Source organism: Triticum urartu, chromosome 7 (genome assembly GCF_003073215.2).
Source record: "Triticum urartu cultivar G1812 chromosome 7, Tu2.1, whole genome shotgun sequence".
Lineage (NCBI taxonomy): Eukaryota > Viridiplantae > Streptophyta > Magnoliopsida > Poales > Poaceae > Triticum > Triticum urartu.
Window position 1 is genome coordinate 662,049,586 of NC_053028.1, and position 72,089 is coordinate 662,121,674.

The 72,089-nt window shown below is 43.5% G+C and overlaps 3 protein-coding genes and 1 pseudogene across 3 annotated transcripts; 3 read left to right on the forward strand and 1 right to left on the reverse strand.

The window, feature by feature from the left end:
• Positions 1-21,761: 21,761 nt before the first annotated feature.
• LOC125522548 lies at positions 21,762-34,486 on the forward strand (annotated as a pseudogene).
• A 1,192-nt stretch (positions 34,487-35,678) lies between these two features.
• On the forward strand, positions 35,679-38,981 carry LOC125518974 (cryptochrome DASH, chloroplastic/mitochondrial). Its single transcript, XM_048683865.1, has 12 exons — positions 35,679-36,140; positions 36,235-36,374; positions 36,462-36,689; positions 36,783-36,923; positions 37,036-37,227; positions 37,302-37,348; positions 37,454-37,530; positions 37,680-37,755; positions 37,838-37,907; positions 38,010-38,133; positions 38,241-38,290; positions 38,557-38,981. Exons 1-12 carry the CDS (start codon positions 35,708-35,710, stop codon positions 38,758-38,760), a joined length of 1,782 nt encoding a protein of 593 aa, XP_048539822.1. The 5' UTR covers positions 35,679-35,707; the 3' UTR covers positions 38,761-38,981.
• A 34-nt stretch (positions 38,982-39,015) lies between these two features.
• LOC125518975 lies at positions 39,016-41,331 on the reverse strand. Its single transcript, XM_048683866.1, has 5 exons — positions 41,176-41,331; positions 40,352-40,433; positions 40,113-40,272; positions 39,707-39,767; positions 39,016-39,479 (listed from the first exon to the last, which is right to left on the reverse strand). Exons 2-5 carry the CDS (start codon positions 40,392-40,394, stop codon positions 39,300-39,302), a joined length of 444 nt encoding a protein of 147 aa, XP_048539823.1. The 5' UTR covers positions 40,395-40,433; positions 41,176-41,331; the 3' UTR covers positions 39,016-39,299.
• Positions 41,332-59,460: 18,129 nt separating this feature from the next.
• On the forward strand, positions 59,461-61,955 carry LOC125519331 (WAT1-related protein At1g44800-like). The gene is made up of 7 exons (XM_048684175.1): positions 59,461-59,651; positions 60,454-60,516; positions 60,614-60,730; positions 60,855-61,098; positions 61,188-61,346; positions 61,434-61,585; positions 61,730-61,955. The coding sequence occupies exons 1-7, from the start codon at positions 59,461-59,463 to the stop codon at positions 61,953-61,955; spliced, it is 1,152 nt and encodes a 383-aa protein (XP_048540132.1).
• The last annotated feature ends 10,134 nt before the right edge of the window (positions 61,956-72,089 follow it).

Consider the following 72,089-nt stretch of genomic DNA (forward strand, 5'->3'; position numbering starts at 1 on the left):
GGGGAGGTGGGCCGGCTTGCTAGGGTGGGCTAAAGCCCAGTGGGTAGGGGGGCCTCTCTTTTCCTTTCTCTTTTTCCTTTTCTTTTCTGTTATTTGCCTTGTTTGCATTTTTCTTTTAGTACCAAATTAGTTTTGTTTTGAACAAAACTTGGCACATAAAACTAACACAATACCTTGAGATGGAACAGAAAGTTTGGGGTCCAAAGGAGTTGTCTAATCAATTTTAGAAATTTAAAAGGACATCTTAAATACTGCTCGACCAGACAATAAATTCCCATGGGCTATTTGGGAATTCCAAAAATGTTGGTTTCAACATGAAAAATATCTAGGGATTATTGTCCATAGGATGAACTATTTTATTTGCATGAAAGAAGAAGCAAATATTTGACATGCAATTTGAATTTGAATCATATTTTGGACAAGTGGCATTTTGGGATGATGATCATGATGACATGACCTTCATTAGGGGGAGATTACTGTAGTGTGATACTGGGGATGTTACAACGTGTGAGTGTGAACTCACCTTGGGTGAACCACCTGCTGTTTGTAGATGACAGTCTCATTTTTCTTGGTGCTCATTTGGAGAGTGCACGCAGACTGAATGATATTCTTCGGATATACTTGGACTGCTTGGGACAAGCTATGAATAAGGACAAAAACTCTATCTACTTCAGTCCAAAAACAACTACGCCGGTTCGTGAGGCATTGAAACAGGAGTTGGGCATTTCTCTTGAAGCTTTCACGGAACGTTATTTGGGCGCACCGACAGCGGTGGGGCGCATCACTAGTGGTTCTTTCAAGCACATTGGAGAAAGAAGTCGCAACAGTATGCATGGATGGGCAGAACGCTACCTAGCGTGTGCCGGGAGGGAGGTACTTTTGAAATCTGTTACACGGACCATTCCCACCCATAGTATGAGTTGTTTCAGGCTGACAAAGAAGGTCTGCAAGCAGCTCACATCATCCATGGCAAAATTTTTGTGGAGTAGTTCTATTGACAGGCGTTCTCTGCATTGGATATCTTGGGAGAAGCTGTCCACACTAAAAGTACATGGCGGCATGGGCTTTCGGGAGTTTGAGAAGTTCAATCTGGCACTTCTCGAGAAGCATGGCTGGCGGCTCCTAACCCATCCGGACACCCTCTGTTCGAGAGTTCTCAAAGGAAAATATTTTCCTAATGGAGATTTCATGCAGGCTAATGCTCTAGCTTCTGCTTCGGCAACATGGAAGGCGATCATAGTGGGGCGCACATCATTGCAAATAGGTCTAATCAAGAGGGTAGGCAATGGCGAGCCAATTTCTGTTTGGAATGACACATGGATTCCTACCACCACCTATCTCAAACCTATGGGACGGCAAGGGACCGATCATATCGAGCGGGTCTCTGAACTAATTGATCACCAGTCTGGTACTTGGGATGTTCGGGTAGTGAGGCGAAATTTTCTTGCACTTGATGCCGAGGCAATACTCAATATTCTGATTCGATTTAATGGTGAAGAAGATGTTCTAGCGTGGGCTCTTGAAAAATCCGATGAATACACTATGAAATCAACCTACCGTGCTCTGGTGACTCGAGACGAGCTGCGTGCTCTAGAGGAAGGGACGGTAGTGGAGACCTCAATGTCAGAAAAACAGTTGTGGACCGCTCTGTGGAAACTCAAGGTCTTACCTAGAATTCGGGTCTTCTGGTGGAGGGTGCTTCGGGGCATCCTTCCAGATTATGCTACCATGCACTATCGTCATATCCGCACCACATCGCTTTGTGATCTTTGCAAAGCCATGGATGAGGATCTGATGCATGCCTTGGTCCATTGTTCTCATGCTAAGGCATTCTGTACAGCGGTAAAAGAAGTCCTTGGGATCAAACTTCCAAGACTACACCCGCATACATGGGCGAGGAACCTAGTGGTGGATACTATGTTCTCATATTACGAGAGATGCAAAATTATTACGATCATGTATTTGATACGTCTCCGTCGTATCTACTTTTCCAAACACTTTTGCCCTTGTTTTGGACTCTAACTTGTATGATTTGAATGGAACTAACCGGACTGACGCTCTTTTCAGCAGAACTGCCATGATGTTGTTTTATGTGCAGAAAACAAAAGTTCTCGGAATGACCTGAAACTCCACGGAATATCTTACAATAAATAAGAAATAATCCTCGCCAAAGATGAAGACCAGGGGCCCACACCCTGTTCACGAGGGTGGGGGCGCCCCCCCTAGGGCGCGCCCCTACCTCGTGGGCCCCCTGGAGACCTCCCGACTCCAACTCCAACTCTATATATCTGCTTTCAGGGAGAAAAAAATAGGAGAGAAGATTTCATCGCGTCTTATGATACGGAGCCGCCGCCAAGCCCTAAAACCTCTCGAGAGGGCTGATCTGGAGTCCGTTCGGGCCTCCGGAGAAGGGGATTCGTCGCCGTCGTCATCATCAACCATCCTCCATCACCAATTTCATGATGCTCACCGCCGTGCGTGAGTAATTCCATCGTAGGCTTGCTGGACGGTGATGGGTTGGATGAGATTTATCATGTAATCAAGTTAGTTTTGTTAGGGTTTGATCCCTAGTGTCCACTATGTTCTGAGATTGATGTTGCTATGACTTTGCTATGCTTAATGCTTGTCACTAGGGCCCGAGTGCCATGATTTCAGATCTGAACCTATTATGTTTTCATCAATATATGAGTGTTCTTGATCCTATCTTGCAAGTCTATAGTCACCTATTATGTGTTATGATCCGTTAACCCCGAAGTGACAATAATCGGGATACTTACCGGCGATGACCGTAGTTTGAGGAGTTCATGTATTCACTATGTGCTAATGCTTTGTTCCGGTTCTCTATTAAAAGGAGGCCTTAATATCCCTTAGTTTCCATTAGGACCCCGCTGCCACGGGAGGGTAGGACAAAAGATGTCATGCAAGTTCTTTTCCATAAGCACGTATGACTATATTCGGAATACATGCCTACATTACATTGATGAATTGGAGCTAGTTCTGTGTCACCCTATGTTATGACTGTTACATGATGAACCACATCCGGCATTGATACGTCTCCAACGTATCTATAATTTTTGATTGCTCCATGCTATATTACCTACTGTTTTGGACTATATTGGGCTTTATTTTCCACTTTTATATTATTTTTGGGACTAACCTATTAACCGGAGGCCCAGCCCAGAATTGTTGTTTTTTGCCTATTTCAGTGTTTCGGAGAAACAGAATATCAAACGGAGTCCAAACGGAATGAAACCTTCGGGAACGCGATTTTCTCATCAGATAAGACCCAGGAGACTTGGACCCTCCGTCAAGAAAGCCACGAGGTGGTCACGAGGGTGGAGGGCGCCCCTCCCTAGGGCGCGCCCCCTGCCTCGTGGGCCCCTCGAAGCTCCACCGACGTACTCCTTCCTCCTATATATACCTACGTACCCCCAAACGATCAGATACGGAGCCAAAAACCTAATTCCACCGCCGCAACTTTCTGTATCCATGAGATCCCATCTTGGGGCCTGTTCCGGAGCTCCGCCAGAGGGGGCATCGATCACAGAGGGCTTCTACATCATCATCCAAGCCTCTCCGATGAAGTGTGAGTAGTTTACTTCAGACCTACGGGTCCATAGTTAGTAGCTAGATGGCTTCTTCTCTCTTTTTGGATCTCAATACAATGTTCTCCCCCTCTCTCGTGGAGATCTATTCGATGTAATCTTCTTTTTGCGGTGTGTTTGTTGAGACTGATGAATTGTGGGTTTATGATCCAGTCTATCTATGAATAATATTTGAATCTTCTCTGAATTCTTTTATGTATGATTGGTTATCTTTGCAAGTCTCTTCGAATTATCAGTTTGGTTTGGCCTACTAGATTGGTTGTTCTTGCCATGGGAGAAGTGCTTAGCTTTGGGTTCGATCTTGCGGTGTCCTTTCCCAGTGACAGAAGGGGCAGCAAGGCACATATTTTATTGTTGCCATCGAGGATAACAAGATGGTTTTTTTATCATATTGCATGAAACTATCCCTCTACATCATGTCATCTTGCTTAAGGCGTTACTCAGTTTTTAACTTAATACTCTAGATGCATGCTGGATAGCGGTCGATGAGTGGAGTCATAGTAGTAGATGCAGGCAGGAGTCGCTCTACTTGTCTCGGACGTGATGCCTATATACATGATCGTACCTAGATATTCTCATAACTATGCTCAATTCTGTCAATTGCTCAACAGTAATTTGTTCACCCACCGTAGAATACTTATGCTCTTGAGAGAAGCCACTAGTGAAACCTATGGCCCCCGGGTCTCTTTCTCATCATATCAATCTCCATCACTTTTATTATTGCTTTGCTTTTACTTTGCTTTTACTTTTCACTTTGCATCTCTATACAAAAAATACCAAAAATATTATTTATCATCTCTATCAGATCTCACTTTCGTAAGTGACCGTGAAGGGATTGACAACCCCTAAGCGCGTTGGTTGCGTTGAGCTATTGTTTTTGTGTAGGTATGAGGGACTCGCGCGTAGCCTCCTACTGGATTGATACCTTGGTTCTCAAAAACTGAGGGAAATACTTACACTACTTTGCTGCATCATCCTCTCCTCTTCGGGGAAATCCAACGCAGTGCTCAAGAGGTAGCATGCATAATTATCCATCACTGATCCGATGCCTACGAGCTTTCCATATATTGGTTTACGCTTATTTACTTTCCTGTTGCTATTGTTACAATCACTACAAAATACCAAAAACATTACTTTGCTTTCGTTACTCTTTTGTTACAGTTACCATCACTATCATATTACTTTGCTACTAAACACTTTGTTGCAGATACTAAGTTTCCAGGTGTGGTTGAATTGACAACTCAGCTGCTAATACTTGAGAATATTCTTTGGCTCCCTTTGTGTCGAATCAATAAATTTGGGTTGAATACTCTACCCTCGAAAGCTGTTGCGATCCCCTATACTTGTGGGTTATCAAGACTAATTTCTGGCGCCGTTGCCGAGGAGCATAGCTCTATTCTTTGAGTCACTTGGGATTTATATCTGCTGGACACTATGAAGAACTTGAAAGACGCTAAGACAACAATTTATCCCTCAACTACGAGGGGAGGTAAGGAACTGCCATCTAGCTCTGCACTTGATTCACCTTCTGTTATGAGTAAGCTTGCGACACCTAAACCTGCTTCTGCTATTCGTTCTGATATGTCGCATGTTATTGATGATGCTACTTCTGCTATACATGATACTTATGATGAAACTACCTTTATGCCTGATACTACTATGCCACTTAGTGATTTTCTCAAGGAACGACTTGCTAGGGCTAGAGAGATTGAAAATATTGAATCTGATTATGATGATGAAAGTGATGATGAAGAATCACTTGTTATTCCCGAGGGTTATTTATTTGATCAAGAAGCTTCTTTAGCTATTTTAGCTTGCAAAGATAGATATGAACTCACAAGGTTATTAGCTAAATGGAATAAGCAATCTCTAAATGCTAGGATGAAACCTGACCCTGCTTTTGCTACTTCACCTATCTTTGTTACTGATAAGGATTATGAATTCTCTGTTGATCCTGATATAATTACTTTAGTTGAATCTGATCCTTTTCATGGCTATGAATCTGAAATTGTTGTGGCACATCTTACTAAATTAAATGATATAGCCACCCTGTTCACTAATGATGAGAGATCTCGCTACTTTTATATCCTTCAAATATTTCCGTTCTCATTAAAGGGTGATGCTAAGATATGGTTTAATTCTCTTGATCCTGGTTGTGTGCGTAGTCCCCAGGATATGATTTACTACTTCTCTGCTAAATATTTTCCTGCTCATAAGAAACAAGCTGCTTTAAAGGAAATATACAACTTTGTGCAAATTAAAGAAGAGAGTCTCCCACAAGCTTGGGGGAGGCTTCTCAAGTTACTTAATGATTTGCCTGATCATCCTCTTAAGAAAAATGAAATACTTGATATCTTTTATAATGGAATAACCGATGCTTCCAGAGATTATCTGGATAGTTGTGCTGGTTCTCTTTTCGGGGAAAGAACACCGGATGAAGCTGAAATCTTATTGAATAATATGTTGACAAATGAAAATAATTGGGCACCTCCTGAGCCAGCTCCTGCTCCAATTAATGATCTTATTCCTAAACCAACTCCGAAGAACAGAGGTGTTCTATTTCTCAGTCCCGAAGATATGCAAGAGGCAAAGAAATCTATGAAAGAAAAAGGTATTAAAGCTGAAGATGTTAAGAATTTACCTCATATTGAAGGAATACATGGTCTTAATTTACCGCCTATTGAAGAAACATATGATCTTAATCCTTTATTTATTGAAGAACCTCCAGACCTCGATAACCCGACACAGGTAGTAAACGTAAATTCTCTCTATAGATATGATAAAGCTGAAATCCCTCCTGCTAAAATTACTAGTCAATGCTTGGATGAGTTTGATAATTTTATGTTTAAGCAAGAAGACTTTAATGCTTATTTTGGTAGACAATTAAAATACAGTTCAAATATGCTTGGACACTTGGGTGATTATATGGCTAATATTAGAGGTGAACTTAAACTTGTTAGCAAACATGCTTCTATGGTTACCACTCAAGTAGAACAAGTACTTAAAGCTCAAAAGGAATTGCTCAATGAGATGAATAGTAAGAAAAATGATTATGCTGTTAAAGTGGCTACTAGAACTGGTAGAATGACTCAGGAACCTTTGTATCCTGAAGGCCACCCTAAGAGAATTGAGTAAGATTCTCAGAGAAATAATATTGATGCACCTAGTTCTTCTAAAAAGAACAAAAAGAAAAATGACAGAACTGTGCAAACTTCTAGTGAACCTATTGCTGAACCACCCGGTAATCCAAATGATATCTCTATGTCTGATGCTGAAACACAATCTGGCAATGAACAAAAACCTAATGAAAATGTTAATGATGATGTTCATAATGATGCTCAACCTAGTAATGATAATGATATAGAAATTGAACCTGCTGTTGATCTTGATAACCCACAAGCAAAGAATCAACGTTATGATAAGAAAGACTTTGTTGCTAGGAAACATGGTAAAGAAAGAGAGCCTTGGGTTCAGAAACCCATGCCTTTTCCTCCCAAACCATCCAAGAAAAAGGATGATGAGGATTTTGAGCGCTTTGCTGAAATGATTAGACCTATCTTTTTGTGTATGCGATTGACTGATATGCTCAAAATGAATCCTTATGCTAAGTACATGAAAGATATTGTTACAAATAAAATAAAGATACCAGAAGATGAAATTTCCACCATGCTTGCTAATTATACTTTTAAGGGTGGAATACCAAAGAAACTTGGAGATCCATGAGTACCCACTATACCATGCTCCATTAAAAGAAATTATGTTAAAACTGCTTTATGTGATCTTGGAGCCGGTGTTAGTGTTATGCCGCTCTCTTTATATCATAGACTTGATTTGAATAAGTTGACACCTACTAAAATATCTTTAAAAATGGCTGATAAATCAACTGCTATACCCGTCGGTATTTGTGAGGATGTGCCTGTTGTAGTTGCAAATGTTACTATTTTAACAGACTTTCTTATTCTTGATATTCCCGAGGATGATAGTATGTCTATTATTCTTGGAAGACCCTTTTTGAATACTGCAGGGGCTGATATTGATTGCACTAAAGGCAATGTCACTTTTCATGTTAATGGTAATGAGCATACGGTACACTTTCCGAGGAAACAACCTCAAGTTCATAGTATCAACTCTATTGGAAAAATTCCATCGATTATATTTGGAGGTTTTGAATTTCCTCTTCCTACTATCAAGAAGAAATATGATATTCTTATTATTGGGGATGTGCATATCCCCGTTGAGGTAACCTAGTGTTATTCGAAATTTCTCCGGTTTCATGTTAATCGGAATGAGTTTGTTAACAAGACTTGATCAACCTTGTTAGTGGATTCCTTTTGATGAGCATGAGATGGATGAAACTAGAAGCACAACCTTCTATACCCTCTCTATACTTTCTGTTATTTAGTTTAAATAAAGTAAAAATAAAATATTTATCTGTCCGTTATCTGATTATCCGTGCAATATAAAAATACCTCGAAAATAAAAGTTCTCCAAATGCCCTGAAAATTAAATATGATTTTTTCTAGAATATTTGAGGATTTATGGAACAGAGAACACACCAGCAGGGCCAACCACCTTGCCACGAGGGTGGAGGGCGCCCCCCTGCCTCGTGGGCCCACGTTGGCCCTCCTCCACTTATCCTTTCACCCATACACTTCATCTTCCTCCCCCAAACACGAATAACCAGCTCAAACCCGAGTCCAAGCTCGTTTTGCTGCCATTTTTGATCTCCTTGCTCAAAGCACCTCTCACAAAACTGCTTGGGGAGATTGTTCCTCGGTATGTGACTCCTCCATTGGTCCAATTAGTTTTTTTTCTAGTGCTTTATTCATTGCAAATTTTTGCTGCTTAGGTGACCTTGTTTTTGAGCTTGCATGTCAAATTTATATGGTCAAAAGTAGTTTTGATGCATGATATAGGCCCTAGGCACTTGTAGGAGTAGTTGCTATCAATATTATTGAGTTTGGTTTACTTTTATTTTGAAGTTACTAAAAATTTCAGATTTTTTCAGAAAATGATGAGGAGACTTTTGAGGGGCTCATCAGGCCAAAGCTCGAAGGAGAAGGCACCGAAGCCTAAGTATAATTTGCCTCGCACCGTGGAGGTTCGGGCGTGTGAATGGCCTTCCGAGGATTTCTTAAGAGCAACCGGGATTTATGAAGATTTTCATGAGCTGGCTCATACTGCAGGCCTTATCGCTTTTCTCCACGACCAATGCGATCAGTATCTCTTGCTCACAAATACCTTTGTGCAAAAATTTCATTTTCATTCTAAGAACTCACCACCTACGATGGAATTTCATTTATATGATGAGCATAAGGAGATGTCACTTTATGATTTTTGTCGGATTTGTTTAGTCCCTTTTGGGGGCAAGACATAAGAACCACATCGTGATGATGTGGAGGGATTTATTGACACTATCACTGTAGGGGAAACAAGGAAGGTTTCCGATGCACGAATCACTAGCATACATTTTCATGTTTTACGCTACTTTGCATTATTTGCTAGTCGTTGCTTAATTGGTCGTGGAAACTGTGGAAACCTGAGTATCCCTAATATTATTATTTTGCACCACGGCTTATACGGTGATAACTCTTTTAGTATGGGCGGCATTATTGCTAGACGGTTAAGTATGAACCGTACTAAGGGTCCCATCTTTGGAGGCATCTATGCTACACGCCTAGCTGCACATTTTAACATACCTATTAGGCATGCTGAGAAGGAAGAAAAAATGCTGCCTCGTGTTTATCTAGATTATAAAAGTATGGTGACACATGATTTTATTATTAAGAATAGGGAAGGAGAGCTTAAATATCAATTGTTCTTTAATAAACATCATCCTGAGACTATTACCTTGCCTGCTCCTTCTTTGTTTGATTTTACTATAGGCACGTACCTTGTTCCGTTGACGGCTATTCACGCCTACGGGAATCCTGCACCAGCCGAGGAACCAGAACCGGAACCATAATTTGATCCTTCACGACAGTCTAACTATCAGTGGGATCCGGAGATGATTGCCAGCCAGTGGCAATCGGAGCCTTCTTCTTCCTCATCACAGTACGATCCCAACAACTATTATTAGGGATATCAGCCAGGCCAGCCGTGGCCATAAACCAACTTAGGCCAAAAGCCTAAGCTTGGGGGAGTACGTATTTCTCACCGACATTACATTTATGTTCACACACACTCATTGCTAGATGTCGGTGCTCATACTTTTCATTGTGTCATCCATGCTAGTTTATTTCCTTTTATGCTTTCTTCTTGTGTGTTTGATAAACCTTAAGAAAAAACCAAAAAACTGTAGTAGTTTACTTTTCTTGCTGTAGTAATAATTAAAAAGAAAACCCAAAAATATTTCCCGTTTTTCTTTTGCTTGTTGGGAGCTTTCCCGTGTAAATAGTTTTATTTCTTTTCTTTTCTTTGAGGGTCAGTAGGAGAAGACCGTGATTAAATTGTTGAAGTGGCTCTTATATGCTTTATTGTTGATTTAACCAAGAGCCCATATTGCTTTGTCTTCTCCTGTTTATTGAATGCTCGCATATTCCAGCTTAGTCCAATGCACTTGCACTCTTATTATTATTCACATCGTTCGGTCGTGCAAGTGAAAGGAAATTATGATGATATATGATGGACTGACTGAGATGAGAAAAGCTGGTACGGACTCGACCTCTTTTGTTTTTGTAAATATGATGAGTTCATCATTCTTGATTCAGCCTGTTATGAATAAACATATTTGCAATGACAATTAGAGATCATAGTTGCTTGTGCCATGCTTGATTAGCTATGAGTTATAATGGTTTACCTTGCGTGCCAACATGCTATTGATATGGTTATGATGTGGTATGATGGGGTGGTATCCTCCTTTGAATGATTTAAGTGACTTGACTTGGCGCATGTTCACGCATGTAGTTGAAACAAATCAACATAGCCTTCATGATATTTATGTTCATGGTGGATTATATCCTACTCATGCTTGCATCCAATGTTTATTAATTTTAATGCATGTACATGGCTGTTGTCGCTCTCTAGTTGGTCGCTTCCCAGTCTTTTGCTAGCCTTCACCTATACTAAGCGGGAATACTGCTTGTGCATCCAATCCCTTAAACCCCAAAGTTAGTCTAGATGAGTCCACTATACCTTCCTATATGCGGTATCTACCTGCCGTTCCAAGTAAATTTGTATGTGCCAAACTCTAAACTTTCAAATAATCATCCTGTTTTGTATGCTCGAATAGCTCATGTATCAACTAGGGCTATCTGTATCTTCCATGCTAGACGGGTTATTCTCAAGAGGAGTGGACTCCGCTCCTCACTCACGAGAAAATGGCTAGTCACCGGGATGCCTAGTCCCATGCTTTATGCAAACTAAATCAAAATAATTGCAAAACAAAACTCCCCCTGGGACTGTTGTTAGTTGGAGGCACTCATTGTTTCGAGCAAGCCATGGATTGATGTTTGTTGGTGGAGGGGGGGGGTATAAACTTTACCATTCTGTTTGGGAACCGCCTATAATGTGTGTAGCATGGAAGATATCGCCATCTCTTGGTTGTTATGTTGACAATAAAAGTATAACGCTCAAAATATTATTCACCTCTATGTCAAAACCGAGCTCTGGCACCTCTACAAATCCCTGCTTCCCTCTGCGAAGGGCCTATCTATTTACTTTTATGCTGAGTCATCATCCTCTTATTAAAAAGCACCACTTGGAGAGCACCACTGTCATTTGCATTCATTACTGTTAATTTATATTGGGTGTGACTATGATTGGATCTCTTTTACCATGAATTACAATGTCTAGTCAGTCCTTGATCTTTAAAGGTGCTTTGCATTTATGTTTTGCGGTCTCAGAAAGGGCTAGCGAGATACCATCTTGTTATATCATATTATGATTGTTTTGAGAAAGTGCTGTCATCCGAGATTTATTATTATGGCTTGCTAGTTGATTATGCTATTGATATGGGTAATCATGAGACCTGAGAATTATTGCAAATATAGTTAGTTATAATCTTTGTTGAAAACTTGAATGCTAGCTTGACATATTTACAACAACAAGAGCAAACAGAGTTTGTAAAAGTTTTTCTTTATTTCTTTCAGTTTGTCAACTGAATTGCTTGAGGACAAGCAAGGGTTTAAGATTGGGGGAGTTGATACATCTCCATCGTATCTACTTTTCCAAACACTTTTGCCCTTGTTTTGGACTCTAACTTGTATGATTTGAATGGAACTAACCCAGACTGACGCTGTTTTCAGCAGAATTGCCATGATGTTGTTTTATGTGCAGAAAACAAAAGTTCTCGGAATGACCTAAAACTCCATGGAATATCTTACAATAAATAAAATAAATCCTTTCCAAAGATGAATACCAGGGGGCCCATACCCTATTCACGAGGGTGGGGGGCGCCCCCCTAGGGCGCTCCCCCTACCTCGTGGCCCCCTTGGAGACCTCCCGACTCCAACTCCAACTCTATATATCTACTTTTGGGGAGAAACAAATAGGATAGAATATTTCATCACGTTTTACGATACGGAGCCGCCGCCAAGCCCTAAAACTTCTCGGGAGGGCTGATCTGGAGTCCGTTCAGGGCTCCGGAGAAGGGGATTCGTCGCCGTCGTCATCATCAACCATCCTCCATCACCAATTTCACGATGCTCACCGCCGTGCGTGAGTAATTCCATCGTAGGCTTGCTGGACGGTGATGGGTTGGATGAGATTTATCATGTAATCAAGTTAGTTTTGTTAGGGTTTGATCCCTAGTATCCACTATGTTCTGAGATTGATGTTGCTATGACTTTGCTATGCTTAATGCTTGTCACTAGGGCCCGAGTGCCATGATTTCAGATCTGAACCTATTATGTTTTCATCAATATATGAGTGTTCTTGATCCTATCTTGCAAGTCTATAGTCACCTATTATGTGTTATGATGTTAACCCCGAAGTGACAATAATCGGGATACTTACCGGTGATGACCGTAGTTTGAGGAGTTCATGTATTCACTATGTGCTAATGCTTTGTTCCGGTTCTCTATTAAAAGGAGGCCTTAATATCCCTTAGTTTCCATTAGGACCCCGCTGCCACGGGAGGGTAGGACAAAAGATGTCATGCAAGTTCTTTTCCATAAGCATGTATGACTATATTCGGAATACATGCCTACATTTTGATGAATTGGAGCTAGTTCTGTGTCACCCTATGTTATGACTGTTACATGATGAACCACATCCGGCATAATTATCCATCACTGATCCGATGCCTACGAGTTTTCCATATATTGGTTTACGCTTAGTTACTTTACCGTTGCTATTGTTACAATCACTACAAAATGCCAAAAACATTACTTTGCTTTCGTTACTCTTTTGTTACCGTTACCACCACTATCATATTACTTTGCTACTAAACACTTTGCTGCAGATACTAAGTTTCCAGGTGTGGTTGAATTGACAACTCAGCTGCTAATACTTGAGAATATTCTTTGGCTCCCCTTGTGTCGAATCAATAAATTTGGGTTGAATACTCTACCCTCGAAAGCTGTTGCGATCCCCTATACTTGTGGGTTATCAGTATTCTATTTGGACTTCACGGAACAAATAGACACATGATGAGGAAGGGTACAACCCAATACAGACGATTAAATGGGCCCGAGATGATCTAGCTCTTTTGGAGCTTCCGAAGGACCATCGCTAACTGCGTAATAGCCAAGGGTGAATTCCACCAACTCCGGGCTGGATCAAAATCAACACGGACGGGGCGATTGACATCCAAGCTCGAACTGGAGGTGCAGGGGGGGGGGGGGTGGAGCGATCACATCTCTCCTTCATGGGTGCTTGGAGTAAACCTCTCCCCGGTGTTACAGATCCCTTCATTGCTGAAGTTTTGGCCATGCGAGAAGGTGTTATATTTGCTCAGTTGAGGGGCTACTCGTGTGTGGTAATGGAGGTTGATTGCCTAGAGGTCGTGAATCTCTCGAACTCGCATCACAATCACAGGTCGATTGTGATGCCTATCTTCGATGAAATCAAGGGAAGAGCCATGGAGTTTGCTTCTTTTTCGGTTCGGCACGTCAATAGGGAAGCCAATGCCAGGGCTGATTTATGTGCTAAACATGCTACTACTTTATTAGTTTCTGATTGTTGGTTGGAGGCTTCTCCCTCCTTCATAGCTACAAGCCTTATGGCTGCTTGTAATAGAATTTCCATTATGCAATAAAGATCCCTATTTCTCATCAAAATAAAAAATAAAATAGCCAATAATCTCTCCTACTTAAACAAGAATAGCGTTTTCGACGCTCCTTCCTTGGCCTGACATCCTTTATCTGATTGCTTGGGACAAACATATCCATGAAGATGTAATTTTCGTCATGGAAGAGTGCACATCTATGACAAAAAACCAAAATTTGTCACTGATGTACATTTTTTTTATGATCGTCATCTATGTACATCTATGAGGCACCTACTAGCACAGTCTGATTTTTTTTTGTCACCAAGTGGCGCACAACCCCCTGTTTTTCCCTTTTCCATTTTTTTCTTATTTTTTTATAAATTAGTGATTTCTTTCTCAAATCCATGATTTTTTTGAAATATGTGATCATTTTTCAAATTGGTGATTTTTTCAATTTCATGTACATTTTCAAATCCATGAACCTTTTCAAATTCACCAACAATGTTGAAATTTATGAACATTTTTCAAGTTCGCAAGCATTTTTTAAATCCATGTATTTCCTTTCAAATTTCTGAACGTTTTTCAATATCTGTGAACCTTTACAAATTCATATTTTTTGTGAAATTTTTTCAGTTTGAAGATTTTTTTCAAATTGTCAATTTTTTTCCAACTTTTGTAAGGTATTTTGAAGTGAGAAGCTGGTGTTGAGAAATGACATCTTTCAGAATTATGATTTTTAAAATTAAAACGATCGACCGGTCAATCGGCCACTGGTCAAGGAGTTGTGCTTCTTGGCGCACAAGGCGCCGAGGAGGAGCTCCCCGGAAAAGAAAAACAACTTTTTTTTAGGGGTGGAAAAGGAAATAACTTTTTTTTTGAGCAGAAAAACTACTATTTTTGAGACAAGAAAAAACAAACTGGTAGAACCCCCCTGACACGGGCCTTGTCCAGCGGGCTCCCTCATGGCCCCTATTTAACAACGTCGGCCGTGGCGGCCTGGCCCAAAGGCCGAACCCTCGCCTCTGTCGCCAAACCCTCGCCTCCTGATCCCGTACCCTGCCAGCAGAGGTTCAGGCACGGCGTCCGTCCACCTCGTGACGGTTCTAGTGTCTTCAGGTTACCGAGACTAGTGTTCCGGCAAGGTCCGGCGGCGGATTTCAATCCCGTTTCTGAATCTCAGCGATCTCCGTCTAGTGTGTTGGAAAATCGCCAATCTCCATCTCAATTTCTCACCTGTCCCGATCCAGAAACCACCCTTCCCCGAGCCACCTTGAATCGAATAGGTAGACCACTGAAACAGAGCAAGTTCTAGCCAGCCATAATTCCCAAATCCAACACCAAATCCGCCCCTTCTCGCGTCCACACCAAATCTTTCTCTTCTCAAACCTTTTTCTCAGGATTTTTTGTACAGCTAGAACTCACAATCCAGTCAAACCCTAGGCGGGAGGCTGGAAGGAGCAGGCAGCGGTGGTCTCCTATTGCGGCCCTGCAGGGCGGCACCCAGCGGCGGCGTAGGCGGCAGCCTCCACCCATCTAACAAGTCCACGCAGGCAATGGAGGGAGTAGAGAGGAAGCTCCATTCCCTTAAACTCTCAGAAGCAGAGAAGAAGGGAATCAAGCTAGGAAGAAGGAATGCAAACCATACGGGAATAGAGAAAATGCAAGCAGTCGGCAAGGTGATGTCTGATAGGCCAGCGAGGGTGGATGCGCTGGTCAGTACTTTGGGAAGGATTTGGGGTTCGTTCAAGGGGATCGAGTGTAAAGATCTTGGTATGAACCGGTTCCTGTTCACCTTCCGAGAGATAACAAGGAGAGATAAAGCTTTGAATAATGGGCCCTGGATGTTCAACAAAAGCTTGCTGGTGATGGAGAAATTCAACCCGGCCAAGGCCCTGGATGAATACGAATTCAGGTACATACCAATATGGGTTAGAGTTTATCATATTGCTATGGGGTGGATGAGTAGAGAATCTGGTGAAGAAATAGGAAAAGAAATAGGCGAAGTACTCGACGTAGATGTCGATGATTGCGGCATGGCCATGGGGGAGTACATGAGAATCAAAGTTCGACTAGACATCAGGAAACCACTGATGAGGGGAATCACGATTTTTGAGGATGATGACGAAGAAGGTGAGGAGGAGGGAAATGACAATATAATTGAAGATGTGCAAGAAGAGAATGAAAAGGAGGGGAAAAAGAAGGGACGTGCGGTTATTTTTAAGTACGAACACCTACCCGACTTTTGCTACATTTGTGGCATAATTGGCCATAATGACAGAGCTTGCCCAAGTAAACAAAAACTGGGAGCAAAGCAGGAATTTGGGCCTTGGTTGAAGGCTGTTGTGTGGAGAAAATCACCCAGCGATGAAGATAGAGGTAGAGGCTCTCAAGAAAAAGTAGGCTTTTGGAACAGCAACAGCGGAGGAAGCAAAGGAAGTGATGCCACGTCCTGGAGGAAAGACGCCTCTGGAAACAATGAACCAGCAGCCCCCCGAAGCAGTGAAGAGAAAGAAGCTATGAGCCTTATGAGAATACAGGGGGCAGAACAGAAAGTTTGTGCGGAAGGAAAAAAGCCGAGTTCTGATGAAGAGCTAGGGGGAAAAAATAATATTCAGAATAAGGAGAAACCGGATGAATATCTACTGAAAGAATTAAATGCAAGCAAGGCCGACGAGGAGACATCTGGGACACATGAGAGGAAAGCAGAGGCAGAAGAAATCAGTGAGCAAACTTCAGGAAAGGAGATAGATGGGCTGATGAAGGAAGGAGAAGTCAAGGTGCACAAAAATAAAGGAAAGGGTGGCACATTCAAACGCTTACAACGCACCAAAACATCTCAAACTAGTAGTGTGAGAGAGCCAGACCCAAAGAGGAGAGGAGCTATTGCCATGGAGATTGAAGAAGAAGCGGACAATGCAAAGAAAGCAAGGATGATAGTGGATAGTGAAGGAGGAAAGGAAATACAAGTGAATAATTCATTGGCGAGCTCCGAAAATTGCCTAGGAACAAAAAATGCAGTTGTAGAACACAAATTTGACATGAAAGCGGGGCTGAAAGATCAGTCCCGCGGGACAAAATGAGAATAACAACATGGAACTGTCGGGGCTTGGGGAATGGCCCGGCAGTTCGTGGCCTTCTGGATCTCCAGAAGCAGGTGGACCCCGACATCCTCTTTCTCTCGGAGACAAAATTGGATGGAAGGAGGATGGAAAGATTCAAATGGATACTTGGCATGAGTAATATGGTGATTAGGGATTGTGATGGAAAAAGCGGTGGCCTGGCCTTGATGTGGAAGAAGGGAATAAACATTGAGCTGCACAATTATTCAAGATATCATATTGATGTCGAAGTGGTGGAAAGTGACGGTTTCAGATGGCGGTTTACTGGTGTTTATGGAGAACCCGCAAGGGATAGAAAGTGGAAAACATGGAAACTTATGAGGATTCTTCGTCAACAACTAAACCTCCCATGGTTGTGCGCAGGTGACTTTAATGAAATCTTATATAGTCATGAAAAAAGAGGAGGGCCACCCCGAGCACATAACCAAATGGAGAACTTTAGAGCAGCACTAGATGACTGTGGGTTGCGAGACTTAGGATATATTGGTGATAGATATACCTGGCGCAACCATAGCCATACAGCAGTCAATTATATTAAGGAAAGGCTAGACCGGCGGTGGCGTCAAGAAGCTGGTGCATGAGGTTTCCTGAGTATAAGGTCCTAAATGGAGATCCTTGTCATTCTGATCATAGGCCGGTTACTGTATTTGTGGAAAAATCAAGCAATGCAACAACAAGGGCAAATAATGCACACGGTTTCAGATTTGAAGCCAAATGGCTACAGGAGGAAGAATGTGAGAAAATTGTAAACGATGCTTGGACATCAGCTTCACTTGGAGGAGGCCGAAGCATCTCACAACTATTAAAAGCAGTGGCTCATGACCTCCAAGATTGGGACTCTAATGTCTTGGGCGACCTTCCGAAAAGAATAAAGGAACTAAAGAAGGATCTGGAAAAGGTGAGAAGACAAGAAATCAATCAACAATCCATAGCTAGAGAGCACTTCCTGAGAGATAAGCTAGACAGGCTGGAACACCAATGGGATACTTTTTGGCGCCAACGGGCTCACGTCAAGTGGCTTCAGTCAGGGGATAAAAATACAGCTTTTTTCCACGCATTTGCATCAGAAAGGAAGAAAAAGAACACACTGAAGAGACTGAAGACAGAGGATGGCCGCTGGATTGAAGGAAACGAGTCTCTAAAGGAGCATATAGCAGACTACTTCTTCAGCATTTTATCCTCTACGGCAAGCCAAAGCAATGGGGTTGTTCTGCAATCTGTCCATCCGAAGATAACTGCAGAAATGAATGAAATATTATGTGCAGATTATTCAGAGGAAGAAGTGAAAGCTGCTCTAAATGATATCAGTGATCTAAAAGCCCCTGGTCCAGACGGGATGCCAGCAGCTTTCTTTAAACGTTTCTGGCATATGGTGGGCGAGCAGGTTACAAAAGAAGTCCTCAATGTTCTAAGAGGAGGAAAAATACCAGAAAACTGGAATGACACATTAGTGGTTCTTATTCTAAAAAATGCCAAGCTAGAGAAGATCAAAGACCTGCGACCCATAAGTCTATGCAACGTGACATATAAGCTAGTATCCAAGGTAATTACCAACCACCTAAAGTTAATTCTTCCAGACATAATATCGCCAAACCAAAGTGCCTTTGTACCAGGACGACTGATATCAGATAACATCCTCTTGGCATATGAATTAACACATTTCCTGCAGAGAAAGAGAAAGGGGTTGGTGGGCTATGCAGCAGTCAAGCTGGACATGAGTAAGGCTTACGACCGTGTAGAGTGGAGTTTCTTGAAGGACATCATGCATAAACTCGGATTTGATAGTGGCTGGATTGAACTAATAATGAAATGCATCACCACTGTAAGATACCGAATTAAGGTAAACAAGGATGTTACAGACATAATAATTCCACAAAGAGGCTTGAGGCAGGGGGACCCCCTATCCCCTTATCTTTTCTTACTATGTGCTGAAGGTTTCTCGTCCATGCTATATGCTGCTGAACAAAGTGGAAGACTAAAGGGAGTCAAAATATGCAAGGGAGCACCTAGCATCAGCCATCTCCTGTTTGCCGACGACTCGTTACTTTTGATGGAAGCGAATGCTAGAAATGCCCAAGAAGTGAATCACATTCTGGAGACATATGAAGCTTGTTCAGGACAGATGATCAACGAAGACAAATCATCAATCCTCTATAGCAAGAATACAAAACCATGGCATAAAGAGGAAGTGAGGCAGATGTTACATATATCAAGGGAAGGATTATCCTCAAAATATTTGGGACTCCCAACCTATGTTGGTAAATCAAAAACAAAAACATTTGAATATATAAAAGAGAAGGTGTGGAAGAAGATACAAGGATGGAAGGAAAAGATGTTGTCAAAGGCAGGAAAAGAAATACTAATAAAAGCAGTAGCACAGGCAATCCCAGTGTATACAATGGCTTGCTTTGACATTACAAAGTCCCTATGTGATGATCTGAGTTCCATGATAGGGCGTTATTGGTGGAGCCAAATGGATAAACAGAAAAAGATACACTGGGTGTCATGGGATAAACTTTCGAAGCCAAAGAAGGATGGAGGATTAGGCTTTAGGGACTTGCACTCATTCAATTTAGCTGTGCTAGCTAGACAGGCATGGAGACTGCTACAAAACCCAACGTCATTATGTGCCAAAGTCTTATCTGCAAGATATTATCCAGGGAAATCAATATTGGAAGCCACCCCCAACAAAGGTATCTCCTATGTATGGCGTAGTATATTGAAAGGTTTGCAATTACTGAAAAAGGCATCATATGGAGGATCGGGGATGGGGAAAATATCAAGATTTGGATTGATTCTTGGATACCAAGGGAAAGCACCAGGAAAGTTATCACGAAAAAAGGACACAATATCATAACTAAGGTGGCAGAACTAATTGATTTCAGCACAAACACATGGGATGTGCAGCTGGTTTAGCAAACATTTATTCCAGAAGATGCTACCATAATTCTGCAAATCCCTATTCAGGAACATGCAGAGGACGTCGTCGCTTGGCACTTCGATAAAAAAGGTATTTTCTCTGTGAAATCTGCCTACAAGGTAGCAGTCGATGCTAGAGACCGTGAGTCTTGTTCAGGTCTAACATCTTCTTCCAGTGCAGCTGCTGAAGAAGGTGATTTTAAGTGGACAAGACTGTGGGAGCTTCCTCATCCCAATAAGATACTACACTTTCTATGGCGGGTGACGACATACATCCTACCTCTACAAACGAAGCTTCGAAGCAGAGGTATGGAAGTGGACACCCGATGCCCTGTATGCGCTAGATTAGATGAAGATGGAGGCCATTGTTTCCTTAAATGCAAAAGAGTGAAGGCCATATGGAGGCAAACCCAACTTGAACATGTTAGGCTCCAACTCTTAGCTTGCCCAGACTCCTTTAAATTCATGGAGGAAGTGCTCAATCTAAAGGAGGAGGAAAAATTAAAAACTTGTTTGCTCCTATGGTTTTGGTGGCATCAGAGAAATAAATGCAATGCTGGAGATGCTATGAAAACAAATGATGAAATCTCCTTTTCAATTAATCATCAGCTTGCTAATGCAATCAATTCTATGCAGCAAAAAGACAGTGCAAAACTCAAATGTACCTCAAAGTGGGCTCCACCTCCTGCTGATATCCTGAAGATCAACATAGACGGGGCCTTCCACGAAGAATTTCATTCAGGAGGCTGGGGGTTGACTATAAGGAACAACAAAGGCGAGCTTTTGGCAGCGGGAGCAGGTAATTTGGAACATGTGACTGAGCCTCTACATTCAGAAGCATTGGCGATGCTCCATGCCGTAAATGCAGCAATTCAGCTGGGATGTGATCGAGTAATCTTTGAAACCGATTCGTTGGTGCTGAAGTAGGCTATCACATCTGAAGATTATAACCTCTCTGCCTTAGGTGTGGTGTTTAGGGAGATCAAATTTCAATTACAGATTGGCCTATCTGATGTATGTATTAAACATGTTTCAAGGTCGTGTAACCAAGCCGCGCACACCCTTGCTGCGTACGGCACATTCATGAATGTAGGCACTTTTGAGTGCTGGCTTGATCAGTTTCCAGATTTTGTAAATGACTGTGTAGCTGGCGATTTGTCCAGCAATCTTATGTAATGGAATGCATCGGTGTTCCTTTCAAAAAAAAAGAGGTTCAGGCACGGCGGCACCGGCGCCTCCCACCTTCCGGAGTCCACGGTCGCTCTGTCTCTAAGGGCACGTCGTCGACCCGGCCGCCCCCGACTCCGCCGCCGCCGCCGCCGAGGTTGGGTCCAGCCTCCGCCGCCACCCCCCTGCTTCCCCCTCCTGTTCGGTTTGAAAGCCTGATGTCCTCTCTGTTTCGTGCCTGGATTACTACGTGTTTACATGTGGATTGTAGGAGGTGTTCCATCTATTGTCCTAGTATATAATATTCTCATCACCCTGATCGCAGAATGCCGTTGTTACATTGCTCTGTTTGCTATTGGGTGGAGTATCCGGTCTATGCCTCCCCACCTGCAAATTAAATAATTAATCATGGATACACTTATGGAAATACATAGAGACGAATAGATCGATCACATGAATTATGAATGGTCTCATTGGTTGCATATGAATCAAATAGCCCTGACACAACCTCTCGAGACAAGTAGCTGGTATGTAAGGGGACAACGCTGTATGGTCTCATTCTGAGTTAATGGAACCGGGGAGAGGCCTCCCTGTTCATCGAAAAAATAGCCCTGACACTTGGTTTTGAGTGTCAGCGAAGCCAATTGTTATCCTAGTATTTCTATTGCTCATCGGAGCTATATACTATGCTTATGCCATCTGCTGAAACAAGCTGACTATTACTTTAATGTTCTGACATTAAGCGCCCCGGGTCCTAGCTTCGTCCCGCCCCTCCCGAAATCTCTAGACCTGCCCTGCGTCATGGGCGCCGGTGGCAAGGGATATAAGGCCCCGACCCTGCAGCTGGAGAAGCTGCTGGCGCTCGGCCTCGACCAGCGCACGACGGAGAACGCGCTTGTCAATAGCAAGGTCACCGCCAACCTAGGCGCCGTAATAGCCGAGGTAAAACTATTGCTGCAAGTTAAATCAGTGCCATTTATCTCTTCAAAGCATACAATGTTTCCCCTTAGGACCCTCGCATGTCTCTCGCCCTCGCTCTCGCGACGCTGCACCTCCCGCCCGCCATAGCCGCCGCCGCCCCCGCAGATCCGGCACCGCAGCATGCCTCCGCGTCGCCGGGAGGCGCGGACGCCGACCGCACCCACACCTCCCCTACCCCAGCCACTTTCCCCCGCCACCTACGAGAGATTCCCCGAGGTTCTGTGGCTAATCTCTCCGATACCGCAAGCAGTGCTCATGGCGACTCGAGCGGCGGGGTGGAGGGAGCGCGCAACCAGGATTCGGGATGCCACCTTCGAGTGGATCCGGTGTGTGCAGGAGTGGAAGGCGGCGGACCAGGCGGTGGCGACGGCAACCGAGCCGGTGGCGAGATCTGCAACTGTGAAGGTCGCGGAGATCTGTCAGAAGAGGGCAGAATTGGAGCAGAGGAAGCTGGCGCGGTGCATCTTTGAAGAGGCCACACTGGAGGAGAGAACAAGGATGCCCCCATTTCCGCACTCGCCGCCGGCGGAGTTCGTGATTTGGGCACAGGCAGAGGCGAAATCAAGCGATCAACGACGGGCGCTCCGGTGGGAATGCATCCTAGGCGTGCTGCCACCGAGCGATTGAGGACTACGGTGAGGAGCGGGGGCCGCACCAACCCCCCGCCGTGCCACGGCGCCCTCGAGCCGCCGTGGTTTGGTGACCGCGGCGAGGTTCCTTCTGGCGCTCGTTCAAGGTCACGCGAGGGGATTTGTATCCCTGGGAACCAGATGACTGCTGTGATTCATCGAATTGAAAGACAGGCGACTGCTGGGCGGAGCTTGTGCTCAGAGAAACAAGGGCTCTCGCCAGCGGTGACGCAAGGGCCACCGGAGTTGGGGGAATTTTCCCCTGTAATTCAAACAGGCCTGGCCCTGCGGAGTGGCGTGGGCCCTATTGCCACGTCGCTTCCACCAATCAAGTGTAGACGGGTGAAAACGCCTTTGGAGTTTACGCATTCTGCTTAGGGAGACGCGGATGAGGCTATATCTAGGGTTTTCGGACAGCTTTGGTCCATTCCCTCCCCTCCCCGCCGCCACCCCCATCCTCGTCCCCCAAGTCGAGCTGCATCTACCCTGGGATGGCTCAGGAAGGATTTAGTTCGTGCTGGTTGTTTCTCCTCGTCTGATTTGTTCCCGATCAAGAATCTCCGGCTCTTTGATCCTCCACCGATACAACTCAAGATCGTCAGAGAAGGGATTGGAGGTGGTTCCAAATCCTTTGCTCAGGTGGTTGCCATGGCGGACAAGGGTGCGCCAAGCGGAGTGCAGAAGCAACATGCTCCACCCCCGCAGAAGAACCCAGCTCGTCGTCAAGGGACCGGTGGGGCGCGTCCCAATCCCGCTGCCCCTCCCCCCAAAGGCGCTGCCCCTCCCCAACAAGCTCTGGTAGCGCCTCCGCCGCCGGCTCCACCTGCCCCGCTCATCCAGATCCTCGACGAGCGGTACAAAGACATGGTATGTTTCAATTGTGGCGGCCCTGGTCATTACGTGGGTAACTGCATTCAGAAAAAGATCTGCTTCATCTGCGGGCTGGAAGGCCACAACGTGAACAATTGCGCTGCCTGGGCTCAACCCCATCTAGTGGCCACTTTCTTTGGAAGCTCGGCCCTGGGGTTGGGGTTCTACCATATCGATGCACCAGTGGGACGTGAGGCAAACTGGCTCAACTTCAGGAATTGTGGAGAGGTCTGGGTGATGAAAGGTGAGATCAACAGAGCAGATCTGATCAAGAACCTGTCGGGCATCTTTTGCAAGAACAAGAACTGGTCCTGGCAAGTCAGACAGCTAGCAGATAAAAAGTTTCTGGTCAGGTTTCCCCCCTGGAAGGATGTAGATGAGCTAATTGAGTTTCCAGCCTTTGAGCTGCCCATTGATGGAGTTTCAGTGTCTGTGGAGAAGTGGACTGGGGCGATCGACCCTTTCAATGAACTGACTGAAGCTTGGGTGATTGTAGAAGGCCTGTCTTCCAAATGGTGCACGTGGAAAGTTCTATCACAGATTGCTTCATGCTTTGGGATCCTGGTGGACGTGGACTGGAATGGTCTGATGAAAAGTTTCTATGAGAAAGTGAGGATTAAGATCGCTTGTAGAAACCCAGCAAAAATTCCCTTTGAGCGAATCATGGAAATGAGGAAGAAGTTGTACATTCTGTCTTTCACTGTGGAAGGGTTCGAGCAAATTGGTGCTGATGGTCCCAATGATGACAATGGTCCAACTGATATAAATGTGGATGAGGATAACAAGGATTTTGAAGATGAGAAAACTGACAGGGATATCCTTGACGATGATGAAGAACCTATCGATGACCTGGACCTGGCCAACAGGACTAACAAAGTGAAATCTCCAGTTGGGAAACAGAAGAACGATGAGGGTAGTGCTTCCTTCCATCCTGCTATCTTGGCTGAAGCTTGCATTTCTCCTGTGAAAGTGGACAAAGTGACAGATGAAACACCACAAGTACAAAACGATTGCTCTGTGATACCTTTCTCTGATGCTATCAAGGTCTTAAGTGTTCCCAGCGCTGAGGGTCGTGACAAATCTGCTCCCTCTGCAGTCCATGAGTGTTGTGTAACTCCCTCGATGTCCAGCCAGAAAAAGTACTGCTCAGAGTTACCGAAAGAGTTAGATGATGTTGATTCTGACACTACTAGCGAAGCTGCTGATTCTGAAGAGGAGATGGGCACTTTGGATGCTTCTGTGGTCGATGGCCCGAAACTTATGGCCCTGGTGGAAAAACTGCCCCTTCCCAATGAGCAACCTGCTAACAAAAATAAGTGGGGCCCAGTGATTGCTACAAGGCCAAGTACCAGAACTCACAACAGACAAAATATCATGGAGAAGGCTGCTGCCTACAAAATGAAAAAGAACCTAGAGGTCCCCAACACTTTCAAAAGTAAGTCTTTTACTTCCGAATCTACATCTAGTTTAGGAGCTTATGCTTCTGCTGTGAACATAAAAATTGGGGATACTGATAGTGAAAAAGATCAGATCATTGATGACTTGATTAGAGGTGAAACTAAAAGGTGTTTAGTTTTTGCTTCTCAAAACCCTGAGATATCTTTGCCTGACAATTTAGACACTGACATCTATGGGGAAAATGGAGTTTGTACTCCTGTCAGTAGCATTCCAGACAAAAACACATTAGGGGGCACTTCTGATGCTGTTTTTGACTCTGGGAATGCAGTAAGAGGTGGACTTTTTAGTCTGACACACCCCTTTAAAATACCATGATTGGTGTCTTTTGGAATATTAGAGGTTTAGGGCAAAAAGGTAAACTCCAGTGCCTGTCTGATTTGGTTAGTAAATATAAACCTAATTTTTTAGGTTTTCAGGAAATTAAGAGAGAGACTTTGTCAGACGCCTTCCTTAACACTTTAGCTGGTTCCACTGCTTATGAGTGGCATATACTCCTTGCAGTGGGCACTGCTGGTGGTATCCTTGTGGGTACAAATTCTAATTTCTTTGAGGTCCTAGATGTAAATATGAAAAAATATTGTATTAGTGTCACCTTGAAGAATAAGAATGATGGCTTCTGTTGGCACCTGGTGGCAGTATATGGGACAACATATGCTGTGGATAAAGTAGATTTTATTGCAGAATTGCATGAGAGCATGGAGGGCTTATGCTATCCAGTTTTATTTGGGGGAGACTTTAATCTAATTAGGGAGGCCAAGGAAAAAACCTCAGGCAATATCAATAACTCTTAGGCTTTTCTGTTCAATGATTGGATCAACAAATGGGGGTTAATGGAGTATAAACTGTCAAATAGGGTTTTTACCTGGAGTAATAACCAAGATAACCCAATTTTTGCTACTATTGACAGAGTTTTCTCTGCTACTAGCTGGGATAGCCATTTCCCTCTTACTTCTCTGTGTGCCCTGCCAAGGGTTGGGAGTGACCATGCTCCCATCCTGTTAGACTCTGGGGTAGGTGCACACCAGCTAGGCCTTTTAAATTTGAGAAATAGTGGATTGGCAGCCTGATTTTCAAGCTCTAGTTGAAAAAATATGGGCTACACCTTCCCCTTTTACATCTGCCATTGAGACCTGGCAGTTTAAAACTAAGCTTTTTAGGAAACAAGTTAAAGGTTGGAGCATTAATATTGAGGCTGCTATGAAAAATAAGAAAAAGGAGCTTCTCCAGGAGTTTGATATTTTAGACATTTTCTCTGAAAAAAACAGAATTAATAGTGAGGATATCCTTAGAATGAAACAAATCAAGGAAGAGCTTCATGAGATTTGGAGGAAAGAAGAAACTGCCATGTGGCAGAGATCTAGGGATAGGAAAATCAAAGAGGGAGATAGGAATACATCATACTTCCATGCTGTGGCTAATCAAAGAAGGAGGAAGAATCAGCTGTCCATCTTAGAAGGCCCTGATGGACCTGTATACTCTACCAAAGATATTCTGGAAGTGGCAACTAACTTCTATAAAAACCTTTTTGGGTTTGAACCTAAACCTAACATTCACCTGGATGATCATTTTTGGTCTGAAGAGGAACGAGTGACTATAGCTGAGAATGAGATATTAGAAAGGCCTTTTTCAGAAGAAGAAATTAAGGAAGCTATTATGGGCTCATATGCCAATGGAGCCCCTGGGCCTGATGGTTTATCCTTTATTTTTTACCAACATTTTTGGGATATTATTAAAGGAGACTTTATGGCTCTTGTGAGGGATTTTGAGAGTGGGTCTCTGGATATCCAGAGGTTAAATTACTCTATAGTCACTCTCATTCCTAAAGAACCAGATGCTAAGAATATGAAAAAAATTCGGCCTATTTGTTTAAGCAACTGCTCTGTGAAGATTTTCAGCAAAGCCATGACAAATAGGGTTTCCCCTATAGGACATAGGCTGCTGGCCCCCTGCCAGTCTGCTTTTGTGCGAGGTAGATTTATACTCGAAAGTGTGGTGTCTGCCCATGAGGCTATTCATGAAGTTCATAAATCTAAAGAGCCTGGGATTGTTCTCAAGTTAGATTATGAAAAAGCATACGATCGTGTCAACTGGGATTTCCTAGTGGAGATGTTAACTTCCAGAGGTTTTGGCCCTAAGTGGATTAGGTGGAACTTGTCAATTCTTAAACAAAGGTCTTTCTGTGTTAAAATTAACGATGTTCTAGGTCCTTATTTTGTGGGGGGAAAGGGCTAAAACAAGGAGACCCTAGTTCCCCTATGCTATTCAATTTGGTGGCAGATGTATTCTCCCGAATGCTGATGAAGGCGGTCAATAACAATATAATATCTGGGATTGTTCCCCATATTATCCCACGTGGTCTTATCTGCTTGCAATATGCAGATGACACGATATTGTTTCTCAACCCTAAAACTGAGTATGTAAAAAACTTAAAGTGGTTGCTTGCCTGTTTCAAAAACCTTTCTGGGTTGAAAATCAACTATGATAAGTGTGAAGTAGTGCCAATTAATATGAATACTGATGAGGCTAAATTGTTATCCCAAATTTTCTACTGTAAGATGGGAGATTTCCCTCTCAAATATTTGGGGGTTCCTCTCCACTACCTTAAACTAAGAAGGGAGGATATACAATACATTATAGATAAAATCATCAAACGGATTTGCGGTTGGAAGGGGAGGTTACTCAGTTATGAGGCAAAACTTGTACTGCTTAAAGCATGTATCACTAGCATTCCAATGTACTTGATGTCTGTGATAAAATTTCCTAAATGGGCTATAAATGCTATTACATCTCAGATGACTCACTTCTTCTGGGGTGACCAGGGAGATGAGCACAAATATCATCTTGCTAAATGGGGAATGATTGCTCAGAAAAAAGAGTTTGGAGGTCTGGGGATTCCCAACTTAAGAGAGTTCAACATGGCCTTGCTAGCCTCTTGGGCAAAAAGATACTTCATAAACCATGATAATGATTGGGGGAGACTAATTGATTATAAATATAGAACTGATAAACCCAATTTACTTTGGGCCAAACAGGGTGTAGGGTCGCCCTTTTGGAAAGGGGTTACCTGGGCTTTTGAGGGTATTAGACCTTTTTTCAGATGGAACTTGGGAAAAGGGGACAAAATCAGTTTCTGGGACGACACTTGGGCTGGGGATTCTTCCCTGAAAACTCAATTTTGGGAGGTATATGAAATTTGTCAGCAACAGAAATGTGTAGTAGCTGAGGTGTGGGATGGTACTAATTTGAAACTCACGTTCAGTAGATGTGTGGATTCTGGCTTTATGAGTAAATGGCATGACCTGATTCAGGTAATCTCTACTAAGACCTTAACTGATGAGGAGGACCAGCCTGTCTGGCTTTTGGAACCATCTGGGAATTATTCTGTTAAATCCTTCTACAACATGATAAACTGGGGAGGGGTGTCTACCCCAATTTGGAAAAACTTCTGGAAAATTGTTGTTCCCAACAGATACTTGGTCTTTTTGTGGTTAACATATAATAACAAAATTCTTACCAGAGACAATTTAAGCAAAAGAAGGGTGGTTGATAACTTGTGTTGTTTGTTTTGTAATGAGAATGAAACTGTTCAGCATTTATTCTTTGATTGTGTAGTGGCTAAGCAAATTTGGCTTGATGTAGCTGATACTTTTAGTATTAATATCCCAAAAGATATGGCTGAACTATCTTCCTTTTGGAAACTAAACAGCAAAACATCTGTGATTAAAATTGCTTGTGTTGCCTCCATCTGGGGGATTTGGACTATGCGTAACAACATGTGTTTTCAGGGGATATCATGGACAAGTACCCGGGCGGTGTTGGGACAGATCAGCTCATCTCTACACCAATGGAAGATCCTATGCAAAGGCGACCAATCGGTGCTGCTCCAACGCTGCCTCCTACTCCTGGACCGACGAAGAGGCGAGCTACTCAGGATCGCCTGGGCTGGGGGCTGAGAGCGTGCTCAAAAAGGCCCCGGGGCGGGGATGTGCTGAAGGCTCATTCGGGGTGACTGGGATCATCCTGTCCCCCGTGTGTGCGCCGATGAACTTCTAGAGTGTGTGAGTTTTGAGCTGCCCTGCGTGGCGCGATTGAGATCTACTGTTATAGTTTGTGGTGTGGGGTGTTGCGTAAAATACTGTCTGGTTTGCTGCTTCTGGTGAACCCGAATGCTGTTAACAGTCTGGGTCTGTGCTATGCCCCGTTTTTAATAAAAAGTGGGGTGGGGGGAAACCCCTTTCGATAAAAAAAAATTGTTTCCCCTTTTAACTGGATTTGCCTATGAACAGGCTGGTATCACTTGTTGTGACAAGTCAGTAGGGAATCTCCTGTATGCCGTAAGTATTTTTATTAATTTTTTCTCTACTTTATACAGTTGAGATTTTTGATGTGTGACTTATGAGGATGCACTTGCTCGTGGATGAAATAGGTTGCCACTAAATACCCAAACAATGCACTTGTCCATCGTCCTGCTCTCATCGACTATATTGTGTCCATGAAGGTAATATCTGCCACCTTTTTCATTCTTCTTTTTACATTTTCGGGAGTGCGCATGAAGAATGGACACTTTGTTTCAGAGCTCATTTGTCTTAGTTTTGTTAATCTGAAGTATTTCATTATGTCACTATTTTTCAGATAAAGAACCCTGCACAGCTAGACGCTGCTCTGTCATTTCTTACTAATGTTGGTCCTGATCCTTTGGATACTGGGAAGTTTGAAGAAGCCTGTGGTGTAGGTATGTTGTGCGCAACAACAATATATACGCTTCTAACAATTTTAACTAATGCATGTCACATTCACGGACAGGACACTAAGATCATGTACAGTGCAAGTGCTTAGAGAGATGTCCAGAAAGATAAACCATTTTTTTACTTGCAACGTAGGATAGTCTTCGTGCTTACGTTGATGGATGAGTGCTTGATTAGGCACCAATGTTTAGGAGGTGCTTATTAGTTTAACTAGTACTGTTAATATTATATAATAAATATCTGGAGTAGATGTAATTCACATATTTGCTTAATGATGTGGCAGCCATTCTGCTGCTTGGCCATGGCAGCTGCTCTTTAGTCGCCAGGAGAGTTAAACCTGGTCAGGGCTATAGTTGGGGAGGGCTGTCCCTGGATGGCCCTCCTGGGTAGTGCGCTGCGGCCTGCAGTTTATGGCCTTGCTGTAATCTGGGTGGCCATCGCCGCTTTGTAAAATCTCTCTTCCTATCTTAATAAAGATTGGCTTCGGCCTTTCGATGTGGCAACATTCTCTGTATGAACTCACACACCTTTCAGTCTACATACCCTAAGAAAGTCTATGATGGTGACTCGATAATGTGGTTGTTTGGATGCTACAATAATATAGGACAAGTTTGCATTTTGATGATCAGATATGAAAGGAACACCTTTCTCTGAAGCAGCATATTCAGTCAATTCTTTCAATTGGCCGCCTTATTGATTGGAGTGCAATGTGTAACTGCAGGCGTGGTTGTTTCAATTGAAGAGATTCATTCAACTGTCACCAAGGTTCTACATGAAAATATGGAAGCTATATTGGAGCAGCGTTATCATATAAATGGTTGTCTTCCAATTCACCTTTGTATTACACATTTTTTTGATTTGTTACTTGAGGGAACTGATCCTTCATCCTGTGTTATCCTTCTTCCAGTTGGTAACCTATGCGGACAGGTTAGGAAGAGACACCCCTGGGGTGATGCTAAGGCGACAAAGGTGCAAAACAGTGCTATAGATAAAGCACTTGCTTATTTGGGTTGTATTAACTTCAGTTTAACCTCTTCATATTTTGCTCATACAGGAGGAGATCGAGAAAAGGCTTGCAGAGATATTGGGTCCAAAGACGGAAGCTGACAATGTAAAACCAGTAAAAACAAAGAAAGGAAAACCAGCAAAACCTGAGGTTGGTGCGCTGAAGTAGAGCCTTTGGGTTTAATAAAGTAGGGCGATTTAATTATTAATTAGCTACCTGTGCTTTCTTTGAAATCCAGGAGAAAAAGGTTGCAGTAGCTACTGTTGCCCCACCATCTGAGGACCTGAATCCATACTCGCATTTTCCTGAGCCGGCAGAAAACAACAAGGTATCATGAACTGTTGAGTTAAATCAATTAAATGTCTGTTATTGTTATGCATATAAATTCTGCAAGTACTGTTCTCTGATATCCCCATATGTTAGTATTGTTCTTCTAAGCGCTATCATTGGCTGTTCTGTTGGTTGTCACTTGTAAAGAATGCATGAACTTAAGTGGTTTTGATTTCTTTGCACGAGCTAGGTTCATACAGAAATATTCTTCAGCAATGGGAACATATGGAGGGCACATAACACAAAGGAGATTTTAGAGAAACATCTTATGGCAACTGGTGGAAAAGTGACGACTCGTTTCCCTCCAGAACCTAATGGATATCTTCATATCGGTCATGCCAAGGTTTTTATAATCTTCATGAAAAGCATTTCCATATATACCACTTCCATGGAAAGTGGAATAGTATGCTTACATTCTTCATCTGATGCAGGCTATGTTTATTGATTTTGGACTGGCTAAAGAGCGGAATGGCTATTGTTACCTTCGGTAATAACATTTGTTTTTTTTTTCATTTGGAACAATCTTTTCCTGCTTGCCATGCTATCCTTTCCTGGCTATGTTTACTGATTTTGAACCGACTACTTATTTTAGTTGGGTCTGTCCTGACCGAATACTGCTTCAATTTATGTTTCTTCTCTTACATTATATACTGCATCTATTTAATTATATATTTCCATATTCGATCTGGAGTTCTGATTATTTTTGCTTGGTCTGAAAGTGCTTACATAGAATTCTTGCTGCTTTAGTTCTTCCGCATTCTCATTCATGACAAAATGAACTGCTGTCTATCTGAAAAACAGGTTTGATGACACAAACCCTGAAGCTGAAAAGAAGGAATATATAGACCATATCCAGGAGATAGTTCATTGGCTGGGATGGGAGCCCTATAAAGTTACATATACAAGTGATTATTTTCAAGCTTTGTATGAGCACGCAGTTGAGTTAATACGGAAAGGGCTGGCCTATGTAGATCACCAGGTTCTTTCTCTCCTCCTTTCTTTATCATGGTACAAAAATTTAAAAGGAGGAAATGAGCATGCATATCGAATCCTTGAGAAATAATATGTGCAAATGCTGACTGGTATATGATTTCCAGACTGCAGAACAGATCAAGGAAGGCAGGGAAAATAACTTGCATAGTCCATGGAGGGATAGACCTATTGAAGAGTCACTAAAGTTATTTGAAGACATGCGGCGTGGGTTAATTGCTGAGGGCGCAGCAACTCTGCGAATGAAGCAGGACATGCAGAATGATACCAGAAACATGTACGACTTGATTGCATACAGAATAAAAGTAAGTTGCAAAACTCGTTTTGTGAATTGAATGGCCATATCTTATCAATACATAACTAATCCTTTATGCCATATAGTTCACCCCCCATCCACATGCTGGTGACAAATGGTGTATATATCCAAGCTACGATTATGCCCATTGCATGGTGGATTCACTTGAAAACATTACTCATTCGGTAATTTTCCCTTTTCAAAATAGCTTTGGCTTGTTTAAACTATAACACGACTAACTGAGTGTGGTTATTCATTAGCTGTGCACGCTTGAGTTTGACATACGACGTCCGTCGTACTACTGGGTACTTGTTGCCTTGGGCTTGTACCAGCCATATGTTTGGGAGTATTCAAGGCTGAACATATCACATAATGTTATGTCTAAAAGAAAGGTATGTTAATAATTGAGAAACCAGCGTTACCACCCTGTTTGATCTATATTTATGGATATTCATTGTCCTTGTTCTGTTGCAGTTGAATCGGCTTGTGACAGAGAAGTGGGTAGATGGGTGGGATGATCCTCGTTTGTTAACACTGGCAGGACTGCGGCGACGGGGAGTGTCAGCAGCTGCAATTAATTCATTTATCCGTGGAATGGGGATAACAAGAAGGTAAATGAACAAATGATATTTAACAAATGGCTTTTCATGAACTGTGCTTTGTGCCAGGCGCACAATCGCAAAATCTCTGTTTCTGCTACTGATTGCCCTTGGTATTCTTTATGTCCAGTGACAATAGCTTAATTCCTTTCGAACGTCTTGAATATCACATCAGAGAAGAACTTAACAAAAACTTTTGTTTTTAATTATAGGCCGTATGCATCTTTCTGATGCAGAGGCCGGGGTAATACCCCTTTTCTAAAAAAAAAAAACTTAACAAAACAGCTTCTCGAGCCATGGTTGTTCTGCATCCTCTAAAGGTATGGCATCTGGTTCCTGCTGCAAATCACTCCATGTCTTCAGCCTTTAGAAGTCCCTAACATATTCATGGTGCCTCCTTTTGCTAAATTAGGTTGTAATAACAAACTTGGAAGATGGAGAAGTCATAGACCTTGATGGAAAGAAGTGGCCTGATGCTCCAGCTGATGAAGCTTCGTCCTACTACAAGGTGCCTCTCTTGTTCAGTATATGATGCGAAGAATAGGTTTTGTTGCTACGGCACAACTTTGTTTAAAATTCTGTTTGGAGAATGCAGTAACGGAAATATTATAAGTTCACTTTATCTTTGGTGCTTTATACGTTTTACCTTATGTTCATGCTTCGTAATTTATTATTCGCTATCTTTTGACAGGTTCCGTTCTCAAGAATTGTCTACATTGAAAAAACTGATTTTCGCCTCGAGGACTCGAAAGACTATTATGGGCTAGCTCCTGGTAAATCCGCCCTGCTAAGGTAAGTGATTCAGAACTACTGTTCTTTTGTGGAGAAAGTTGATCTGGATTTACTTTACTATTCATAGTTCACCTACTCTGTATCGGCACAAATTTACAGTATGGTACTTGTCAATTTAATTGCTAGGTATGCGTTCCCGATAAAATGCACAGAGGTAACTGGTCACTTAAAATGCACAGTTACCTAAGGTAACTGTGCATTTTATCGATAAAATGCACAGATGAGATTGTTGAGATTCGAGCTGAGTATGACCCCTCAAAGACCTCTAAACCTAAGGTAACTGGTCACTTAAATCCTTACATTCAAATCTGAAAATTCTATAGTTAGTGAGTTGAGGGAAGCCATAAAGAGATGCTGACTTATTTCGCGGTTCGTTCAGGGTGTTCTGCACTGGGTTGCCGAGCCAGCGCCTGGAGTCGAGCCTGTTGTCATTACAACAGACTTGTGTAGGACAGGGAAGTCACTTCCTTGTGAATGCATTTCTTGCCCTCGTAGAATCCTGCCGGGCTTGAGGATAAAGAGCCGGATAATAATGCCTGGCTGCGCGATCTCAACCCGCACTCGAAGGAGGTCATGAAGGGTGCGTGCGGTTGTGGGCGACAAGTTCCAGTTTGAGCGGCTCGGTAAGAAATCTTCTGAACCTATCTCTCTGTGATTGCCAGCGCTGTATCCATTGATTCATGCGGCTGACTGACTGACCATGCTGGAATGAATGTGATGTGAATCTCAGGCTACTTTGCCGTTGACACGGACTCGACGCCCCAGGAGCTCGTGTTCAACAGGACCGTCACGCTGCGCGACTCCTATTGCAAGGCCGGGGGACCCAGATGACTGCTGATTTAGTGAGAGGGTTTTGGTTTTGCTTGGTTACATAGAGTACAGAGTACAGAAGCGGTGCTAACTGCAGACAAGAGGCCTTTTTGTTTTTGCATATACTGGCCTTTTTCTTTTGGGTGAGCACTTGTTTCATTCATGTTTCCTCCAGTGCTCACTTTGCCTCCCACCACAACAACATTATTGTGTTGCACCAAAAACAGCTCGCTTGTCAAGTATTTGTATGTTTATATTTAGTGTGTTCCGGAGATACCATGAGCTAGTTTTTATTACCAGATACACAAAATGGAAGATTTATTCAATTTCCGCAGCACATGGTTAACCACATGCTGTGTTGATTTATTCATTTTCTCAATGTATGTTTGAGAACGATTTGATTGTGCTCAGAAATACCAACTACTCCCTCCGTAAGCTAATATAAGAGCGTTTAGATCACTAAAGCAGTAATCTAAACGCGTTTATATTAGTTTACAGAGGGAGTACTCCCCAAGCAATAGAAACGTGTGCCTCATTGAAGGCGTAATGTCATGTTGAAGTTCTTGGACTCCAGTTTCCGGTGGCCTGTGGTGGTATTTGGTGTTTCTAGAAAAAATGCTAGATATGTTCTCCACACGTCGCATTGAGGGGAAGTGTCCATGGACGTGGATTTTTGGAACCTGCATGCAACCCAAAAAAGGGGCAAATAATACTAAAGAAAATGAAAAAAAAATCTTAACTTCATACTCGCAAGTCTTGCAAGGAAATGACATCTGTGATATTCCGAGCAAAAAGATAAAATCAGCGCTATAAAATAAACCATGCTTGAATCAATTTAGAGGCTCATTTTTGTTTTCTTCGCCAAGAATACCACAGATGTTGTTACCTCGCGAAACTTCACATGTGAGTGTACCCCCCTTCCCAAAAAGAACTTCACATGTGAGTGGAACGTTCACCATTTTTGCGGCATGTTCACCTTTGTGTTCTTGTATTTTCGAAATTTAAATCCCTAAGAAAATGATGACAGCAACACGCTGCCTTCCGGGCCCACCCTCATAAACCCTCTGTGCTCCGGCCCACATTATCCATCACCCATATCCCCAGGCTCAAATCCATCCACGTAGCACCACTCACGTCCCCCCACGTGGCACCCCTCCCCGCTCTTCCCTCCACCTTCCTCCCGCCTCCATCTTCCACCCACCCCCCTCAACTCTCAAAAACCTCACCTCCCAGTCCAGAAAAATGCTTCACCACCACCACCACCTCCTCTCCTCCTCCGCCTCCTCCTTCCCTCCCGCCGCCGCGCAATCCCTCCTCCTCCTCCCGCGACAGCCGACCGCCAGCCTGCGCGCCCTCCTCTCCATGGCCGACGCCGCCTCAACCTTCAGCTCGTTCCGCCCCCCGCGCGCCGTGCTGGCGGCGGCGGTGCCGTCCCTGGGCGCCGAGGAGACCGCCGCGGCGGCCGACGAGGCATTCCGGAGGCACACCTCGACGGGCCTTCGGAGGGGAGGTGGCGGCGTGGCCGTCGTGTGGTTCAGGAGCGACCTCCGGGTGCTCGACAACGAGGCGCTGGCGCGCGCGTGGGCGGCCTCCGGCGCCGTCCTCCCCGTCTACTGCGTCGACCCCCGCGTCCTCGCCGGCGCCACCCACCGCTTCGGCTTCCCCAAGACCGGAGGCGAGGCACACCACACCACAGCAAATTTCCACGGCATCGACGACACTGAAGCTCGATTGATCCGACTGACTGACTGACTGATCGATCGTTGCAGCACTGAGGGCGCAGTTCCTGATAGAGTGCCTGGGAGACCTGAAGCAGAATCTCCAGAAGCGCGGCCTCGACCTGCTCGTCCGGCACGGCAAGCCCGAAGACATCCTCCCTGCGATCGCCAAGGCCGTCAGCGCACACACAGTAAGCTAGCCCGTCTGCACAAATCTCACATCCACCGAGCCGGTTGATTGCTCCAGCTTGATACTGAATCTCCGGGTCGATCTCCAGGTCTATGCCCACAAGGAGACCTGCAGCGAGGAGCTTCTGGTCGAGCGCCTCGTGCGCAGAGGCCTGGAGCAGGTGGCCGTCCCTCAAGGACAAGGAGGAGCTTCTGGCCGGAGTAATAAGCCTCTCAGCCCGAAGCTTCAGCTCGTCTGGGGGGCGACGATGTACCACATCGACGATCTCCCGTTCCCTGTCAGCGACCTGCCGGACGTGTACACGCAGTTCAGAAAGGTAGGAGCTCTCAATTCATCCTGACTGCTCTGCAAACTGTGGTAAGGCTGTTGCTGGCTGTTGTTCGTGAAATGTGATGCTTCTGCCGTGCAGGCGGTCGAGTCGAAGTCCTCGGTCCGGAGCTGCGGCAAGCTGCCGCCTTCGCTCGGGCCGGCCCCGGGTTCCGGCCTGGACGAGATCGGAGGGTGGGGCTCGATACCTACTCTGGAGTCATTGGGTCTGAGTGTGACAAAGGCAGGTTCAGTTAACTGTATTCTATTGATCTTCAGTACCCCACTGTAGTACCCTTTGTGGACATGATTCTGGAATTTCAGTTACAGTTCGTACTGTTTGCCCCTCTATGTAGTCAGAGAAGGGAATGCGTTTCGTCGGAGGAGAGAGCGCGGCGCTGGGAAGGGTCCATGAGTACTTCTGGAAGAATGATCAGGTGAAAGTGTACAAAGAGACCAGGAACGGCATGCTTGGGCCGGACTACTCCACCAAGTTCTCCCCTTGGCTTGCTTCGGGCAGTCTTTCGCCGCGCTATGTTTGCGAAGAGGTGGATATTTAACGTTTTTCTGCAGACATTATCAGCTCCTTCTCTCCTGTGCTAAATGTTTGGTGATAATGCAGGTTAAGAGATACGAGAAGCAGAGAATAGCAAATGATTCCACATACTGGTTAGTCAGTGTGCATTTCTGGCCTAAATTTCATGTTGAAGGTCTTGTAAGGAATGCTCAGATTCACTGTCTGGTATGCCGTTCCTGACACGGCGATGGTTTCAGGGTTTTATTTGAGCTGATATGGAGAGACTACTTCAGATTCCTTTCAGCAAAATATGGGAACTCCATTTTCCACTTGGGTAAGGATACAATTGTCTCTCATCGTAAGAAAATGTATCATTCTGAATTCTTGCTTTCCCAGTTTATTACGAAAATAATGCGCAAATGTTTTATCTGGAGAAAAGGTCACGGCCAGCAAAAGAGCATAATCCTTTTGTGAATGCTGTAGGGGGTCCGAGAAAAGTGGCGTCCAAGTGGAGCCAAGATCAGGCATTGTTCGAATCTTGGAAAGATGGTCGGACCGGGTACGGCATACTCCAAGTTGTTCCATCTTTTTGCTGCTTGCCATACCTTCTGAGTTCTGAATCTGGTCATGGTGAATTTCAGGTACCCTCTTATTGATGCCAACATGAAGGAGCTCTTAGCTACAGGTTTCATGTCCAACCGTGGCCGGCAGGTAACTTTCGACATAGTGCTGATCATCAGCATGACTGCGCATTAGAGTTTAATGCAGGCCATCCTTTTGCATATGCCAATCGTTCAATGATCTTCTATGCAGATTGTCTGCTCTTTTTTGGTCCGGGACATGGGCATCGATTGGCGAATGGGAGCTGAATGGTTTGAAACATGCCTTCTGGATTATGACCCTGCTTCAAATTATGGTAATTGGACATATGGAGCAGGTCAGTGTTTCCTTGTGTCTCATTACTATCTTGGTAGTTCATACTAGATAGCATATAATTAGGAGCTCATGCACACATTCAACTGAATTTTGCTGAAATATTAACAGGAGTTGGCAATGATCCACGAGAAGATCGATACTTCAGCATCCCCAAGCAAGTAAGCAGCAAGACTAAATATCACTAATATCTGAATACTTGTTTTTACCAGATGAACTTCAGTTAATCATGCTACCATAAACCATCAGCATATATTAATAAGCAAGTGAGCATCGCGACATAAGAACACCGCAAAATTATACTAGGTTTTATGAGCATCAGCTTATCGCCTCATAACCATAACCATAAGATGATGATGTCAGAGCATGGTGATCTGCACTACTCATATCTTCAACAACCTGACCATGAGTGAACATTCCTCTGTAGGCCAAGACATACGATCCTGATGGCGAATATGTCGCGTACTGGTTACCAGAGCTTCGTTCACTCGCAAAGGAAAGGAGGAACTTCCCAGGGGCCTCATACATCAAGCAGGTAGTTCCACTGAAATTTGATGGTGGGCATCAGAGAAAAGATCAGCAATTCAACAGGCAGACAAGGCCAAAGAATATTTACAGAAGACAAAAGTAATACAGTGTATGTGTTGATTACCATGGATGAAGAGTCAGTAGGAGATGGGGCAAATGTTACAATAGTTGGTTCAAAAGCAAATGAGAGGTGAAGTATCACAAAGCTTCTGTGAAATGTATGTATCAGTGACAAGGTGAGCTCAGAAGTACAAAACCTGATCCTGATCTTGCTGTACTGACCAACAGTCAAAAGATATGCTGATGGTTTATCGTGACGAAAAAGCAGCTCATAACAGCCAATAACACATCCAGCACAGATTAACATGGCAATTATATAGAAACTAAAGAAATGCTGTCATTTCCATTAAACCTGAACAAAAACCTCAATTCTCAACAACAGAGTTTGACAAATTTATTTGCCAAAACTAGCCTCGCTGCCCGCAAAACTGAACGAAAAGATATATACACATAACTACCGATGACATGCCACAAAGAACCTCGAAAACGGGAAGCTTCCGAAGGTGATGACTTCCTATGTACAATTTTCCCTTGTTACAACTACAACTTCACAGCGAGGTCATGAAACTGATAAATGTAGCTTCAATCCTCTGTAGCAGCCCCTCCCCTTTTGTTGTAGCCAACGCGGTAGCCCCTGGTTGGTATAGGAATGCCGAGTGACTCATCAACGCTTTGTACTTTCCAAGCACAGAACTGCCTGTCATTGACAAGGGGATTGCTTGCACGAACTGGTGGAGATCCCATGAAGTATGGAGGAGAAGCCTGCAGATTGTCAAACCAACTGTTATTAAGAGGGACTTGGTTAAATAACAAGAAAATGTCAGACTGTTTGTTTAGCTGTGCTAACAATTTACTCCAGCACAGCTCAAAAGATAAAAAATGAAAAGAAAGTTCAATCCAAAATGAAATAGCCTATGACTGGAAAGTGCAAGCACATTTCACAAACATCAGAGAGGGAGAGAGAGGGAGAGAGAGAGAGAGAGACTAACCTTGCTCACCATAAAATCAGAGAGATCTTGTGCACTTTTAAAATCATACTCCCTGTACGGTCTGAATAAAGAAGAAGAAAAATCATGAGTCTTTTAATAAAGATCAAAATGTCAAAACTCAAAAGAAAAATCTGATCAACTTTGCAGATGTTTAAAAGCCCAATTAATTATGAAAATGTCATATCAGAGCAGAGTGTGTACTAGCTGTAAAATCATTGCATATTGTTTATATCCATCTAAAATACAAATGAGAAAAATCCTGATTGGGACAACTCTAGATGATCCAAATGATTTCAGGCAACAATATGCATTCAAAATAGTTAAATTTGGTAATTTCTTAGAAACATACAAGATGCAGAGTGTGAACCGTAGTAAAATCTAGTTGACCAAAGAATTGAAAAAACACCTGCTGCTTTTGCATGGAATTGGACATCTGATCACTCCATCCCTGCTTTCTGTGTTTTGGTAGGCTTCCATCATTTTTTCTGTCCTCTGCTTCTGTAGCTCTTTCTTTTCCTCCATCGTCCCATCACCACGGCGTTCGAGACCTCTTTGTAAGATGTAACCTATGCACAAACAGTCAGTCAGTCGCAGTTTGCTGTGCACAGAAACTATATTGGCAGATGGAAACCTTTGGTGGCTAACCTGATGAAGGATTCACGACACTCATCAGATGCTCCATCCCCATGTCAGAAAAAGGAAGGAAGATGCTTCACTCAACAAGGACCTGCACATTGATTGAAGTATTCCCCAATCATGAGTAGGAGTACATCAATCTTAAATAAAGATAAAGTATCTCTGCACAGTTTCATGCTTGCATTGAATGGCGAGAGCCCATCAAAGATCTCCCTAGTACTCATTTTACACGCCACTAGAAAAAACAAGTAATGAAATTCTTTGAGCATGTTGTGCACAATCGAGTTCTGATTCAGTAATTATGCTTCAATTATTCTGCAATAGAATAATAATTAATTGTGCCTCAGTTATTCTGCTTAAATTGTTCTGCATAACTACAACTGGTTCTGCCTCAGTTATTCTGCATAACTACAATTAGTTCCGCTTCAGCGAGCCAGCACAACAATCTCAGACTTTTCTTGTTGATAATAATATATCTGGTCTTGCCACAATCCATGTCGACATGCCACAGAGTCGTAAAATTCAACCGTCTTTTTCCCGGAAAGACTGGGAATTTTCATCGACTGATACGCATCTTAGCAAACATCTTCAGAAAGCAAGAAGTCTCGCAGCAAACCTTCCCCGCACAGACAGATTTAAACCCCCTATTATCGCCTAGCCGCCATCCCTACGGCGGAGCGGCCCAATCTCACGACGGCGGCGCAGCAAGCACGGCCACGACGGCGGAGAAGGGCACAATCTCGCTTCCTCCAAAGAACCCGCTAACCAGAGGCACGAGAGACGAAACCAAGAAGGAGAAGGAGGCGGGAGGAGGATAAGGGCCAAGAACTCACCTGAGCGCGTAGGCGGGGGCGAGACGTGGAGAACCGGCAGCGTCAGGCGGGCTGGCGGGCGGGCGCGAGCGGAGGGGAGGGGTCCGAGGGGAAAGCGACGGCCGCCGGAGAGGAGAGGAGGGCTTGGGTTCGGCTCGCTCGGGCCGAGGTATTTATCTGCCCCGAGGCGCACGGGACGGATGGACGGCTGGGATGCGAGGGCGGGGGATTTTTTTGCGGGGAGGGGAAGGGAAAGCCGCGGCGGTTTGGGTTTGGGCTGCGTTGCATCATGTGACGGTTGTTCGCGTCATGTGGCGCGCACGCGCCCCGAGGGTGGCGGCCGGTGCACGCGCCCCGAGGGAGGAGTGATGGGGTGCTCCGCGCCGAGCGCCACGTGCGTCTAACTTTTTCCCCCCTTGTGTGTGATATTTATATATACGTGCAATGAAGAAGGATCTATCTGCACCCTCCTGACGAAAAAACCAAAATAAATACTAAAAATTCTAATTTTTTTGTGTGTGGTAGATAAGTTTATGCATGAGGTACGCTCCAAATTTCAACTCATTTGGACATCTGAGTAACTCCCAGCAAAAAAGAAAAATTCAGGGTCTGTAAAAAGGTTTACTGTTCACACACTGTTCTGATCCGATTTTTTTTTTTGCTGGGAGCTACTCAAACGTCTAAATAAGTTGAAATTTGGAGCGAACCTCACGCACAATTTTTTTTGGATTTTTTTGAACGGGTGCAGATGAGCCTGGGCACCGAATTGGGTTTTCGATCTAAATATTCATGATTTGAACTGGGTTAACGGTGTTTAATTTTGGATTTGCTTCATGATTTGAACTAGGTCAACGGCTTTTCGGAATCAATTCTAAGGTGTTTAATATTGAGTTTGGTTTGTAATTTTGACTGGATCGACGATTTCTCAAATTAATCCACAACGACCAACCTAAAACACACCGGTCCCCATGTCCTCTCGCCACATAGAAAAAGAAAAGGAACACCAATATATGACACCGTAGCACCAACACGATACCTGCGGTCACCAGTGCAGTGCAAGAGACTTTCACATATAAGTATGAGTTGGTTGGTGAATACCATAGAATCGCACTATCAATAAAGTCCACCAAAACACGATATCACAAAAAGAACAAAGACACAGAGGCCATCTTCCCCACGTGTGAACACCAAAAAACAAACAAACATTATGAAATCCAACGACACCGACGACGCAATGAAGCGCGCTCAACCTTCTACTTTTAATCAAATGTACTATCTCACCGTGCTTCATAGGAAGATTTAAATCTATTCAAACATCTCGAAATAATACTATGTTTTTTCAACAATGGAGTAGTAGGCATGACATCCAACTTGTTGTTTCTCTTGTTCGCACGTTTTTAGAACCATATCGATACCTAATAATAAATGGGCTATTGCTCCTGGCGGTACGTCTCAGAAATTACCCTTAAAGTTGCAAAATATCGCCTACAACTGTCACCTATAAGTTTTTTTGGGAGACACAATGCCTCCTATAAGTGATAAAAAATGTTTTTATACAGACGAATACCCCACCCGGGCCGGCCAATGCAGTAGGGACCTCATATATCGCGCTCTGCGCGCTGGAGAAGACGTAGCGCCTGTTTGGGCCGACCCATGTCCGTGCAGCATTTTTACAAATTTCGTTTTTTATTTTTCTTTTATATTTTATTTTTTCTACTTTTAATAATTTGGGACTTCAAAAAAGTTTTGAAAATTAAAATATGAGATTTTTGAAATAAAATATTTAATAAACCATGAAATATTGGTGGATTCAAAAAGTCTTCACGATATTATAAAAAATTTTGCTTATTAAAAATGTTCAAAAATTTAAAACAAATATTTGGGAAATCAAAAAATATTCATGATTTTCTGAAACTTTGTGTATTAAAAAATGTTAATGAAGTTAAAGCAAAATTTTGCCAATTCAAAAAATGTTCACGAATGGGAAAATATTCAAAAAATTCAAAAACTGTTTGTGACTTACAAAATAGTTTAATCATTCATAAAATGTTCACTGATTCATTCTATATCTTTACCTAATAATAAAGCCCTTATCGCTTCTAGCGGTCCGTCCGAAAATATATTCCGGAAGTTGCTATAAATTACCCACTATGCCATCCATAATTGAAGAAAGTGATTCAATTTTTCAGATCAAAAGTCGCCGTCCAGCTTCGTTGTTTTATAGAGGTGAGATCGATATAAACCACACACCCACAAGCAGCAGAGTGGTTGATGCATAGCTCCTTTAACACATGTCCTCCCCCACGTATGCGTTCATGGGCCGGCTCATGGGCGGGGCTTCACTCCCCTATTTTTATTTCATTTCATTTTTTGTCTTTTCTTTTCTCATTTTGTTTTCTTTCTTCTTTAAATTAATTTGGGATTTTCAAATTTTAAAAGTTATGAGTTTTCAAAAAAAAGTTCGAGAACTCATAAAATATACGGAAATTCAAAATGTTTAGGAAATCATAAAAAATTTGAATATTCAAAAAATGTTGCTGGTTTTGCAAAACTGTTCGCAGATTATAAAAAATCATGATTTGGAAAAAATGGTTGAGAAATAAAATCATGTTCATGGTTTTGAAAAAATGATCGTGTATTCAAAACATAATCGGGAATCTGAAAAAAATGTCCATGAAATTTTAGAAAATGTTCACAAAAATAAATATTAAAAAAAATGTTTCTGCACAGGCATATTTGCTAATCTAATAATAAAGAGGCTATTCCTTATGGCGGTATATCATGAAAATTACCCCAGAAGTTGCAAAATATTGCCCACCAATGCCATGTATAAGTGATAAAACACGTTTTACAAGGGAGAATCCCCTGTCTGGGCCGGTCCATGCAGTAAGGACCTCCTATACCGCGCTTTGCGCGTTGGGAGAAGACGCAGATCGCCTGTTTGGGCCGGCCCATGTCCTACAGCCTGCTTTTTTAATTTTATTTTTCATTTTTCATTTTTCTTTTCCGATTTATTTTTTCTACTTTAAATAATTTGAGACTTGAAATAATTTAAGAATTTTTAAAAAGTGATTTTATAAATAAAGTATTGAATAAATCATAATTTTATTGTGGATTAAAAGATGTTCCTGACTTTGTAAAAATGTTTTCTTATTAAAAAATGTTCAAATATTTCTAAAAAATATTTGGGAAACAAAACATATTTATGATTTATTAAAATATTGTGTATTAAAAATGTTAATCAAATTGAATAAAATTTTAACAATTCAAAAAATATTCGTGAATGGAAAAATATCCTAAAAATTCAAAATCTGTTTGTGACTTACGAAATAGTTTATTCATTAATAAAATGTTCGTGCATTCAAAAAATGATCATGCATTTTAAAAAATATTCGTTAAATCAAAAAATGTTTGTGAATCAAGAAATTTGTTTAAGAAAATGTTCAAAATTTAAAAAATGTTTGCAAATAGTATAAAATGTTCATAAATTCAAAAAAATGTTCTTGATTTTAGAAAATGTTTGGTTTTTTAATAGTGTTCACAAATTTAAAAATATTTAAATTTCAAAGTTCATTAGTTTAAAATTGTTCATGATTTCATGAAATTTAGAGTGATAGTGTATCTCGGTGCTGCAACAAAATATGGTCATGGCCGTTGGAGATTGTGTTTATTCCCGTTGCAACGCACGTGTCCTTTGCTAGTCAATCAAATAGGCCTAGAATTAGCGAAATCACATCTAGACAAAAATAGTACTATTTTCTAAGTCTAAGCAACTTTCTTTTGTATAGTTGCTTAGAACCATAGTTTCATATATGTGTGTGGACAACATGTATCCGAAGTGAGTACTAAACAATAAACATGCATGTTGTGCCAAATTTTAAGGGTTCCAAAGCTTCGTGTCACCTGGGTTGTGTATTATGACACTATAGCTCCGTAGGAATGATAGACTACTCATATTAACAAAGGTGCAACTTCATTGCCTTATTAACTAGTACTCATCATCTTGTCATTGCTGCCGGTCCACCGCTTGTTCGCGTGGATCTACTTGGGGCACTTGCTCCTCAAGTACTTGCACTCCACCCTATCACCAAGTAGCCCTACCACCGGACTTGGAGCCTTCACTGGTTTATGGACGCGTCATGCGCACCAACGAGGCACGCAGTCGATGATCTTGACGGCGAGCTCATCGGCAAAGTGTCGCGGGACATGCATTGCCCCCGCCCCCTCGATTATGGTTTGGTGGTAGAGAGGTGTTCATGTCTAGCAACCATGGTAGGGCAGGGGCACTCCCCTACCCCTCACGACACCAGTGATTGTTTACATTGGAGTAATATATAGTATGTGGAAATTTTGTGAAGCGTCTCAACTCTCCCTTAGGAGAGCCCGCACGTATATATTAATATAACGAGGATTATCTTGTGAGAGCATACAAGCGCATGACTAGGAACATGACAGTTGGCGATTACCTTGGAGAGATAAGAGAGAATAAGAGATCTTCCTAACTGCTGCTAACTCCTTAACAGAATGACATATATGTGTGGGTGCACACCAAGATGTCTAACATCGTCCTTAATCACAACTTCATCAAGTCATCAAGTTGATGTTACACTTGAATTCTTGAAAGTTTCTCATGGGCGACGCTTTTGTAAAGCCATATGCAAGATGATGCTTTAAAGGAATAAATCTGATTTCTAACTATTTATTTGCAACTCATTCTCTGACAAAGTAAAAGTCTATTTCAATATGCTTAGTACGAGCATGAAAAACTGGATTAGCATACATGTAAGCTGCACCAAGATTATCGCACCAGAGACAAGGAGGTTGAGCTTGTGACACTCCAAGTTCTTTGAGTATAGGGCAAACCTCTATGCTTGACCTGAAAACAGTGGCTTGTTTCTTCGCACATCATTAAATTAAATTTGGTCCATAGAAGATGGCAAACCCACTTGTTGACTTTCTATCATCCAAGTAACCAGCACAATCTGCATCTGAAAAGGCAATAATGCGACTAGACGAAGATTTATTGAACGTCAAACCAACACATGAGGTGTTCTTCACATACCTTAGAATACATTTTGATGTTGTCCACTCAGCAATAGTGGGTGCATGAAGAAACTGACAAACTTTATCTACCGCAAAGGAAACATCAGAGTTAAATACTGAAGTGCACCAACTATACTTCTGTAACTGGTATTATCTTCCAGATCCAGGAGTTCTCCTTCTGTCAAAGACAACAATATAGTCATTGTTTGTAGCACATAATCACATTTGCATGTTGCTCGAGACCTTATTTGGTAATACAAATTATGTTCTTGATGTTTATGTCACTGTATGCACCAAACAAGCAGAACAATCCAATGGAAGAAGACATAATATTAATGGTTCGGCGCATTACATCCCTTTGAGCATGTCATGGAAATGTAGCACTATATACCAAGCAAATCCTAACGGTAGTAGTCCAAGAGAACCAATATATATGGTTCTTCCAATTCTAATCCCATCTTTGAGAGAAAACTACAAGTTTACACATATCCTAATTTTGATCCTATCTTTGGTATACCTGACTTCAATAGATAATTCAACATCAGCATCACAAGGGAGCGTGCCACCCTTTTGCATTTAAATCGGTTGAAACAATTGAACCTCTCCACAAACAAAATCTGCAAAGCACATTCAAACATTCTAGAGCATGCTCGCAATATAGAGCAATAAATGAACCGAAAGACGATAATAAAGGCCCTAACTTCGCACAATCTAAAAAATGCTCAATTCAATTTCTTGATACAAGTATGTTTGAATTAGAAGTTTCTATTATAACCAAGTCTGCAGCTCAAACAAAAATATTTTAGCATTACTGACCACTGTGTTTTTTACGTTCTGTAAGGTGTAGATCTGACTGAAGATACGCACCATGATTAGTACATAGTAGTAATTTTAAGTCCATCCATGCATAATGGATATTAAAGAGTTATCCTTTTCTAAATAGCGCGTATGCCACTACGCACACTGGATTTCATGGTACTAAATATTCAGAAAATAAATATATCATGACAGTCATAGTAACTAACTTAATGCAATGAACGTTGCAAAAGGAGAAAATGCTTCCTGCAGAATTTTAAATAGTCATATTAACTAATATATTTAAATTTCAAGAAGTGAACAACAATACCTCTTAGAATGACCGAACCTTAAAACTTTAACCCTAACCTTATCATTGCAAGATTAACATTATGCGCGATGAGAAAGAGCGGCACTTGCAATTAAGAAAACCAAATCAATTTTTGTGGCACCATAAAACTTGATTGACCTCAATTAAATCAACAACTAGTACAACACAATCTAAGCAGCGGAAATATTGTTTCCCTAAGGATTAGTGTCAAATTGATTTTCCCAAGGGTCGGAGGAGGCGCAAGCGGGGTGGAGAGGGGTGAATCGAGGGGATTTTATCACCGTATGTGCACGTTAGGGTTTCACCACGATGATGCTGCCCTTTTTATGTGTTGCGAACTGAAGTCTCCAAACTACCCCCAGCAAAGCACATGAATAATCCACCAATGCAATTGAAATTGAGCTTTTATCAGACGACGATCGACCCCAAGATCTAACGGCTCGAACGAAATCAGCCCGAGGTCCAACGGCTGGCATCACAGAGAATCTTTGATCGGACGGCCGACTGTCCCTGGGCTCTACGAGGCATCCCTTTCTTGCAGGTGTTTACTCCTGGGATATGCATCAGGTCATCGCGTCGATGGAGTAATGGATCTAAAAACAATGCAAGCGGAGTGATGCTTATAGTTATTTTTTTGGAACCAGATGCTTATAGGTAATTAACTGTATGGATTTGGTCGGATAATGGATGAAACATGCAATGCATAGTGCGCTGCTTCGCTTCACTTGAGATTGGACTCAGAGTGGGAGTACATGTCCGCGGACAGGACACCCCCAATGCCACTTCACTTAGCATAAAACCGCGACACTTATTATGAATCGGAGGAAGTATCCTTTATCTATCCTTCATTTGCGTGCTCAAACCATCGACGCATTTGATTGAACATATGACGCGCGACGACGGGCGGCGACCCTGGCCGGCCCTGAACAGAACAGCAGCGGCAGCACACGCCGAAAGCACGCACGAGGGCCAAACAAGCACGAAACACTCCCACACACAAGCCCGCATCACACACAGCGGCAGCACACTGAAGCATCCACGTACGACACACACACACACGCTCGTCCAGGAGCGCCGGGCAGCAGGCCGCACGGACACAGACTGCCCCATCTGGCAGTAATCCGCGAGGGCGTTGGCCGTGCCGCACGCACGTGAGGGCGGCGGGGTACACACACGGCCGGAGGGAGATCTCTGTTCGCGTGTCAACCCTGGCGTGGCTCCATGGCGTCAAATATGTGTTGAATATCCAAAGACGTGTTGAATATCCTAAGAACATCTCCAACAGCCGCGCAACGCGTCGCGCGCTAAAAACTCATTTGCCGCGCGTCCTTCGTCTGATTTGACGCGGCCGGCAGCACTGGCTTCAGCAGCCGCGCTAAAACTGAGCGCGCGCGTAGCTCCAGCGGCCGCGCTAAAATGCAGCGCACGCTAAACATTGCGTATATTTTTTTAATAAAACGATAAATAAAATTCATAGATCAAAACGACACATAGATATTTTACATAGTTCCATAGTATAGATCGATAAAAAACTACGGTGCAACGATTTTTTTTTAAAAACTACTCCCTCCGTCTCATAATGTAAGACGCTTTTTGACACTACACTAATGTCAAAAAATGTGTACTAAATAGTGCAACTACAGCCTACTCCCAGTCGTCATCATCATCTTCATCATCCTCGCTGGTCTGGTCCGAGGTATCGAGCCACATGTCTTCCCAACGGTCATCATTAGACGAAAAGATCGACTGCCCACCATTTTCAACGATTTCGCATTGCGATAACGCCAGGGCCTTCCGCCGACGCCTGTCCAACCGCTCTGCGCGGCGCCTTGCCATCTCCTCGCGACGCCTTGCCCAGAAGGCTTCCTCGTTGGCGACGTCCTCCGGGTGGCGTCGGCGCCACTCCACCATGGCCCACTCGTCCTCCTCGGAGACGAGGAGGCGGCGCTGCCGCCGAGCGTACTTCGCACGGTCCTGGTCCGTGATAAGACGAGGCGGAGGGGCGACGTCCTGCGTCTGCTAGCGCGTTTGGACATACTGGAAGTTCATCTGCTGGCGCGGCCTGTCTAGGCGCCACGCCACCGCGTCGTAGGCGCGTGCGGCCTCGTGCGAGATCTGGAACGTACCGAGGCCGAGCCGGACGTCGCCGGACCGAATCTCGGCAGAGTACCAGCAGCCCGACGCTCCTCGGCGGCGCGGCGGAATGGTGGCGCGTCGGTGGGCGAGGTGCTGGAGCGGCGAGGAGAGGAAACGGTGGACGCGCTGGAGCGGTGAAGAAGCTACGAGGCGCGCGTGACGCGTGACGAGCGACGCAATTTATAGGCACGCCGGAAGCGGCGCGCCAAAAATAGCGCGCGAGCTGCCGCCCTTTCCCGCGCGCACTTGTTTCCCACCATCGCTGAAGCGCGCGAAACCGTCCAGCGCGCGCTAAAAATCAAATTTACCGCGCGCGTCTTCTGACACGGCTGTTGGAGATGCTCTAAGCTCTACCACCTGCCTAAGATGCAGCAATGCGATGGAGGATCGTGATCACTTGTTCTTCACCTGTCCGGCAGCTCGCAGGATTTGGCGTGCAACGGGTATTAAACCACGATTCAACCCTACGGCTGATCTCTTCACCACCATGCTACCGGCGGCATTACCTTCTTCTGTTCGTTCCTTTATGCTTCTTCTCATTCTTTGGAAAATCTGGGAAGCTAGGAACAAGAAGGTTTTCCAAAGTTTGGAATTTGATGTCAAAACCTCTGTAAAAGCTATTCTTCAGGACCTTATTTTGTGGACTCACCGTCTCAAGACGGAAACTTTAAAGGAACACGCCGGGCTATGGCGTAGACTTCCTCTCCTAACGTATTAGGTGATCCCTGTAAACTCTAACCCTTTTTGAAATGAAATATACAAAAATGTGTTGAATATGTGATATATGACATCAAAATTATATCATTGGATTCGTATACGGATGACGTCTCTTATGTACGTATCAATTGTTTGATTCCTAGAATTGAATTCTATATATAAATAGTTTTAAATGTTTTCTACTTACAAAGTACGAGGATTTACATCCAACCAAACATCTTGGAAATAATTTTTTATTTGATGCAATTAAAGTAACAAAAATCATGTAGTATAAATTGTAGTAGGCACGACGACAAAAATCATGCAACATATTAAATTCGAGGACATTTCACTTTTTGACACCTCAAACGTTGTACTTACAACAATACTAGACAATCATATTAGATAAAAAAACTAGAATATCACACTCTACATGTAAACTTTGGTTAGGATACTTGTTAGAATAATAATTGTACCTCTACTAAGATATTTTAAGATAAGAAAGTAGATACAAACACATATAAATATAGTATAATACATCAAAGTGGCACAAAATATTCCGGGGATGAATGAGATTTTGTCGTCCTTTTATGATTACCTTTGATTTAAATGGAATTTAGTATGTTAAAATGTTTCAAACTAAATATATAAAAAATAACACCGTTCTCAAGAGAAAATACATTTCTACTAAGATTCTTGTGCTCATTTAGCAAATCATTGTTCTATTTTTAATGATTCAGTTGTATAACACTGAAACTGGAACCACAACATTCCATGTGTTATTTGATATTGTTATTATACATTGTGTGCTAAATGCTATATAAGAAAATATATTCAGATTTCTTATCATAATAATTTAAAAAGTAAAAATAATTAGTATAAACATGCGCCATACTATTTATGTTAGTCCATTGAGAAATGATTTATCGGTAAACATGAACAAACATAGCGCTTAAACATTATCTGTTACTGATGTTATTCTCTAATTGTATTAAGTGGGTTTTTATAAGCTGGATAAGAGACTAGTTAACTCAAATTCAATATACATGAATGTTGGCAGTGATGAATTAGGACAATGAGAGGTATAATGACAGCGGTGAATTAGGGCAGAGAAATATGGGAAGAAGCACCTGAATGAATTCATGTCTGGTTCTACAACATTTTTTTTGAATTTATAATGTTAATAAGTTAAATAATTTTAAATTATTTGTTTTGAACTTTGAAATTGAGTATGATTTTAAACTGTTGAAACTATATATGAATTCTCAATATTTATATTTGCCTTCATTTTGAGTTCTTATTAAAATTTTGAAATACTGAAAATAATTTTTCAATTAAAATATGGGAGAAGATAATACGACTTATTCAAAATAATAGATATTGGAAATGATTTAATACTATTGGAATATTTTTCTGGAGTTGAAGAATATTTTGAGAGTTAATTGAAGTCTAAAAGTTTTAACACCCAAAGTAACTTTAAGATAATAAAATAAATTTATAAAATATAGTTTGGCTTGGAAATACTTTTATTAGGCCCTAAGTAAGTATTTCATTTTCTCTAGTTTTCTGATATTTTTAGAAATTCTTTTGGACTAGTTTTGAACAAAGCAATCGCCAATGTCCAATCTATTCTGTTGACCATGAAACTTCCTAAGCCCTTTTTCTCCTTACCTAGGTCGAACATAATGCACCACATTCACATGAACCCTTCTCCCTCGTAACAGCGCTGTGACATTAATTGTTGGAGAACATTGCATGGAAAACAAAAAATCTACACACACGCAAGATCTATCCATGAAGATGCATAGCTACGAGAAGGGAAGAGCATCTACATACCCTTATAGATCGCTAAGCGAAAGCGTTTATCAACATCGTTGATGTAGTTGTACACCTTCTCGATCCGTCCCGATCAAGTACCGAACGTACGACACCTCTACGTTCAGCGCACGTTCAGCTCGATGACATCCTCGCCTTTTCGATCCAGCAAAAGAGGCGAAGTAGTAGATGAGTTCCGGCAGTTGTACTTCTTGAGCTTGCGTTGATTCTTCCCTTGAAGAGGAAAGAGTGATGCAGCAAAGTAGAGATAAATATTTTACTCAGTTAAGAACCAATGTATCAATCCACTAGGAGGCACAAACAAGTCTCCAATATATGCACCTGCACAAACTAACAAACACTTGCACACAACGCGAAAAATGGGTTGTCAATCCCTTCACGGTCACGAACAAAACTGAGATCGAATAGAGATAGATATAAAAGATAAATAAAAGAGAAAATTAAAGTAAATATAAATAAATTGCAGCAAGGTGTTTTTGAGTTTTTTTGGTTTATAGATATGAAAATATATGATGGAAAATAGACCCGAGGGTCATAGGTTTCACTAGAGGCTTCTCTCTTGAAAATAACATACGGTGGATAAATAAATTACTGTCGAGCAATTGATAGAAAAGCGCATAATTATGACGACATCTAAGGCAATAATCATGAATACATGCATCACGTCCGTGACAAGTAAACCGACTTCTGCCTGCATCTACTACTATTACTCCACACACCGACCGCTATCCAACATGCATATAGAGTGTTAAGTTTATAAAAACGGAGTAACGCCTTAACTAAGATGACATGATGTAGAGGGATAAACTCAAGCAATATGATATAAACCCCAACTTTTTATCCTTGATGGCAACAATACAATACGTGCCTCGCTACCCCTTCTGTCACTGGGTGAGGACACCGCAAGATTGAACCCAAAACTAAGCACCTCTCCCATCGCAAGAAAAACCATTCTAGCTGGCCAAACTAAACCGATAGTTCGAAGAGAAATACAAAGATATCTTAATCATGCATAAAAGAGTTCAGAGAAGACTCAAATAATATTCATAGATAATTTGATCATAAATCCACAATTCATCGGAGCTCAACAAACGCACCGCAAAAGAACATCGAGGAGAACATTGTATTGAAGATCAAAGAGAGAGAAGAAGTCATATAGTTACTAGCTATGGACCCTTAGGTTCATGGTGAACTACTCACGCTTCATCGGGAGGGAGGCAAGGTCGATGTAGAGTCCCTCCGTGACCGAATCCCCCTTCGGGAGAGTGCCAAAAAATTCTCCAAGATGGGATCTCACGGGAACAGAAGCTTGCGGCGGCGGAGAAGTATTTTTGGTGTGCCCTCTGGTATAGAGGTAATATTTGAGGATTTATAGTGGAAGAATTAGGCCAGGAAGGTCCACAAGGGGCCCACAAGCCAGGGGGTCCCCCCCCACGGCTTGTGGCCGTCTCGTGGGTCTTCTAGCCTCCTCTCCAAGTCTCATGGGTTTCTTCTGGTCCAAGAAAAATCACCGTAAAGTTTTATTCCGTATGGACTCCGTTTGATATTTCTTTTCTGTAAAAGTCAAAAATAAGGAAAAAACAGAAACTTGCACTGGGCTCTAAGTTAATCGGTTAGTCCCAAAAATAATATAAAATAGCATATTAATCCATATAAAACATCCAAAACAGATAATATAATAGCATGGAACAATAAAAAATTATAGATACGTTGGAGACACATCAGGCAGCATGACGGCGTGGTGAAACTTCTCCGTAGGGGTCCGCTAAGCAGAACGGACGTGGACAGGGGAGGAACTAGAACTGGAGGGAGAGGGGGCGCCGCACACGGCTTGGGGATCGTGGTGTGTGTTGCCTCCTCCCCTCCTCTCATATATATAGGTGGAGGGGGAGGGAGGCAGCCTAGGGCACCCCCAAGGGGGCCGGCGGCCAGCCCTAGGCGCCCCCTTTCCTTCCTAGGGGGGGGGGGGGGGGGGGGGGTGGAGGAGATGGCAGTAGGGGGACCGGCGGCTCCCTGCCTTAGGCGCCCCCTTTCCTTCCCTAGAGAGCCGGCGGTCAGGAGGTGGGCGTGCCAGCCCCTTGTGGGCTGGGGTGCTCCCTTCCTTGGGTCGTTTGGCCCAATAACTCCCCGTAGGTCTCCCGGAACCCCTTCCGATGATCCGATAAATACCCGATGCATTTCAAAACCTTTCCGGAGACCAAACAATATCGTCCTATATATAAATCTTTACCCCCGGGCATTTCAGAGCTCTTCGTCATGTCCGTGATCTCATCCGAGACTCCGAACAACATCCGGTCACCAACTCACATAACTCATATAATACTATATCTCATCAACGAACGTTAAGCATGCGGACCCTGCGTGTTCGAGAATGATGTAGACATGACCGAGACACTTCTCCAGTCAATAACCAATAGCGGGACCTGGATGCCCATATTAGTTCAAAGATATTCTATGATGATCTTTACTGGTCGAACCTTTATGACAACATACGTAGTTCCCTTTCTCTGTCGGTGTGTTACTTGCCCGAGATTGGATCTTCGGTATCTCCATACCTAGTTCAATCTCGTTACCGGCAAGTCTCTTTACTCGTTCCGTAATACATCATCTCGTAACTAACTCCTTAGTCACTTTGCTTGCAAGCTTGTTGTGATGTTGTATCACCGATAGGGCCCAGAGATATCTTTCCGTCATACGGAGTGACAAATCCCAATCTCGATTCACGCCAACTCAACAGACACCTTCGGAGATACCTGTAGAGAATCTTTATGATCACCCAGTTATGTTGTGACGTTTGATAGCACACAAGGTATTCCTTCGGTACCCGGGAGTTGCATGATCTCATGGTCGAAGGAATATGTATTTGACATTAAGAAAGCAGTAGCAATAAACTAAACGATCATATGCTAAGTTAACAGATGGATCTTGTCCATCACATCATTCTCCTAATGATGTGATCCCGTTATCAAATGACAACTCATGTCTATGGTCAGGAAACCTTAACTATCTTTTGATCAATGAGCTAGTCTAGTAGAGGCTTACTAGGGACACGGTATTTGTTTATGTATCCACACATGTATTTAAGTTTCCGGTCAATACAATTCTAACATGAATAATAAACCTTTATCATGATTAAGAAAATATAATAATAATCACTTTATTATTTCCTCTAGGGCATATTTCCAACATGAATTCCAAGCCACACCTGAGAAGTTCGACATTGCCCGAGCTCTACTCGAGCAAGACACCACCAGGAGAAAGCCGCCTCGTTGCAGTTGGGGATTGAGCCATTTTGTCGTGTTGCACCGCAAACATGAAGTCACTAGAGCCCAAGGACCACTGAAACATCATCGCCATCAACTTCCCGAAAGCTTGTGTCACCTACTTCCATGTTGCTGTCCACCTGTCGGTGACAAATCACCGCCCGCTCAAAACCCTAATCCATTTTTGCTCTCGATTCTCATATCTTCATAAAATCTACTGGCCAACATTAAGTCTGATGAAATTGAACCGGCACGACTCAATCTTAGTTGTTAGCTTTCACTCAAATCAAAAGGTTCCTGTTTTATTCAACACCTAAGTGGTATCGCTCCACCCAGGCATGCTACATTTGTCGTTCCATCCTTGTTTTCTGTGTTTTGGTAGGCTTCAATCATCTTCATGTTCTCTGGTTTTGTATCTCTTTAATATCCTCCATCGTCCCATCATCACGATGCTTGATGCCTCTTTGTAATATGGAACCTATGTACAAATGGTCAATCAAGGTTCGTCGTCCCCGGAAACTATATATTCAGAGCCTCTCTAGCCGATCCACTACTAGAAAAAACCTTAGTAGTGCGAGGGATAAAAGCATAGCAGTAGTGTGGGCCTTGCGCTACTGCTAGCGCACTGCAGTACTACTTTTCTTAGCAGTAGCACATGCTAGGCCCCACACTACTACTAACAATCAGTAGCGCGGGCTCGTACTCCGCGCCACTACTATACCTGCGTATTTTATTTCTACATATTTATGTTGTATTTATACACCCTTACACAAATTTTTATACAATAACAATGATATAACAACTCATCATCATCGTAGTAATATAACAATCTCATCATTATGATCATCATAAGTCAACCACTATTAGCTAAGTGTTATCATCCTAGGTAAATAACTTCCTAGCACATGACAAGTACTAGGACCTACTACTCTCTCTTAGGTAAAATAAAATTAAACAGAAAAAACCCCTGCTTCTCCATTATGAAGCATAGAGATCCACCGGTCTCCATTTTGTGGCCTGCGCTCATTCACTATTTTTCTCCATCCTTTGATTTTGGGACCCTCATCTAATTGAGAAATTGAGTATGCACATTCGGAAGTCTTCATCCATGGGTGTAGCTACCAATTGTCATCTCACCTTCGACATACATTAGTAGATGCACAACATCATTCGGGAGATTATGTTGAAGAACATAATAGTAACATAGTTAGAATGTGGTTTACTTCAGAATACTGTATGAAAAAGATGGACTAGTAACACAATAATAAAAAAATCTTAGCATGATACCACCGCTCAACTCGTGGTATAGTGGCACATATCCACTATAATTTTGGCCAACCCCATAAATGTTCTTAAAATTCAGAACATCATTAACAAATGAGACAAGGTAATTCTTTTCCTCCTAAGTTAGCTCTGAGCCATAACTGTAGTAGGTCTCGTCTATCATCTTTCCTGTATCTTTGGAAGAAAGGAAATAAGTTATCAATTATAAAAAAAACAAGTTTAGTAGGGATGAATAAAACTATTTTTAGATAAGCAATATAGATTATTTAACAAATTTGTTAACAAACGCACACGGAGATAGAATTGAAATCATGCCCAGATCCACCCAAATGTCTTTAGCTTGAGGAATGCCAATATCGAAGGTTATTTTCATACCCTCCTCAAATCCGTAGGCCTTGCATAATCCTTTCCAATTTGAGCTCTAAGGCATATATGATGGGCACTCCCTCTCTGATATTTCGACCGTCGGTGATGGTTGCTCCTCCCTTCTTTCCCGAGTGCATTACCTAAAGGTCTAGCACAAGGGAAAGAAGAAGTGACCTCCATGACAACAGTCGGGATTCTCCCTCACTGATATTTCAACCGTATATGATGGTCTATATACATCCGTATGTAGTCCGCATTGAAATATCTAAAAAGACTTATATTTAAGAACGGATGGAGTAGATGTTTCTTTATTAAACCAATAAACATTGCTGCTAATTGATTTTATGCATTTCCTATTTAAATTTATTAGTTGGTTGATCTATTTTCAGTGTAATATTTTACAATTGAGTTTTTAGAGTCTATACATAAAGATAATTGTTAAGGAGGTTGCTTATAGTGGCTCGCCGGCTGCAAAAATTTATATTTTCAACTTGCCTCTATGTCCAATTCCTGTCTCCTCCCCTGCGGGCGAGGTTTCCGGAGCCGCGGCCAAGGTGCCGCCCGCCGGCGTAGTGGTTGCCGGCATGGCGTACCCAGTGCTCTTGGTGGCCACCGTGGCCGGAGTGGCCGGCAGCGGGTTCGCCGCGCGAGGTCACCTATCACCCCCAGCACCTAAGTTGTGTGCACCAAACTGCTCACCAGTTTTCATTATTAAGAACGTTTTTGTCACTCAATCAAAAGGCTATGCTCACAAAAATTCAGCAGTGCCTTGCGATAGAGGAACATGGAAGAATAGACGGGATTAAAATTTAGCCAGTTGAATTAGCTTCCCAACACATACACGGAATTGTGAAGGAAAAAACAGAACACAACAGACATAGCGAGAAGCTTCTACATCACCAGCCATTTGGGAGTTCTCCCACTACAGATGCAGGGCTCTTCGGTTGGGTCCTGGAGAGCATTTGAAATCAAAAGTCAAATTTATGTAAAGAAGAGAATTTATTGAAAGAATTTCTTATTAACACAATCTTGAATTTCGTTTTCTTAATTATTTGACACTGAATTTTTTTTCTTCCCTATCTGGTATCGAGTCTAAAATTTATGCCTGACTCTTTTAATACTGTCATAAATTGCACACAAAAAACACTTTTACCCCTTGTATAATATGAACCGGCCATCTGTCCCAAATCGCCCGCTCCTGATCCATCCCCGCCGGCCACTAACAGCATGACCTGGCCACTAACTACTTCTTAACTACAAGCACGGCCACTAACAGCACTTTCATAGCATTGCCTCAACGGCCACACAAATACATACTTCCTCCGTAAAGAAATATATGTACAAATCCATCGCTAATATTCGCTATCCAAACAACCCCTAAGAGCGTCTAACAACTCCTGTGCATGCATGCAAGCACGCACTAACAAACTAACTGATTCTCTAAGTTCCAACTTGATCCGTCCAGCCGACCGGTTTGGCTCAGCCTGCACGCGTCACGCAGCTAGCTAGCAGCCGAACCGGCGGGATACACACATACAGCTAGAGATCTGCATGCAGCTAGTCAGCTATATATGTAGCCACATACAGCAATCTTAGACAGTAGATGCCGTGCGTGCTTATTGTAAGCCAAGGGCTTTTCCGGACCACTTGACTTATAGACTGCCATAAGCCGTGTGTTTTGTAGTTGCCGGGTGTTTTTTTCCTGTAGACTCAGTTTAGAGGAACATAAGCCGAATACCCGAAAAAAAGCTCTCGGCTTATAGTCTTTCACACGGCAAAACGTGATTTTCCTGTAGTGACAGCTGCGCATGTATTTTTTTAGACTTGGTGTTATATATGAAAAAAATAATTTTTCGATGTCAAATAGAGAAAAAAAATAACACAACGTTAAATAAGGAACTCTCTAATTTGTTACAGCTAGGTGATCAGAACTCTTCCTGATCTAGCAACAAGTCTGTCTGACCTAACTCTGTCCTCAGGCCTGATGAAGATGATCAGAACATGGTCATTGCAGATCTAGGAATAAATGTAACTCTAACCTGCGCAACTCACTCACCCGGGGCACATTAGGCGAGCGTGGAGGCGGAGCAACAGCATCATGACGATGCAGCAGCACAAGGCCTCTTCATCCCCTTCTTTTTGGTCCCTCGGCTAGGACGGCGAAAGCGGAGGTGAAACGGCCGAGACAGAGGCTGAGCAGCAGCAGTAGGATGTTGTCGTCCCATCCTCCATGGTCGGCCGGGCAGAAGGGCCACAACAGGTTACACACACACACACACACATTCAGGCCACTCAACAGCATGTCACTCACCTGTTAAAAAAAAAAGCATGTCACTCACATATGTAAAGTAACGTATGGGGCAACCCAGTCATGCAGGTTGCCTGCCAAGTTGAGTGTCTATATAAGTTTGCCCCCGCCGGGATTGCATGAGAACACCAAGCAGGCAGGCAGGCGTACCAGGCTAGCGTTGCCTGATCAGCAGCTGCACATATAGTCAGGCGAGTCGAGTCGAATCGAGGCAGTATAGTTTAGCTGGAGCTTGAGAGGGTCAGATCATGGAGCTCGTCGGGAGTTGGAGGAAGGTGATGCCTTACATGGCCATGGTCTTCCTGCAGTTCGGCTACGCCGGGCTCTTCCTCCTCTCCGTCGCGTCGCTGCGCCAGGGCATGAGCCACTACGTCCTCGTCGTCTACCGGAACGCCATCGCCGCCGCTGCCATGGCTCCCTTCGCGCTATGGTTTGAGAGGTTCATATTACGGATCTGTGAATCATCCCTAATCGTCGTTTAATATGTCTAGACGTTTATACTAGCTAGCTGGCTTCGTGTAGAATGTATTTTGTTCGTGGTCAGCCGTGCTCATGTCAGGGTGGCGCCCGGCCCGCCGTTGCACCGTCAGAAAACCTGTGGCCATGTCAAATTGGTCACTCGTTTCGTTGTACCTTTAAGAGTTCAGTTTTTGAAGTAGTATGAAAATTCATGCTCTAAGTTGTGTATGGTAACTTTTTTTTTGCGAGATGTGTATAGTAATGAACTTGGTAAGTAGGTGTGGCAATTTATCAATTGATTGTTGAGCTACATTCATATTCTTATGTCCTCAAATGGGACAAGTTCTAGGTTTAAGATTAGCTTGTTATTTGTTTTCACGGAATTAAAGGAAACAACAATACGTTTCCTGAAATGTAATCCACATAGTTACATTATTTTGCTGTCTTCTCATATTCCTTTTAGCAGATATGTTTGTCGTCATCACCTAATTCATGTTTACAATTTTTATTACACTGGGCCTTGAAATAACTAACGGAGATCTGTAACAAGATAAAGAAAAAGGTTCATGTTCATTTTATGCATTATCTTTTTGTAGTCTTTTGGTGCTACCTTATGAGTTAATAAGATCTTTCTTGATCGAAAAACTGAGCAACCGCTGCTGAGCATTCAGAAACGTCTGAAATAACGCTAGCACTTCTCTTTGCCCGTTGTCGTCAAGTTTTTCCTTGATAAACCAAGTAAGGAAAGCGACTTCATGTCTACTCTTCATTTGGCGTGACAGGAAAACAAGGCGCAAAATGACCCTCTCCCTGTTCTACAAGATCGTTGCTCTGGCACTACTCGAGTAAGGATCCAACACACACTTGTTGCATGATAGTAGTATTTTTGTGATTTCATTATTTGATGCATTCTTACATTTATACTTGTTAAAATTATTCAAGGCCAGTCCTTGACCAGAACTTCTTCTACATAGGAGCCCGTAACACGTCGGCGAGCTTCTCTTCGGCACTCACCAACGTATTGCCTGCCGTAACATTTGTAAATGCCATCCTGATCAGGTGAAGCTCCGACCCAAACCGATATATTATTAACAGTAGAGCGATCCTCTCTTTTACATTTTTCGTGTTTGAAGAGCTTCTATTTTATTAAGTAGGTAATGAAATAAATTGGTCAACAATGTAGGATGGAGAGAATAAACATCAAGGAGCGGCGGAGCCAGGCGAAGATCGCCGGCACGGTGATCACAGTCGGCGGAGCGCTGCTCATGGTACTCTTCCGCGGCCCTGTCCTCAACTTCCCATGGACCAAGCATGCCGGAAGCCACGTCGTTGCCGACACGGCCAACCACAGCAGCGGTTGCTGGCTCTTGGGCATCGTCATGATCCTGTTGAGCAGCTTCTGCTGGTCCGCCTTCTTCATACTCCAGGTGAGTTCACACTCTTCTTAAATTAGTTTCTGTTCCAACTGCATCCCGATGTATTTGTGGTGACCATCGATTTTGTTTGCGATCTTCAGTCGCACACGTTGAGGAGTTACCCGTCCGAGCTCTCCCTGACCACGATGATATGCGTCATGGGCGTCGTGCAGAGCGGCGTGGTTGCGCTGGTGATGGAGCGTGACACCAAGGCTTGGGCAATTGGATTCGACATGAGGCTCGTCACGGCCGCCTACTCCGTAATTAGTTGTGACCAATTTGAAATCAGACTTGCTTCCGTGGATGGTTCCAATGACTAACTCGCTGCTTAACTAATTTCATTTCAGGGCATAATGTGTTCAGGGGTTGCTTATTATTTGCAAGGGATAGTTATCCAAGAACGGGGGCCAGTGTTTGTCACTGCCTTTTGCCCTCTCTGCATGATCATAGTGACTGTGCTAGGCTCCTTCATTCTTTCCGAGGTGATCACATTGGGAAGGTATGTATATGCTTCACTTGCGAAACATATATTCTCCTGCATCCGCATCAATTGGTGGCTGCACGTCCACTAAAACCGCGACGCTTATTTTGGATCGGAGGTTGTATCTGTTGTTCATCCATTCACAAATTTGTTTCCATGTAGGATCACCGGTGCAATGATTATTGTTGTTGGTCTCTATGCTCTCATCTGGGGCAAGAGCAAAGACCATGTGAATCAAGTTGAGCGCAATGACAATTTTGAAAAGCACAACTCTTTTGAGCTACCGTTTACTACCACCACCATTACCAAAGCAAGCAACCTTGATATGACAATCACCGTGGCTGCATGCAGCAAGGAAAGCCCCATGGAGAATCAACTTACAAAGTGATGACTTGAGCTCATCGATCTTCCGATGTTTCCTTGGACTAGTAAATGCGTACGTGCATTGCACGTTGTTATTATGTAGTATATTAATCGCACGCTGATATTAGGTAGGATATTATTTGCGTGTTAATTATGAAATTAGCATGGCATTGATATTTGGTATGATATTAACCGCATGCTAAATGTGTTGAGGCTCACCATTGGAGCAGTCAGAGTCGTTGGATTGAACTGGTTTGATAGCCGGGATTTGTTGGATCTGCACCTTTAGGCATTTTTATATTTGTATAGATGTATAGATATAGATATATTTCTTGTGTCACTACTGTACCAAGATGTAACTCTAGGTTGAGATTCTCATATCCACGGAACTGTCAAATAAAGCGTATGTTTTGTTGAGTGCCTCATTATCAAGGTGTCGTGAATGTGTGAGCATCTCCAGCGGTTGTCCTAAAATAGGGCATTGAAGACACCAAAAGGTGAGTTTTAGGGCATCAGATTTTATCTCTCATACAGTGACCTAAAATAGGGCACTACAATGATATTCTTAAAATTCCAATAAACTTGACGGGCGGTCCAGATTTTGTGCACTGGCCTTTCACTAGGTTCGGTGAATATATTGTCCGTTCCGCTTATAACATGGCAAGGACGAACCAATTCTTGTCTGATCGGAGTGGAAATGGTGGGGGGCAACACTCCAGTTAGTCTTTGGAAGAAAAGTTATGGAAGAAGCTTTGGAATATTAAGGCTCCAAATAAGATGAAAGTGATGCTTTGGCGTTTTGCTCATAATTGTCTACCCTCGGGAGAGCAACTTCTCCGCCGCCAGGTGCCAACGAGGACTGACTGTTATTCCTGTGGCGGATCGGAAGGTATTGAGCATGCTTTGCTTTTTTGTGGACATGCCCGTGCTATCTGGGAGGAGATTAAGGATGTTTTTGGGATCAAGCTATATCGTTCATCCTTTACATCTCCAAAGCAATGGCTTTTCAATTTCCTATCCTATGGTTCTGATCGAGATGTCTCTATTCTGACTATCACTCTTTGGCACATTTGGGAGGCTCGGAATTTTGCTCGTAATGAACCTGTTGCTCCTCTCCCGAAGCATACGGCTGCGAAGGCGCGTGCTTACATTGATTTGATCTTCCAACATCTGTTCAAAACTCATGCGGCTAGACGTGAGACCCCTGCTTCTAGCTCTCATTGGTCTCCGCCACCGCATGGTTCTTTGTTGATGTCTTCAGACGCATCTGTTTCTTTGGACCGGGGCTCCTCAGCAATTGACGTGGTGATTCAAGACCATTCGGGCAGTGTGTTGCCGCTGCTTCAGAACCCTTGCCGGGTGTTTCATCCTCAGAAGTGGCAGAGGCGATGGCTCTTCGTCGTGCAGTTTATTTGGCTCGCCAAGAGAACTATATGCATGTGATTTTCCAATCCGATTGTCTCTAGGTGGTGCAAAGGCTGCACTCTTCTGCACGAGACCGCTCCATTGTGGGTTCTATAATCGCTGATATCAAGACGACGTGTGGGGCTCTGTCTTCTGTGACTTTCAAGCATGTTCGTCGGCAATGTAATGTTTTAGCTAGATCTAGTTTGAACTCTGTAAGTCTTTATATTTTCCATTCTGCTTCGGATTGTATCCGGGAGACTCTATGTAACTTTGTTGCTTGATCAATAAAGACCGACGTTCTCTCAAAAAATAGGGCACTACAACTGAAATTTAACACAAATAATATAAACATGACATCAGATTCATCAATCCACAACATCAAATTATTACTATTTCATCAATCCACGTCATACATAAAAACTCATCACACATGACATGAAACATAGGGATAAAACTAGTGGTCTTTTTGCCCATGCCATGCTCACCACTCCTCGACGAGAACTCCACCTTCTAGGCAAATCCTCGAACACCTAGTGTGCAAGGAGGAAACCGGCCGAACGTGCGTCTGAACCAAGGTGATTGCCGTCCCGGCCCAGAATGGCCTCACAGACGCCTCAGAGGGCCTCGTAGATACCCAGAGGTTGAGCTTGCTAATCGAAACAATAAAACAAAAAAATAGTTTAAATATACCCAAGATTGATCTTGTTCTGAAGGTGTTCTCACTACGAATTCAAATACATATAAAAAGTTTTAAAATGAAGATTTGGTTCAAAAGACATCAGTCATTCAAATTATGACAATGAATGAAATTAGGGAATGCTTTAGATCCCCCCGTATTTCTGAGGATCTGTCCAGATTGTCCAATGATAGATTTAAGAAAATTACAATTTCAAAATTCCAACTCCTCTAGTGCTGGAAGATTCCACATTTCTAGTTGGATGGATGTGGGACGGCTCCATGACAAAAAAAGAGTAGGTGACGGAGCAACAGTTGATATTGTCTCCGAGATTGCCACGACCAAGATCAACACTCCTCGTACTCAGCACAAGCCTCTTGAGAGAAGGTGCAACCAAACCTTGGGAATATATTTTTGGACATCGCTGCATTGTCAGTTCTTCAAGGCAACTGAGATCCACAGATCTTTCAGCTGGTACTGAAACTAAGTTCTTGCAATTTGTAATTGTGATTTTCTTGATGGCCGGTACATGTTTAACATGTTTGAGGCATGATAGATTTGGGCAGTTATCAATCACTAGGTCTGCCAGGGACGAGAAAACACCAGCGTTATCATTTTTCCTTACCTCAGCTATCTCACTTTGGTTTATACGCTCTGAGATATTGGATGCTTTTGAACTCTCGCGTCCATCGCAAATTATAAACGAAGGTGACATTAAGCTTGACGGAAACAACACACATGGATAACAATGGAGGGGCAAAGACTTGAGGCAGGTGGGAGGTTGTAGAACTTGAAGCTGTTAGATGTGTATAATTTATTGTGTTCATCCTCATTGTATAAGGGGCTTTTCTGCACTTTAGCACATCTGTATATGTACTGGTCATGGGCCCTCAGTAAAGCTAGTTGCTCATTATCTAATATGGTATCAGATGCTAGGTTAGCCTCCCTCTCCCGCACGCCGCAGCTCCGTGCATCCTGTATCTAGCCTCCGCCTGCCGCCAGCCATCTCTGCCCGTCTCCTCCTTGGTCCCGCCCGGCCACGCCGCCCAGCCGCCTAATTCCGCTCCCGCCGGCCTTCCTCTCTGGCCAAGTCCTCCTCTCCGGCCGTCGCGCTCCACTCCGTCCTCTCCCTGTCCGACTGCCGTTGATCCAGGCTAGTCCGGTTGTCGTCGTCCCCGGTCCGCTGCTGCTCCCGGTCCGAACGGCTGCAGCCGTCAGCTGCTCGCCTGGCTGGCCGGTTCAGGCCGCCGGCTGCCCCGGTCCTGCTTCCCGCTCGGGAGCCTGGCTGGTCTCGGCCAGGAGCCGCCAGCGACTCTGCCCAGTCCTCGCCAATGCTGCTCTCTGCTCGCGCGGGCTACACTTCCTGCTCGGGCGCCTAGCTTGAGCGCCTAGCTCGAGCGCGTTCTTGCCCGATCCTGATCTGGTCTTCTGCATCGGTTGACCAAAAAAAACCGAGGAAAGCAGAGGAGCAGTAGGAAGACTTCTTCATGTTTTCTTCGGGCTATGTCGCTGTTCCTCGGTGCTCGGTGATCTTCGATGGCACCAACTATGCTGAGTTTGTGGGCTTCATGCGTATCCATATGCGTGGTCTTCTTCTGTGGGGTGTTCTCTCTGGCGAGGTCCCCTGTCCGTCATGCCCGGTTGCGCCAGTGGCCCCAATCCCACGAGTGCTGCCGGTTCTTACTGCTGATGCTTCTCAGGCTGACCGGGATGCTGCCAAGGCTCTGGATGATGCTGCGGTTGATGCTTATGATCAGCAGGTATCCGCTTATTCCGATGCTCTCTCTGTGTACCGGGATGATCTAGCAGCTTACACTCAGTGGTGCAATGATGATGCTCGTGCTGCTGCTGTTCTTACTGCCAGTGTCCTCCCTCAGTTTGCTTCGGAGTTCATGGGACTTGGCACAGTTGCAGCGATGTGGTCTTATCTTTGTCAGCGCTATCAGCCCTCTGGTGATGCTCTTTATCTCTCTGTGGTGCGTCAGGAGCACGCCCTTCAGCAAAGTGATTCCTCTGTTGATGAGTTCTATTCACAGTGCTCTGCCATCTGGCGTCAGCTTGACTCTCTTTGGACAGTTGTTTGTGGCACCTGTCGTTGCTGTCAGACTACTCGGTCTGATCTGGAGTTTCAGCGGGTATATGAGTTCTTATCTCGTCTCCGCTCTGAATTTGAGCCCAAACGTGCTCACTTGCTTGCTCGTGGTCATGTTCCAATCTCAGAGGTGCTTGCTGAGCTTCGTGCTGAGGAGACCCGTCTTCGCTCTGCTGGTTTGCTGGTGGTCCCGTTTGTGTTGGCTGCTCGGGCTCCTATGTCATCTGCTCGGCTCACCGCTCCACCGCTCCTCCCCACACCTTCAGGGGGGTGAGTCGTCCTACTTATACTGAGAGGGGCCGGTCGCGCCGTGACACCTTCTGTGGCTACTGCTCTCGGCCCGGTCACCCAGAGTCTAATTGCCGTGAGAAGAAGCGAGACCAGCGGCGCTCCTCTTCCAGTGGGACTCCTGAATCCTCCTCGACTTCGTCACTCACTGACCAGGACATTGTGAGGCTCAAACGCCTCCTGGCTTCCTCAAGCTCTTCGTCGACTGGCTCACTTGCTACTGTGACTGCAGCCATTTCTCCACAACCGCAGGCATCTACACAGTCAGGTACATCTTCGTGGGTTTTGGATTCTAGAGCCTCCTTCCATATGTCTTCAGATTCTTCTATGTTGTCTTCTCTCCGACCTCTTACTTCGCCTGTTAATGTTCTTACCGCCGATGGCACACCTCTTCCTGTTGCTAGTCGTGGTCTTCTTTCCATTCCCTCTTTTTCTGTTCCCAGTGTTTCACATGTTCCTCGTCTTACCATGAATCTGTTTTCCGCTGCCCAACTTACTGATTCTGGTTGTCGTGTCATCCTTGATACCGACTCTTGCTCCATTCAGGATCGACGCACCAAGGCTTTGGTTGGTGCTGGCCCCCGGCGCCATGAGTCAGAGGGCCTTTGGGAGGTTGACTGGCTTCGTGTTCCTTCCGCTGCCATCACTCCTGCCAGCTCCCATGCTCTTGCTGCCTCTTCGTCTGCGTCCTTCCAGCAGTGGCATCATCGCCTTGGTCATATCTGTGGCTCTCGCTTGTCTTCCTTAGTTCGTCAGGGCCTTTTGGGGTCTGTATCTGGAGATGTTTCTTTACATTGTAATGGTTGCAGACTTGGCAAACAGACCCAGTTGCCTTATCCTACCAGTGAGTCGGTATCTCAGCGTCCCTTTGACTTAGTTCATTCTGATGTTTGGGGTCCTGCCCCCTTTGATTCGAAAGGTGGTCATCGCTATTATATCTTGTTTATTGATTATTTCTCTCGCTACACCTGGCTCTACTTCATGAAATCTCGTAGCGAGGTTCTCTCTATGTACAAACGTTTTGCTGCCATGGTTCACACCCAGTTTTCCACGCCCATTCGTACCTTTCGTGCTGACTCCACTGGTGAGTTTATCTCTCAGCTGTTGCGTGGTTTTCTTGCGGAACAGGGTACTCTTGCCCAGTTCTCATGTCCTGGTGCTCATGCTCAGAACGGCGTTGTTGAACGTAAGCATCGTCATCTACTTGAAACGGCTCGCGCGCTGATGATTGCCGCTTCCCTTCCGCCTCACTTTTGGGCTGAGGCTGTTTCTGCATCCACTTATCTCATCCACTTTTGCAGGGTGGTATTCCTATGGAGTGTCTCACTGGACGTTCCCCTGACTACTCCGCTCTTCGGATGTTTGGATGTGTGTGTTATGTCCTTCTTGCTCCACGAGAACGCACCAAACTGACTGCTCAGTCGGTTGAGTGTGTCTTTCTTGGCTACAGTGATGAGCACAAGGGCTATCGAAGTTGGGATCCTGTGGGTCGTCGCTTGCGCATCTCGCGTGATGTGACTTTTGACGAGTCTCGTTCTTACTACCCACGTTCTTCTTCCTCGAGTTTCTCTGTGGATGACATTTCGTTCATGCTCCTTCCTGACACACCCGGCTATGTGCCTCATGTGTCACCTCTTCCTCCGGCACCTCTCATTCCTTCTCATTCCCCATCGACACCGTCTTCTCCATACTCCTCCTCCACCTCTCCACCTTCATCTCCAGTCCGTCGCCCTCTCTCACCATTTCCTCTCCACTATACTCGACGATCTCGTACTGAGGATGTCTCCTCTGACGCGCCTTCCACCTCTGGTGCACCTCCTCTCACGCCTTCCCCGGTTCACAACCTTCGTGCTCGGCCTCGCCCCCCGCCTGATCACTACTCCCCTGATCGGTATGGTCTCTCTGCTATTGCTGAGCCAACTTCCTACCGAACTGCCATGACTCAGCCTGAATGGCAACTTGCGATGGCCGAAGAGCTTGCTGCTCTTGAGCGCTCTGGCACATGGGATCTGGTTCCCCTTCCTTCCGGTGTCCGTCCCATCACCTGCAAGTGGGTCTACAAGGTTAAGACTCGCTCCGATGGTTCTCTTGAGCGCTACAAAGCTCGTCTTGTGGCCCGTGGTTTTCAGTAGGAGGAGGGGCACGATTATGATGAGACATTCGCTCCTGTGGCCCACATGACCACTGTTCGCACTCTTCTTGCAGTGGCTTCTGTTCGCCAGTGGTCTATCTCTCAGCTTGATGTTCAGAACGCTTTTCTCAATGGCAAGTTGCGTGAGAAGGTTTATATGCAGCCACCACCGGGGTACTACGCTCGTGATGGTATGGTCTGTCGACTTCGCCGCTCCCTCTATGGTCTTAAACATGCCCCTCGCGCCTGGTTTGAGCGCTTCGCCTCTGTGGTGACTGCAGCAGGTTTCTTACCCAGTGATCATGATCCCGCGTTGTTTGTTCACACGACTCCTCGTGGTCGGACTCTTCTCCTCCTCTATGTTGATGACATGATCATCACTGGTGACGACCTTGACTATATTGCCTTTGTTAAGGCTCGCCTTCGCGATCAGTTTCTCATGACTGATCTTGGTCCACTTCGCTACTTTCTTGGGATTGAGATCTCCTCGACCTCTGATGGCTTTTACATCTCCCAAGAAAAATATATTCAGGATCTTCTTGCTTGCGCTGCTCTTGGTGATGAGCGTACAGTTGTGACTCCTATGGAGCTCAACGTTCAGCTTCGTGCCTCTGATGGTGACCCTCTTCCTAATCCCACTCGCTATCGTCACCTTGTTGGCAGTCTTGTCTATCTTGCCGTTACGCGTCCTGACATCTCCTATCCTGTCCATATCCTGAGTCAGTTTGTTTCGGCCCCCACCTCTGTCCACTATAGTCATCTCCTCCGTGTTCTACGATATCTTCGTGGCACGATCTCTCAGCGCTTTTTCTTTCCCTGCTCCAGCTCTCTTGAGCTCCAGGCCTACTCTGATGCTACCTGGGCCAGTGATCCCTCTGATCGACGCTCGCTGTCTGCTTACTGTGTTTTTCTTGGTGGCCCTCTTATTGCCTGGAAGACAAAGAAGCAGACTGCAGTTTCTCGCTCGAGCACAGAGGCTGAGTTGCGAGCCATGGCTATGTTGACTGCTGAGGTGATCTGGTTACGGTGGTTACTTGAGGATTTTGGTGTGTCTGCTACTACCTCCACTCCTCTACTGTCTGACAGCACCGGTGCTATCAGTATTGTGCGTGACTCGGTGAAGCATGAGCTCACCAAACACATCGGTGTGGATGCCCACTTTGTGCGCGCTGCTGTGCAGGGTCAGACTCTCGCCCTTCACTATGTGCCCTCGGAGTTACAGTTGGCTGACTTCTTCACGAAGGCACAGACTCGAGCACAGCATGGATTTTCCTCTCCAAACTCAGTGTTGTTGATCCACCATGAGTTTGAGGGGGGGGGTGTGTTAGATGTGTATAGTTCATTGTGCTCATCCCCATTGTATAAGGGGCTTTTCTGCACTTTAGCACATCTGTATATGTACTGGCCATGGGCCCTCAGTAAAGCTAGTTGCTCATTATCTAACAGAAGCACCTCTATGTCATTGCATTGTCCTCTGGAGATGAATTCAACCTAGACCATGACAGGTTAAGCATATCAAGATAATGCTTATTCTGTAGTTGGGCTTCTACTGCATGATCCTTGATTCCTTGCTTAGCTTGCTGATATTATTTATCTTCAAGTGACCAAGGTTGTTCATATTCTTCGTCAACCTAAATCCTCGCCCCTGCTCATCAGTGGCTAGATCAACAGTCGCTTCATAATAAAGTTCTTCTTCCCGAAAACTTCTAGACCTTGAATTGCATTGAAATCCATCTGATTCAAATCTCTGTAAGCATATCAGACTACTTAAGTCATCTGGCAAGCTTTCTAGAATGCATTTCTGTAGACGTAGAATCTGCAGATTATAGAGCCGACAGAACTCGGCGGGGAGACTCTTGAAAGGTGAAGCTCTCGAGATTTGAAGGCACCGAAGATGCTTCAAGTTGCCAATAGCAGCAGGTAACTCATTACTAGAGACACAAACAATCACACGCACACACAGGAGTTGACTCACCAATTTTCTTTGAATTCCGCTTCGGTACAACCCCCTCATAAAACGTATAACTACTTTTATATGTACGTATACGCTCACTTGGGTCGGCCCATTTGCGGTACATGTGATGACAAATATATCGAAAAAAGGATAGAACGATCTGGGAGTCGAACCCGTGACCACCTAAAATATAAACTATTGTCCACAACCACTGGAATAACGAGCCTTCGGTGAAAAATGTAAAGCCAGACGCTTTAAGTAACAGAAGGGTTAGGAATTTTAAAAAGGTTTTAGGAACACTTTGTGAACCGGTTCCTTTTTCCATAGTTTTTTTCCTGTTACATTTCTTCTTTATTTTTCAAAAAATGGTTGCGCTTTCAAAATGCTGTTCAAATTTTCAAAACGTTTTTTATTTCCAAATTTGGTTCATAAATTAAAAAATATTTGCATTTTCGAAAATTGCAATGTAACTTCAAAAAATATTCGTGTGTTTAAAAAATTGTTCAGAATATCAAAACATGAATAGTTTTTGGAAAAGCACGAACAAAATTGTGAAGACAAACATTTGAACAGGAATACAAATTTAAATTCCAAAAGATTTTTCAGAAATGCAAACAACACATGATGTCAAAAAAGTGTTGTAAATTTTCCCGAATATTTTTTCAACTTGGGAACAATATTTATTTAAAATAGATTCATTTTTTAATTATGAACAAATTCCAATAGGTGCCCGACCGGAGGATGACGTCGCTTAGTTGGGCAAGGCCTAAGATTTCATTTTCTTTTCTTAAAAAAATGAAATGCCAAAATAACAGTTTTAAGTAACTACTTTAAATTATGTTTCCTATTCTTTAGGAAAGCATTTACTGTTTTCAGTTCTATAATTTTGTATTTATTAGTTATGTTAAAAACTTAAAATAAGAGTTTTAAGTACATATATAAATTATGATTTTAAATATCCTTTTCCATCGAACCTGGCATGGATGCCTACTCGGACATGCTACGCGGGACATGGTGTTTTTTGGACATTCTTGAAATGACCCTAACTTTTGCCAGCAGGTGGCATGCCCATCATAGGCATCCATGCCCCCAATTTTTTTTTCATGGTCTTGTATAACCAATTCAAAGCACCAAGCCAAGTTGCTTGGGTTTTTTGACAAGTTTTGTATTTTTCTTGAAATGACCCCATTTTTTCATGGGCTTGGATGACCAATATTCAAGGCACCATGCAAAATTGTTTGTGTTTTCAATCAGTTTTGCATTTTCTGAAGTTTTTTTTGGTTAAAAAGGACGATAAATGGCCGGACGTGTTACCGAAAATCGTCCGAACTAGGTATGTGCCTACCTTCTTGCAAAAGTGGGGTTCATTTCAAAGATGCCAAAAAAAGACTATGTTCAACGGAGGGTGTTCGCTTAGGCCAGAAGGGTCTTTTTGAAAGCTCGTTGTTTTTCGATATCCGTTAAATGACAAATGTATTCCACCAGCTTCTACAACCAATTTAAGGCACCATGCCAAGTTATTTACATTTTTGAAAAGTTTTGCATTTTCTGGAGTTTTCTCGGCGAAACTAGGCCCATAAATGGTCAGACGCGCCACAACATGTAAATAGT

Bases quoted from the DNA above. Each gene is read 5' to 3' on its own strand.
- LOC125518974 (XM_048683865.1), top strand. From the start codon at position 35,708: ATGCTTCACCACCACCACCACCTCCTCTCCTCCTCCGCCTCCTCCTTC. The intron at 38,134-38,240 runs GTCAGTGTTTCC...AAATATTAACAG, and splicing joins TAATTGGACATATGGAGCAG to GAGTTGGCAATGATCCACGA. The intron at 38,291-38,556 runs GTAAGCAGCAAG...ATTCCTCTGTAG, and splicing joins ACTTCAGCATCCCCAAGCAA to GCCAAGACATACGATCCTGA.
- LOC125518975 (XM_048683866.1), bottom strand. From the start codon at position 40,394: ATGGGGATGGAGCATCTGATGAGTGTCGTGAATCCTTCATCAG. The intron at 40,273-40,351 runs GTTAGCCACCAA...GTTTGTGCATAG, and splicing joins TGTCGTGAATCCTTCATCAG to GTTACATCTTACAAAGAGGT. The intron at 39,768-40,112 runs GTGTTTTTTCAA...TTCTTTATTCAG, and splicing joins ATTCCATGCAAAAGCAGCAG to ACCGTACAGGGAGTATGATT.
- LOC125519331 (XM_048684175.1), top strand. From the start codon at position 59,461: ATGGAGCTCGTCGGGAGTTGGAGGAAGGTGATGCCTTACATGGCCATG. The intron at 60,517-60,613 runs GTAAGGATCCAA...AAATTATTCAAG, and splicing joins GTTGCTCTGGCACTACTCGA to GCCAGTCCTTGACCAGAACT. The intron at 60,731-60,854 runs GTGAAGCTCCGA...TCAACAATGTAG, and splicing joins GTAAATGCCATCCTGATCAG to GATGGAGAGAATAAACATCA.